Below are 72,089 nucleotides of genomic sequence, written 5' to 3'. Positions count from 1 at the left end.
TGTGGAGGGAGCATAATCTGTTATACATTGTTTGAGAACTGAAATAAACAACAACAGCAAATGCCAATTGTATTCACTGGATTGATTTCTGTTCCAGACATGGGACGACTAAGTGAATAATCCCCTCCCCCTTCTGTTTCCATTTGCATCAGAATTCTCTGACATCCCTAGCCACAATTTGCCTAGGCAGGCACATTATGTGACCCATGAGAGCAGCAAAATAACCAGACTGTACAATGGTGATGGGATAAAATCAGGCCAATTCTTTATTGACAGCAGCAGGCATGGCATGGGGTCCCTGGGTCAGTTCATCAGTCCACAAGCCCCATGTTTGATGGAATGGATCCGCTGGTGTTGGATCACTCCAAACCTGTATGACGGGAGTTGGCCAGTGTTGAACTTTGCTGTGGTGCAAGCTAAGCAAGCAAGGTCTCACTGGGGAACCAAGGTGCAGATTCCAACCAAGCAGATACCGAACCCACGCTTGGGTTTGCTGTGGTCAATCCTCAACAACAATACTATGTTGATCCTCACCAGTGTGGTGTAGTGGTTAAGAGCCAGTGTGGTGTAGTGGTTAAGAGCGGTAGTCTCGTAATCTGGAGAACCGGGTTCGAGTCTCCACTCCTCCACATGCAACTGCTGGGTGACCTTGGGCCAGTCACACTTCTGTGAAGTCTCTCAGCCCCACTCACCTCACAGAGTGTTTGTTGTGGGGGAGGAAGGGAAAGGAGAATGTTAGCCGCTTTGAGACTCCTTAAAGGGAGTGAAAGGCGGGATATCAAATCCAAACTCTTCTTCACCAATGTCATATCCACCCTCATACAAACAATGTCCTTCCGCCTAGCAAAAGAAAACCATAATTTCACTGAGGGAAAGGCCAAAAAACCCCTCCAACCAAGTGCCAGTCAGGTTGAAATGGGGAAAAAATCCTTTCCGGCCCTGTCAACCAGTGACCCCTACTCTCTCAGTGAAGGCTCTAAACCCGAGGGTGGGGGTTGGAAGCTCTCGAAACAAAATGGCTGTGAGCTCCAAGGGAAGCAGCCTCTCCAGCAAGGGCTCATGGGACAGCTTTTTCCCATGAGCCCATCACACAGAGAATACTTTGCCCAATATTTTGCTGCAATCTATGGGCCACAGCGCCTCTGGGCAAAGGCGTCCCGTGCTTATTGGACACAGAATGGGACTTATGCAGGCCTGGAGCAGAGGAATGTACTGTTTCGTCACCTGGAATGAATAAAAGCTTAAGTGAAGCAGCAAAAGGAGACAATTACAACAATAATAGTGATTTGCATCAACTGTCCTAGGGTTGACTGAGGAGGTCCTGCAGGGGGAGGGGATGTCAAGTCATATCACAGGGGGGAAGAGTAAAATTTCTAACTATAAAATATTTGTGTGCCTTGCAGCTATACATTACAGAGCCAACAAGAGGAAATGTGACTTTTGACTTCATCCCAAATGAGCTGGTGCATGGCTTAACACTGTCAGGTTACAGCAATGTTGACCACAACAATGTTCTGTTCAATGTGCATGTGGGTGGGAAATTGCCTCAATGGGTACATTACTGAGAAATGAAAGGCGGAAGTTAAAAAGGTGAAATCACCTCAGGCTGCATGGAAGCAATTTAGAAAAGCTGATGCGATAAGGACACATATAAAATCCACGCTGCACATTTTTCAGAAGGCACGTTGTGGCTGAATGATGCCAGTGTCGTGAAATGGATGGACCAGGGAGGCTGCAAAAGGCCAGTGGTTATTACTGTTTTCTTGTTGCCCAAATTATTATTGGACTCTTGGTGAATTGAAAAAATCAGAAATGAGTAAAAAAAATGACAAATTTTAATGTAAATCTATGGCCGGAGCTAGACATTTTGCAAACTGAGTGAAGGCCATGGAAAGCAGGAGATTTCAGCATTCTCCACTCTCCCCTGATAATATGCCACAAAGCAAAACACATGCCACAATAGCCCTCTTCACACAATACTTGTGCAAATAAGCAATGCAGATAGATAGGTGATGAAGGAACCCACATTTCACATCACATCCAAATTCATTTGGCTCCTCCCAGCACCATCACACATTAAGGCAAGACAACTGGATGGCAATGTTTGTGGTGTACCAATATCTGCCCTCATGTTTCTCAGACTTCTTTTTCCAAGCTGAAAGGCTTCCATTTTTCTGTATTTTCAAGGCACTTGAGAATTGCTTCAGAAATTCTTTAGAATTTTGATGGGTGCAGAATTTTGAGTTTATTGTTGAAGGTGGCCAAAGGTGCTGTAGGGTTTCCCACCCCTTCCAAGGAAGATTTTTCCAGCTCTTTCCAGGATCTCTGCCTATTAGGATTCCTGGCTGGTGGGGAAGGGGGAAGGTCCATTGGATGAGTTATCTCAAGATGTCTCCCACTAGACTTTGAAGTGTGAGCACCTAGGGAGGTTGCACTCTACAGACCTCTGGTGAGAAGATTCATAGACAGGACATTCACAAAAACCTCTCAACCACCTCAAAAATAAAGTAAGGGGGGAGGACCTGTACTAGACCCACAAGCATATCACAAAAAACCCTCCCTTCTTTCGTTTCTCAATAACTGATGGAGGATGGTTGGGAGGAAACATAGGAGACAGTATGAGTTCCAGAAGCATGCATCTTCTTTGGTGATCTGCCCCAATTATTCTCACAATGTAGAAACTGAGCTTAATGCTGGTGCATGATTGCACGTGTTCTGCTAGAAATGGGAAAAGCCAGGAAGGGTAGTAAGACAGGCTGGGAAATAATCTCCCCACCTCTTGCTATGGAAATACTAAAATTAAAATCAAATACAAGTAACGACAGCAGTTATGTGACTTGGGGTCTCCTCAGGAGGTTGATTCTTCAGCTGGAGGGAGCTGAGGGTTCAAGAGAAGCAGCTGGAAATAAATAAATTTGCAAACACACCCAGGAAGACTTCATACAAGAAAGATGGGTAACAGTTTATGTTTGTTAATATATAACAACCACAGAATCTGCAATCAGAATAATTCAACAAAATTAACTGTCAGGAGTCCAGGTTCCCAGCTTGATAACACAGTAAGTGTAGATAATTAAGAAGAAGGATTTATTGCAAAAACAAACAGATAGCTCCAGACGGCTCTTACAAAGCCTTGGGCATCATTACTCAAGATGACCCTTCTGAAGACTGCTTCCGGCATCAACAGAAGATATTGAACTTATGACCCTTATGTCTCTTGTTTTGCTTCCTATCTAGCAGCCCTCCCATTCACCGACTCTTCGGACTTAGTGGATGATCAGCTCCAACCTCTTCCTGGTCTGAGAGGCTGTCTCTGAATATATTCTCTCCTATTTGTGCTTCCTGCGAGCTTTGCCTATGTTCTAGCCTGCTCTCAGCCACTGCCTTATCAGCATGCCTGTCAAAGTCAGGAAAAGCCAAAGTCTGCAGCTGCCAGCTCTCCCCTGCCTGACTAACATCTAAGCCTCTCTGTTCCTGGCTGCTTTCTGAAGTTGGCTGCAAACCTTCACTAGGAGCTGGCTCATTCCTGACATTAACCAAAGCCAATGAGACCCAGGCAGTGAGATAGATTGATGGGAGGATTTCAACTCTTCCATTCCTGAGCCAGCTGCCAGCCTCATTTTGGGATCATACAGTAAGGCCTGAGGAACTCCTCCACTCTCACTGCATACTCCTTGGGTATATGAATCTGAACGTTGGCCAACATTTACCCCGATGAACCTGACAGACCCAAAGACTAGCTGCAGTACCTCGAGTTACAAACGCCTCAGGTTACAAACGCTTCAGGTTACAAACTCCGCTAACCTGGAAGAGTTACCTCAAGTTGAGAACTTTGCCCCAGGATGAGAACGGAAATTGTGTGCCAGCGGTGCAGCGGCAGCAATTGGCCTCATTAGCGAAAGCACGCCTCTAGTTAAGAACAGTTTCAGGGTAAGAACAGACCTCCGGAACGAATTAAGTTCATAACTAGAGGTACAACTGTAATAGTTGAATATTTCCCCAAATCCACTCACCCACCCATACCAAATGCCAATTAGTGAAATTCAAACAAAGCATTACTCCAGTCAGGCAGACAACATCCAACAGTGTGAAATAGAGAAAACAGATGTGTCACAGGCCAGTTAGTGTCACCCCCCCCAAATTCCTACTCAGTCCCCACAAACAAAGCAACTAGCAGAGGTCACACTGGAAAAGGGGTCGGAGGCTTTCAATGAGAAGAGGGGAGAGTGTAGTATGAAGTGGGCTTAAATAGCCTGATCTCTACTTCTCCCCAATAGGGCAAATCACCCCATGTGGGAGAGTCACTGTGGGAGAGTCCATCTCTCCTCTTCTTGCAGGGAAAGAACGTATGGCAAATGTGTCCCCTCACATACAGTGAAGGAATAGGATTTCTCCCAAGCAATTCATATATGTGCCCAATTCTCCATTTATACACATTTGTGTATGTAATTTAAAGCCACTTCCGATGTAGAAAGGAGGTGGGGTTACGGGCTTCACCCTCCCACCATGCGCGCGGGGGCTGGCTCTCAGCCTCCGCGCGACTGAGGAAATCCCCGATCGTGTCATCCCCTGGCCAGCCAATCGGCTGGCCTGGGGGGCGTGGCCTGCTCCATTTAACGCAGGGGCGGCCAGGGATCTCCCTCTTTGCTGCTTCCAGCTGCTCCAGTTTCCCACTCTCCCACCCTTTAAGGTTTTCGTCTTTGACCTTACTATGGACCTCGGTTGGTCGCCATTAAGGGGCCTGGTAGGAATTTTTCCCACTTGGCAAATTGGCACCAGCCACTTGGTTTTTCACCTACCTCGTAGCAAATCATCACAACTTCCTTGGTATTGGCGGTTAGGCATTGGTATTGGTATTGTTATGTAGATGGAGGGGGGAGGAAGCGCCATCACCTCCCCCGCATTTTGAAGGGTAGTCCGATAAAGGATTCCCGGGGCATGGCCCTGGCCGAAGCCTATGGAGGTGAGGGCCTAAGGCACGCCCCCAAGCGGTGACCCCAGGGGAGTTCCTAGTTGATGTGCATCAGCAGGACTCCCCCTACTGGTGGTTAACCCTTCCCAGATTTCAAGCGAACAGGCTGAAGCCGGATAGTCGGTTAGGACCAATGCCTAAGCCAATACCACTCATCACCTGTAACCAATAAAGTTGTGGCCATATTTAGCCCATTAACCTTAAATATCTGTGTCATGTGTCTTTATTTCCACCTGGGGGGAGGCGGGAACTCGCCACGCAACATATACACATTTTTGCAAACAATTTCCCATAATTTCCAGCATGCATTGTTGTACACTATTTTCACAATAGTATGAATTGTTGTGTGCATGTTTTCCTAAGGTACACATGGGGGGGGTTGTGTGTGTGCATGTGTGTGTGCGTGCAGGACAGGATTGCAAAATTGGGTGCAAAATCTGAAGGATAACTGCATTTTACTTCACATATGGGTTTCAAAAGTGCAAATATAGTAGGTTTGAATTAAAATGGGAACCAAATTTCTCCCCCATATCTCTCATCTAACACTATATCTTTTGTTTACAAAATCACCAACATGCTGTGCTCTTTTGATTTGTTTTATAGTGTGTGTTTGCCTTCTATTTTTTGTTCATTTCTTTGATCCCAAAGGAAAAGCATCCAATAAATATTTTAAATAAACAAATAAACTGAAACACTGGATTGTAATGTGTTCCTCCTAGGAATCTTTCCCCAATGTATTAGCTACTGAGTGATTCAATTACCGCTATGAATTTCCATCTGGGCAAATTGTCTGGAAAACACAGGGAAAATACTCGTTTCTGCATGGAGGATAAAGTCCAAGAATCATTGTAAATAATCTCTGTTTCCCAACATTTCCCATGAACAGAAAAGAGGCAATTGTCCACATAAACTGAGCAAGGAGCCGCAGGAAGCTTTTTACCAGTCTTAAACGGCCTAAAAATTGTCAATTACCACATGTAGACTTTAAACGCTTAAATTGTCATCCTGAGGCTTTGCATATTGATTCTTCATTGCTGTTAAATCCTTATTCTCCAAGTGAAAGAAATCATTCAAACCTCTCCAATGAAATTGTTTTGTCTTTACTATGATTCTCTCAGAGACAAGAGCCTAATGTACTTTAATACTTTAGTGCCTCTTCATCTGCGGGTTTGACTCTAGTAAAACCTGACTGAAGGGGAAAAATTGATTTCAAATACAGGTGCAATATTGTCTCAAATAAAAAAGAATATATATATAAAAGAGTCAATTTCCAAGTGCTCTTTCTGAGCTTTTGGTCCCTAAATACGTCACTCCAGAATACACGCTGTGGTCAACTAACTTTTTCATACAGTAGACCTATTGAAATTAATGACCATGACTATCCATTAATTTCAGCAGTTCCTCTCAGAGTAAAAGTTGAATATGACCCTACATGTAGTGCAACTGCAGTCACACCCACATTTAAAGCATATTTAATGCATGTTAAAAACACATAACTTTCATCAAAAGTCCTGAGAACTAAAGATTGTTGAGGGCACTGATAATTGCAGCTTTGTGAGGCAGAACTATGGCTCCCATACTTCTTGCATGTGCTTTATATGTGCCATGTGCTTTAAATCTGTGGTGTGAATCTGACCTGTCTCACATTCTATATTTTCTAGTATGCCTCATGAAACATCTTCATCCTATGTGCACATATACATTTTGCACATTTTGTGAAACCTAAGCTGAGGTGGGTATTGAGAAGATGCAGGTTCTTCTCTATAGACAACCATGCAGACCACCATACATTTTGGTGTCCTCCATTCAACCCTACATGGAAAAATAGCTGATCACAATTGTCATTTCCACTACCATCCCTGCATAGGCTTAGCAGGTGTGCATGTGCCTAATGAGCACAGCAGCTCACACCCTGTAGGTCCAACTCTGCGAAATCAGTTGCTGAGACTAAAAGTCCCCACAGCCTTCTTTGTGTCCTCCTCTTCAGGGCTTCTTGCAAGTAACCAAATACTGAGTGCAGCCTGTCTTTGCTCCTCCCTTTTCATACCTCTCCTGGTCCTGGAAGTCAGGGAGGGGAGGGGAACTTGTCATAGCAGGAGGGGGAGATAATTATGACCCTTCACTAGCATGACTCATCTCTACCTTTTGACCCCCCTCGTCCTGTCCACCTGTTTCAGCTTCTGATTCTGATTCTTGACTTCTCTCTGCCATATGCTCTCCCAGCTCACTAAGCCCTGTTACCTCTCCATCTTCTGACACCTCCTCTTCAAAATCCCCTCCCTCTTCCCCCTCTGCCAACTCATCATTGTCCCACCACCACTCCTTGGTCTCTGAGCCTTCTTTCACTGGTCATTCTTCATCTGGTTCCTTCTATCATTGTTCTGTGTCCAACCAGTCCATGACAACAACATATTTTTGTAGGAATGAAGTAGAGGCAACTCAATCAAACATCTCTGTTTTCCACTGTCAAACAGCTGATCAGTGAAATAGAAGCTTTTTAAAAGGACTGCACTGTTTGGTTGAATTAAGGAATCATGGCTGCAATTTGCACATGTAATAATTAATCTAGCCAGAGATGCAGATGCAGAAGTCTGTGTCTATGCAGGTATAGTTCCTAAGCGAACTGCAAAACAGGCATAATTTATGCCACCTGTGGTAATTATTTATCCAAAGTGATCTCCCTCCGTATCACATGCATCTGATAATAAAAAATACAGCTCTTTTCTTTCAAATGCTCAGAGCACATATATTCTTTGCCCTGGACTATTTCAACCTCTGTCCACAGTGACAGCATTCACCCTTGGGAGCAAGTCTGCAATTATCGGGTGACATTCTAATTTGTAGAAACTCCAGGTGCCTGCCTTATTTATGGTACTTTCAGAAGTAATTGGGCCCAGTGTTGGCAAGTTCCGACTTGCTTTTTATAATCAAAGACTGATGGTGAACCTTGCTTAGGAAGTAATGACCATATTTCAAAGTCTGCTGGGAAAGTTTCCCAGATTTTCACAAACTGTAGAGATCCCCCCGCTGCTGCCACCGCCCTTAAGTCTTGGCTAATTTCCTTTGGTCAGGAGTTTTAAAAGGTGAATGCCTTTTTAGGGGTCATCAGACAAGAGATGAACAATGAAACCACAAGCTTTATAGTTTTATTATATATTTGTTAGTGGCTTTTTTCAGAAGGGAGAACTCAAAGCAGCCTACAAAAAAGAGAAAAGATTAGATGATGATGATGATGACGACAGATAAACAGATAGATGATAGATAGATAGATAGATAGATGATAGATAGATACATAGATAGATAGATAGATAGATAGATGATAGATAGATAGATAGATAGATAGATAGATAGATAGATGATAGACAGAAGATAGATAGATGATACATAGATATACAGTGGTATCTTGGGTTAAGTACTTAATTTGTTCCAGAGGTCTGTTCTTAACCTGAAACTGTTCTTAACCTGAAGCACCACTTTAGCTAATGGGGCCTCCTGTTGCTGCCGCGCCGCCGGAGCATGATTTCTGTTCTCATCCTGAAGCAAAGTTCTTAACCTGAAGCACTATTTCTGGGTTAGCGGAGTCTGTAACCTGAAGCGTATGTAACCCGTGGTACCACTGTAGATAGGAGAACAGATTCAACCCAAACCCATCCCAATAAGATACGCAAGAAATTAAGCTCTAGAACCCTGGAGGAACATGAATGGGATGCGGGTGGCACTGTGGGTTAAACCACAGAGCCTAGGACTTGCCGATCAGAAGGTCGGCGGTTCGAATCCCTGTGACGGGGTGAGCTCCCATTGTTCGGTCCCAGCTCCTGCCAACCTAGCAGTTCGAAAGCACGTCAAAGTGCAAGTAAATAGGTACCGCTCCGGCGGGAAGGTAAACGGCGTTTTTGTGTGCTGCTCTGGTTCTCCAGAAGCGGCTTAGTCATGCTGGCCACATGACCCGGAAGCTGTACGCCAGCTCCCTTGGCCAATAAAGCGAGATGAGCGCTGCAACCCCAGAGTCTGTCACTACTGGACCTAATGGTCAGGGGTCCCTTTACCTTTACCTTTTAAAAACTAATAGTGATGGTAGCAAGCGTGCCCCTTTGGGGAGAGAACATTCCATAAATGGGGAAGCACCACTGAGAATGCCTGTTCATGTCTCGCCACTCTCTGCACTTCCCTCAGAAGGTCCACATGGATAAGGGTATGAGATGGTAGTAGTAATAATAATAATAATAATAATAATAATAATAATAATAATAATAATTTATATCCTGCCCTCTCAGGCAGGCTGGGCTCAGGGTGGTTAACTTCAAAATATATAATACATTAAAACATTGAATCAAACAATCAATTAAAATACCTCTTAAAATTAAATTAAAATCAAAATAGACTCATATGGCAACCTACGAATTATAGCTGTGGGAGTTGGGAACATTAAGTGCTCACCAGGCCTGGTCTGGGTCAGGGTTGGTTCATGCCTGGGGTTCATGGGGTGGTGGCGGTCCTCCAGTGAAATTAAATACTGGGAGATTTGGAACAAACCAATGAGCACATAGATAAGACATCAAATTCACTACCATGATATGTGGTGATGGCTCCTGTAACTTAGCTCACTTCTTTCTTGTAAGAGGGAAAAGGTTGAGAGATGCATCCTTCTTAAATTCAGTATGTGACTGCCATCACATCAATGATCCTTAATCTCATTGAATACTGGGAGTCCAAATCTGTTCAATTTTGCTTTCAGAAAAGGGATGTAGCTTTTATCAGAAATGTAAGTACGCTGAAGCAGCATCACATGTGGAACAGAACACCTGGAGGGAACACAGGTTGGCCTCCCTAGATATTGCGTCCTTGTTGGCTCCTATATTTCCAAGTATCAGACCCCTTTGGATTTTAGCACACCAGCAACTTTTTTTTTAATTTGCCATTTTAGCAGAGCATTGCTCTGCTTCTTTTATGAATAATTTCCTGCTTGAAGCCTCCTTATATTTAATCTATATATTTCCCGGCTTTACATAGCATTACCACACACTAATTCAGTTTATGCATTTTTGCCTGAATGCCAACCATTTTCTGCAATCTAGCTGACGAGCTTCTTAGAAATATTTTAACTCTTAATCATGCTTTTAATCGCTTCTCTGTGATGTATAAAACCCTTCACTTTGTTTCCAGGGCCTTTTGCGCTTTACATTTTAATTTTCATCTGCTACTCGGTGTAAGCATGTTTATTTCTCAACTGCTGGAGCTGATCCCTTTATACGCCATTTATGTATGTTAAAAAAAATCCTTTCACCCCATTGCCCTCTTGAAGAAGAAAAAATCAAAGATAACTTACCACCCTTCTTCCCATTCGAAGCGACAATGTCACTCAGATCTTTTCATAGCTCTTTGCTTTTGAATCATTATTTTCATCTTCTTCATCACACTTTGCTGGAAATAGTGTCGATATCAGAAAAGGAAGCATAAAAGGACCGGTGTAATCTAGTACAGTGGTACCTCGGGTTACATATGCTTCAGGTTACAGACGCTTCAGGTTACAGACTCCACTAACCCATAATAGTACCTTGGGTTAAGAACTTTACTTCAGGATGAGAACAGAAATAATGCTCCAGCGGCGCAGCAGCAGCGGGAGGCCCCATTAGCTAAAGTGGTGCTTCAGGTTAAGAACAGTTTCAGGTTAAGAACGGACCTTGGAACGAATTAAGTTCTTAACCCGAGGTACCACTGTAATGCTTAAGTTTAGAACTTTGTGTGTGAATATTTTGTGTGTGTGAATAAATTGGTGCTCCTTTAGAGTTCAGGTTCATTCCATAGTCTGTTCACTCTCTGCAAGCCACTGCCATTGCTGTGTCAACCAGTGGCGTAATGTTGGGGGCCATAGGGGCAGTTGCCTGGGTGCAAAATTGTTAGGGGCAAAAAAATTCAACACCCAGTGCTGCCTCAATACAGCTGCATGCTTCTATTGTTGGACTCCGTTGAAAACAGCTTCCCCATGAGAACTAGGAAGTGACCTCTTCAAACAGCAAAATGACTCTTCTTATCTCTGTGGCTGCAATCTCCTAGGTGATTAGGCAATTGAATGCACATGCGTACTCCATCTGTTTCCCACCCCCTTCTGCACGGCTCCAGGTGCTGGCAACCTACGCTATGCCACTGATGCCAACCCTTCTATTTCACATTCAAATCTATCAGGTAATGACAGGAAGGGGTCACAGTAAGGCCCAGCAACAAAGACATGTGGGGCTGTGCCATTCAGCTTGCCTTTACCTGCTTGAGTTGCTGCACCATACCAGGACAGAGAGAGGGAGGGGCACAGCAGTGGGGAGGTTGGTGCTGTGCAAACGCAATAGCAGGAGTGCTGGATTGGCCCTGTCAGCCTGCTTGCACCACACCTAACTTGCCACTGCCGCTCCCGTCTCCCTCTCCATCCAGGTATGCTGCAATGAGTTAGCTAGTCTCACTCATTCAGGTGAGCAGCACAGTCTCACTGCAGCAGCTGCTTCAGGTACCAACTCTAACAGTCTTTAGTTTGGAGGAGTTTGGGTTTGATATCCCACTTTATCACTACCCGAAGGAGTCTCAAAGCGGCTAACATTCTCCTTTCCATTCCTCCCCCACAACAAACACCCTGTGAGGTGAGTGAGGCTGAGAGACTTCAAAGAAGTGTGACTAGCCCAAGGTCACCCAGCAGCTGCATGTGGAGGAGCGGAGACGCGAACCCGGTTCCCCAGATTACGAGACTACCGCTCTTAACCACTACACCACACTAAACATGGAAAATGCAGCTCCAAGTATTCTTGCAGGACACTGAGCAGCATCTAGGGCAAAGTGGAGGAACATGTTCCAGCTTCACTTTGAGGTTTCACAGCAGTTGGTGTCATCAGATACCCACACCACTCCCCATCCTCTCTCCAGGCAAGTGAGAGATATTACTGTGGTTCAAGGACACATTCCATCTACATAAAACCACTAGAGGAGAAAAGCACAGATTCCTTGTCAAGTGCTGGACTGCAATGCAACTCTTTTGAGTGTTAGGAAACAACATTTCTGATGCTGAAGCAATAACTGTGCCATGGTCCAGTTCCTTTCTGGAAATAAGATTTGTCCTGTCTATGCTGACATTTCCTATGCTGCTAGTAGGATGATACATTAATACTTCAAAATATCGAAATCAAGCCCATACAGGCATTCTGTTGATAGCTAAAGATGGCTCAGAATGACACTCATGTCTTCCGCGCAATTTTCTTCCCCAGGCCTGAAAAAAAACTAGATTTTGTATTGCACACTAGAAAGGAATAGAAGAGGGAAGCCAGTCAGCCATACCAGCAGGAAGATGTGATTGTAACATATGGATGGAAAGATAGGGAAAATGGTTTCTCAGGCCATAATTCTTCTGAGTTTGGAACACATAGGGGCCCAAACTGCGCAGCAACAAAACCATCATAATCCATCGTTTTGACAATAACCGACTTATGGGTCACTCTGTACAGCAAGCCATGCATGTGACAAAGCTTCACATCTAATTTGTCATGTAACGAGGGCGATTAAGAGGCTATCCCTGTCATCTTTATTCAGGCCTTACAGTCCCTTCATGGGTGCAGACCACTTGCTTTCTCATTCGTGCCTGCAAAATTAGATCCCTCACTGGAAGGCTCCTTATTTTATCTACCAAATGGAATTTACTCTGTCAGGTATTCAGTGTGTTATGTCAAATTTGCATGATATGAACCTCCTGAATATAATGGTTGTTTTATATGATGATTGATGGGGAAGGGAAGAAATGAGCAGTAGAGGCCACCTTGTTCTACAATGCATTGGGTGGGGGGCATGACATGATGTTTTGGTATATTTGGTATTCTAGCATGTATGCTAGAATACCACAGATTCATTATAGATACCTGTTCTGCATTTGGGAAGATTTCCTGCCTTGGTCCATGGTGATTCATAGGTTGCAAGTTTGGATATGGGGATCCATCAATGTCCTCATAATTGCATTCATTTTTTGGGGAAATAAAAAAGTTGCAAATTATTTTCCTTTTGAAAGAATTACATTTACTACCACGATATCTTCTCCAGTGTGGATAAAGCCTGCCAAACTGCAGTCAAATAGTGTGTATATTCAGCGTGCCCATAGTGGAGACAAATAGTGGGCTGGAGTGGGGTGATTCAGGGTGATTTAACTCCCTTTTTTGTGGTTTTTGCACAGACATTTGGGTTTCCATTTTAATAACAGGATGGTGGACTCAATGGACCATTAACCTGATCCAGCAGGCTTTTCTTAATTTTTTTCTGAATTAAATAACAATGTTGTCAAAGCATTCTGAGTCAGATCAGGGCCCCACAAAACTTCCTATCACTCTGTTACATAGTTTTCCTGTACACTTTCTACTTTTTTTCTATCCATGAAATGTCACTGATAGGCACAGAAGCAATGCAAATCTTGGAGCTGATACACACCCCAAGCAAATAGGTATGCTGCTTTTTGTGCTGGGCACATTTAAGGTATTTTTAAAAGTAACTTTCTGTAGCTTTTTTCTTTTCCTTTTCTTTTGGATGGGGAGCAGGATTTGAAGAAATTTTCGAAACACTTATTGCACTCAGACGAACAAGCCACAGGTTCACCCCTTCATTTGCTGTCTAGACTTTCATCTGGAAGCAGTAACCTTTTGACCCTATGGAGATTTGATGAGGCAAAATGGATCCATTTACAATCAGCACAGCTATGTTGCTGCATGCGATGCAATACAGGCACATTTCTTTACCTACATCACAGTGTACTCTGAGAAACACGAACATAACAGAGCTGGCTTTGCCACAAAATCAATTATAACTTTGAAAAGTGCAGCAAGGTATTGGAAGCTCAGCACATTCAGCACTTCCCATGAAACCAGAATTGTATAAGATGGTTCCTGAGGTGTTCTGAAAACAATAAACACAGAGGCATATTGTGTTTTTGACTATGGAAGGACTATGCTAGCTTCCAAAAAGTGAATGAATCATCTACACACACAAGAAAATTCATATCACACTGTTGTTCTCATTTTAGCCAGCCAGCTTTGATAATGATTTACTTGATTCTTGTAGCTAATAATCACTGAGTATATTTTTCCTTCTCTCAACTCACTTATAAGCCCCAATGTAAAGAAAGCTAAACAAGAAATAGCACCCCCCCTTTCCCTACAAATTGCACATTTTATTTGCTGCATTTCCTTCCCTCATATAGCAGCTTCTTCCAAATGAACACTGGCCCCCAGAGTACACAAGTTATATTTGCTGCCTCTCTTTAAATAGATATGCCACAGTAAAATGGTCCAGAACAGCAGTAGTTCCAATGAACTTGCCAGAGGGAGTGAAATTCAGACAGCCAGAATAAAAATTGATGCAATCTCTGACAAACAACAACATGGAAAGCAGATTACAGAATCTACCTATAAAACATTCCACATATCTGCAGGCAAAACACATCTGTCCACCTACTCTTTCTGAATCAGTTTGTCAGCTTTTTTGGAGGGGGGCATAATCATTCGAAACTTCATAAGGAAATTAAAATAATTAGCTGGTCTTGGTTGCTTCAATTCAGGCAAATCACTCACCCCATTTCATAGACACAGGGGTCTATCTTCAATGCCAAGATCTACCAAGATGAGTAGAGTTTGGAATAGGTGGATCTCCAGGCATGCATGTTAGTACCAGCTGAAGCCCCTCATCCTGGCTCAGCCAGAGTTATATTATTGTAAGTCCTCCATCCCAGCTCAGCCCAAACCAGTCTAAGTCCCCCAAAGGGGGTATTTTGTGGGAATGGCTGGGGCAGGATGGTGAAGGGGGAGATTTACCTCTATTCCAAACTTTGTTCAGCTCAATCACATGAAGCAGCACTGGCAAAATGTATGATTTTAGTCCCAGCTCTAATTTAAAGGTTACCAAACTTGGGCTGCAGCCATAATTTCCACTTCCTTCCTATATTTTGGATTGCTCTGATATTGTTCCTCCCATTAAGGATCACAATAATTCAAAATCCTGAAGAAGACAAGTGACCTAAAATAATAAATTCCACTTCAAAGTGAAAGTAGGTTTGGAATGAAACAGTTTTTAAGACCGAATCAAGGAGGTATCCAATCACTTCAGTTTCTGGATTCAGTCAAGAAATACCATCTAAGGCAAGGCCTACTTTGGGCTGCTCCCATAACCAGGCTGCTTTAGGGCTCCATACTCATCCTTTGATGTTATTTCAGGACTCACAATCCATGCACAAGCTTTTGCAGTAGGAATTCACTGATTCTGGTATCTGTCCAGTGGTTCTACCCATGAGGGGTTCCCCCCGCAATGCCTTTAGAACAAAACTGTATCATGGTGCAATGTCATTCCAACTAAGGCATTGCCTTGCCACTGATTGTTGCAACTTCATCACCATTTGTGGCAGACGAACAGCAACACAAAGGGGGGAAACTGATTAAAATTTCTACAATTTATCATGCTCCCCCTAGCCCAAATCACCAGTGTTTCCCATATTTTATGCTGTTAGAGGAGGGCTGTGAGAGTTTGTGGGGGGTATTTTAGGCACTGTGCTAAATATGGATACAGCTGTTTTTTGGAATATCTGCACGTAACATGAAGGAACATAAGAAGGGTCCTGTTTTCCACAGCAGCTAACTCAATGTTTCTAACAGATTTACCAAAAAATAATAATATTGGGGTTTTTCCATTCTTGTCTTGTGTATGTAGCATTTAGTAGGCTTTTTCTTATAGTGTAAGTTGGCAATGCTTACCGCCCCTTCTGCTGCAAAGTTCCCTTAATTTGGATGAGATTTCCACATTTAAAAAAGTTATTTTCTTTTTGTCTTCTAAATGTACAAAGAAATCTTGAAAACCTTGTCAAGATTCCTTTCTCTTCCCTCAAAACTCTTACAGATCAGCTGACATTCCAAAAGATGCTTCCCTTCAGAAGGCTTTTCCAATGTTGCCCTGATTTTCTTTACTTTAAAAATCCTGACATTTCAGTGGCAACTCTGTAAGTTTAATTGGAGATGATGAGGGTTTAATATGGAACACTCTATGGGGCAAAGAAAAATGGGCGAACTTCCCCTCTTTCACCACAAAACTATCTGGTTTTATAATCCTTCCCTGAAAACATTTGAAAACATTGAAGAGATTTGAGAGAACTTTCGAGGAATGTAAGAAAGTGGCTGGCAGAAGAAAGGAGGCTGTCTCACTATCAAGCCGGCTGGCTGGCAGGTTGGGCAACTAAACTAATGTGTCTCCAGTGCTCTCTGGCTTGAGAGATCTTCAAATCTCTGAATCCCACTGGGAAATGATATTTTGAAGTTTACCAACTCATTAGGCTGCTGCCTGGCCAGCCTGATAGTAAACAAGACTCCCATCTGTTGCCTGTTACACCCTCCTTTCACATAGGTAAATATTGAACCACTTGGAAGTAGAGGACTAACAGGGAGGCAAAAATAAAATAAAATTGTTGTCCATTTTGAGGGTAAATCCAAACAATAAGTGACAGCCAACTATGGTCTTTGACATTTATAGACTTGAATAAAAAAATCACTGATATTAGTGGATCTACACTGAGTATGACTTGTTGGAGGAATTTGATTTCAAGTCTCCTTCCTCAGCCCATCTTGGCATGCAAAGCTCTGCCACTGAGTTATTGACAAGCCAGTTATGATCTAAGCTCTTTGTCAAGAGCTTCTTTGGGATATGAACTGGGACCTGTTGCATCTTAGACATTAGTCAATTGCATGTTCAAGGGATCAATGAAACCTGGACTTTAAAAAGGAAGAAACACATGACTTATCCACACAGGCAGCTGTGCCATTTCCACACACACACACACTCCGTGTAGACACAAGGGGAAATCAGAGAGGGAGGTGGGAGTGGGGGACTCAAGATGTGGGACCAGGATAGCCTGCCAGCCCCAGCAGGGAATGGCAGGCAAAAGAAGAGTGCTAGGACAGCCACCTGAAGGACTGTCACATGGAAGATGGAAAAAACCTTGGTTTTTTGCTGTTCCATAAACCAATGAATTCAAACTGCAAGAAAGGAGATTCTGACTAAACATTAGAAAGAATTTTCTGAAAGTAAGAGCTGTTTGACAGTGGAATGGACTACTCCGGAAAGTCATGGACTCTCCTTCACAAGAGGTTTTAAAGCAGAGATTGGATGGTCATCTGTCAGAGATTCTTTAGCTGTGACCCCTAGCATTGCAGGGGGGTTAGACTAGATAGCCCTTGGGAGTATGTTCCAACTCTACAGTTCTATGATTCTATGTTTCTCTACCACAAAGGGCCTGCTCAGGCCTTGTGGAATTGCAAACCATAAAAACAATTCTTTCCAGGTGGCCTTACAGATCTTCCCCCTCATTACTCCTTGCTATGTAATTAATTTTAGCATTGTAGGAACAAAATACAATTGTAATTTTCTTTGGAGGGCAGGAAATGAAGTAGAGGTGAGTAATTTATTGCTAAAGGGATGTTTATAGTCTTGCAACAGTTATGGATGGCAGTGGTTGAGTAATATTAATGAAATGTAAGATGGCAAATCCTGACCCCCTGAAAAGGCTACATCTTTGCTGTTGTTTATGCTGTAGGATGTCCCACATAATTTTATATTTATGAGGTCTAACTGCTTTGTGCAGATAAATGACTGAAGGTCGCCATGAAATGATATCATTAGAAAAGGCAACATGAAGCCAATTCTCCAGTGAATGAGTTATGGAGATATTTGGACATCAGGACGAAATGTTTGAAGCCAGTTAATTATGAATAACCCCTTCTGTGGCAGATGATGAGAAATCACCTTCAAATCAAAATAGTTGGAGGAAGGAAGAAAATGAATTAAAATTATGAGTATCATTAGTTCTATTATAGCCAGGGAAATTATTAGCATGCAGGAATATTTTTATAGTAGGTGTACAAAAAAAACACCATTGGTAACATTGATTTTACATAATAATATGTAATATGCAAATAATATCTTCATAAATTTTGTTTTGTTATATGCCAGAGTCGGAGAACATCTACCCAGATGCTGCTGGACTCTAGTTCTCATTACCATCATGGCCAATAGTCAAGGGATGATGGAGTTCAGCAACAAGGCACAAGTTTTCCCCATAATGACCAAATGATAACTCATCAACTACTGAGACATGAAATGATGCTAGTATTTATCAGGTGCACAATCTTATTCTTAATATGTCATGAATGAACCAGCTCGAGAAAGTAGGCAGGGAGACATAGAGTTAACTGAAAGTCATGAGGTTTATAGCCAGGAGACAACTCCTCGGCCCTTAGGATTGCAGTCTGATAACAGTGGCATTGGCAGACAGCCACTAGCCTGTCAGGATGCGAGTGAAGTACAAAATGCAGGGAAGAGAATCAGACACAGCTCAGAGAGTGAGAGGGACCTTGGAAGCAGATTGTTGGAGAATGAGGAAAGGGGGAGTTGACCCCCTTTCTCCAAAGTCTCGCCGTATAGGAGGTCTTCAAGACAGGCTACGACACAAGAGGAAGTTCATCTACTTCTGGAAGCGGAAGAAACAACCTCCTTAGAAGGGACATCTTTGATTTATAGATGGACGGCTGCAATATTCACTCCGGGAAATACGTTTGTGTTTTTTTCGCTGAGGGGTTTTGTTTTGGGTTTTTTTGCAATAAATCTTCTTTAATTAACTACAGTGGTACCTCAGGTTACATACGCTTCAGGTTACAGACTCTGCTAACCTAGAAATAGTACCTCGGGTTAAGAACTTTGCTTCAGGATGAGAACAGAAATTGTGCTCTGGTGGCGCAGCAGCAGCAGTGGGAGGCTCCATTAGCTAAAGTGGTGCTTCAGGTTAAGAACAATTTCAGGTTAAGAACGGACCTACAGAACCAATTAAGTACTTAACCCGAGGTACCACTGTACTCTCGTTTGTTATCAAGACTCCCTGACATAATAGTGTGATCCAACAGTTCTCTTCCTTATTTATTTGCAAGCTGACTTTCCATAGTTAATCCATGCTCAAGGTGGCTTACAACACAAATTTACACAGTTTCAAAAGACAACAGGATCTAAGCAGAGCCTCCAAGTGTCCCTATTTTCCAGGGACAGTCCCAGGTTTACAGAAGCCATCCCAGTTTCTGATTTCATCCCAGAATGTCCTACTTTTCCTTACGATGTCCCTATTTTCAGCAGAGATATGTTCAAAGGTATGGTAGGACGTCCCTATTTTAATCAGAGAAATGTTGGTGGGTATGGAGTTATGTGACTCCCAAGCCAAGGAGATTAGTAATTATACAACTTTTAGAAGACACCCGAAGGCAGTCCTGTATAGAGAAGTTTTTTATGTTTTTTATTATATTTTTATATATGTTGGAAGCCACCCAGAGTGGCTGGGGCAACCCAGTCAGATGGGCAGGGTATAAATAAAATCATCACTATCATCATTGTACAGGATGTCTATATTTTCATCAGAGAAATAATGGAGGGCATGTCTAAGTAGTCACAGACAATAAATGAAAACATCTGAATAAGTGTGCCAGAAAATCAAATAGGTAAAAGGTAAAGGTACCCCTGCCCGTAGGGGCCAGTCTTGCCAGACTCTAGGGTTGTGCGCCCATCTCACTCTATAGGCTGGGGGGCCAGCGCTGTCCACAGACACTTCCGGGTCACGTGGCCAGCGTGACAAGCTGCATCTGGCGAGCCAGTGCAGCACACGGAATGCCGTTTACCTTCCCGCTAGTAAGCGGTCCCTATTTATCTACTTGCACCCGGGGGTGCTTTCGAACTGCTAGGTTGGCAGGCACTGGGACCGAGCAACGGGAGCGCACCCCGCCGCGGGGATTTGAACCGCCGACCTTTCGATCGGCAAGTCCTAGGCGCTGAGGCTTTAACCCACAGCGCCACCCGCGTCCCTAGAAAATCAAATAGTCCCCACATAATTCATCACCATGTCTAACAACAATACAGAAACACTATACCAATAATAGCATTGATTAAGCATCTCCAAAATCAAATCTCAACCCAAACACAAACTCATAAGCAATACCTCCACCTCAGTGGTCTTGGTCTCTAGCCCCTTCAGCCAGGAGCAGCAGCTTTTGTAGCCAGTCAGACAGGGACCTGACCTGCCAGGTCACATAAAAATAGGCTAGCCAAGCAGGGAGCAGGTCTTGCAGGAATCAGAGCAAGGATGGCCTCTGTCCTGTTTGGATAGCAATGGTATATCTACAAGGCTGTTTGTGTCAGGCCTGCAATTATGACACTTTTTTCTGGCAGCTTCTAATGGTATTGGGAAAGTGTTGGCCGTTTTCCTGCCGGTTTGCCATCTCAAGGGAGGATTAAACTGCTATAAGGTCAAGGGCTTTACAATGGAATCCTACAGCTGCTTACTTGGAAGTAAGTCCTCCTTTGCCCCAATGAGCCTTACTCCCTAGTAAGCATGTTTAGGATTGCAGTATTCAGTGGAGCTTATTCCCAGGAAGGAGTGCATAAGATTGCAGTTTCATTGCTAATTATGATATATGCAGTCTAATAGGAATTCAGTTCTGTGTTTTACATTTACTCCTCCCCCTACTTGTTCCTTGCTCCGTGATTTCAGGATTTGAGAATAATATTAATAATAATTTTTTATTTGTTCCCCGCCCTCCCCGGCCAGAGCCAGGCTCAGGGTGGCTAACATCATAAAACTAACACAGTATACAAAGAACATAAGAACATGAAAACAGGAAATCAATTTGTGTGTTCAGACATTTAAACCTCCCCCTTAAATAAATTAAGACAAGACTCAAATTTTGGGGTTTTTTGGCAGAATTTAGGTCACAACTTTATTGATTACAGCAAGTGAGTGGTTGCATAGACTCTGGTTTGACTAGCTCCCTGCACTGTTGCAGGTATCGCTGACCCAGGGCACCAGCATAGGTCAGCCTAGGGTGAACACCTGGATAAGCAGAAAGCTGGGAACAGGCTATCTCCACCACCCAAATGCCCCCCTGGACTCAGGCACGGGCACAACCCCCTCACAGGGGTTGACCAAACCATCGAGTTCCTGGATTCCTTTAATGGAATACCCTTCACATAGGGATGGCGAGAGCGTTCTCCCATCCCTATCACCTGGCCCAGAGCCTATCCGCAACCTTACAAGTTGTGACAATTTGCTACATGGCAAGCAAAACCCAAACGGCACCAGCCAATCAGCCAAGTGGGGAAAATTCCTGACGTGCCCCTGTCCCAATGGCAGGCGACACACAATGGCATAGCAAGGTCAAGCGCACAGCCCTAAATATAGGGAGAGGTGGGCAGGTGTTTCAATGCACACACTGAAAGAGGAAGCTTTGGGTCATGTGCATAGGTATATATAGGTCCCTTGATTCATTTAGCATGTGTCCCATTGGCCTGATTAAACCCAGCAACAAGGGACCTACCAATTGGGTGTTGTAGCTATTCAATCAAACCCACCCACAACACAGGGTTTGGTTGCCAGGTCTCACCGCAACATGTGCCCTCTTTAAGGGAGGTCCCAATTAATTAAAATACATCTTAAAATTAGTTCAGAACAAATTAAAATATGGACAGATGGCAGTCCATGGGTAAAATTGAGAGTGCTTAATATTCTCTAGGGCCAGATGTTACCATTGTACCTGTAAAGGACCTGTGAGCTGGCTAGGAGGCCTCTTTAATGCTTGTTCTTATACAGAAAGAAAAGAAACAGACTGAACCCTGACCAAAGGCCTGGCGGAACAGCTCCGTCTTGCTGTATTTGCAAACAGATAAATGGATGGGTGTGATAGGGAATCCTCCATCATTTTCTAAAACAGGGAGAAATGATGTAAGAGCTTTCTCTGATAATTACACTACAGCAGCACACCCCATTTGCATAGGTCTCTACGCTGCGGTATAATTAGAATAATGGTTAATCTGGCCATGAAATTTGTTCCCTCTTGGCGTCGCATCCTTTCACCTTGCAGTTCTTGGTAGTTTGCCCATTTTTTAATGTCCATATTAATAGTAGTCCTCTTCACGTTCTCCCTCCCTCCTTTCTTTTTATAGATGCTCTTATTATTTCACTCAACATAGTATGTGGACAAAAGCTTTTTTCCAAAGTTGCCTGAAAGAACAGGAGCACGCTAAACTATTTCGGAGACATTCACACAAGAAGGAAACTAAAAATCATGTTGCATTTTTTTTGTCTGGAGTGCCCCTGGTCACAGAGAACGAATGAGACAAAGTCGGAAAGGTGATTCCATTTGGGGAAGAAGCTTCTGATGGGGAGAGTGTTTGAGCTTCACAAAATACTGGAATGGGGCCTTATATCCAAACAGATTACAGAGAGAGTCCTCAAATGGCAGCATAAATGAAAAATATTTTCAGCCTCGGCTTTATACCACATAAGCTCTTTACAATCCTTATCCAAAGGCCAATATCTGATGGCCACTTTTCAGCCTTTCGTTCAGTCTTTTTATCGTGTATCTTGTAACTCAAAAGTTATTAGAAGGTCTGTGCTCCTTTTCAGGTCTAAAAAAATGCTGAGGTCAGCCCAGATCTATTAATATTTTTCTTTGGTGGCTAGAGGACGGCCGTGGGGGGGGGAGGGGGACAACTTTGGGCAATAAATGGAAATATCAAAGACCAGATATTGAGCACAACCAATTTCTTCTGATCAATTTGATTTATCACCGTTTTCCATTTAATGCTACATTCCAACCTAGAAGATGGGATCATTACAATTTCTAATAATTGTTTTTCGCTTAGAACATTCTCATATAAAACTTTTTTAAACAAACAAACAAACAAACAAACAAAAAACCACTATACACTGTGAGCAGCTGGTTTTCGCAAGTCCACTCACCTTTTGCCAGTGGGCAGCGTTGCGGACAGACATCTGGGTCCCCGCAGTGTTCCATTTTAAAATCACTGCCTTACTTTCAATGAAGCTGGTGTGTGACAAAAGTGACTTATGGACATTCTTCATTTTTCTGCTGAAGGTTTTGTAAATGAAGCAATTTAGAGGTGCGTATATGTGGCATACTGTTGGATAAACACTGGAACCAGACTGTTTCCTTCTTCCACTTGATTTTTAACCTCTGATTCCATTGTACTACCTTTCAAACTGTTGAAGAAACTTTAAAGTATCTTACTGATTGTTGAGCAATTTGAGAACTAGTAAATGTGCAATTCTGCTGGGAGTAGGTGTAATAATAAGCACTCTTATTGTATGAAGTAGCACCAACATTGTCTTGTGTTCTATCACTATGGTGGCAGCAGGGCACCCTGACACATCTCTGTGGGTTGCATCTCTGCCTGATTGGAATTAGAAATAAGCCAAGTATTATCAGAAGTCACACTTTGAGCACCCCAGCTGATGTCTCTAGAAGAAAACCCATACAAAGAGCACCGCCTTCTCCAAGCACTTATGCCCACATGTGTTCAAATAAATAAAAAAGCAAAGCACAAAAGGCAGTGATAAGTAATTTGACTGAGTGTGATAAGAAGAATGGAGATGAGTCAGAGACAACAGAAGCCTTCAAGCCGACCCTAGCATGGAAATAGCAGTGGAGCGTGTGGAATGGAGAGTTGAGAAAAATAAGGAGGAGGAGGATGGGAGTGAAAGTGAAAATGTTGAAAATATGGGTGCAAATGAGACTGCAAAAAGTATTTGGAAGCATGAGAATTGTGGGAATATTCAGGGAGGCAGGAGAGGATATATTGCTTATTAATATACACACAGTGGGTAGCTGCTTGCAGGCTTGTTTAAGCCTCTCACTATTAGGTTCCTGGTAAGTTCCTGGTAAGTCCCCTTTATATCCCTCTCAAAAGAATAAACATGCCACAATCTTGTTTAAAGTGCATAAAAGTAGTTTACTCACATCATCAGTTCACAGTTGGATCCCTGAAGGCAGACTTAGTTGCAAATATGTACATTTGGATCTACCCCATATGGGGGGATAATCCCAGTGACTGCAGACAGGCAGTCATTCACTGCAGCTCACACGACAAAAGGAAGATGGAAAAGAAGGGAGGAGGGCTGTGTGCCTTGTGCTTTTGTTACCTGTACAGGTAAGGTCACGCCCACCTCTAGTCACATGCAAGAGGAAGTATGTCCCAGTCCCGGAGGAAACAGGAAGTTCCAGCTGGCTGGACCAAACATCCTCTGTGGGACATACCAGGAGAGGCGGTCCCATAGGTACGAGAGTCGTAGGCCGTATAGGGCTTTAAAGGTTAAAACCAGCACCTTAAACCTGATCCTGTACTCCACCGGGAGCCAGATCCAGCCATAGTTCAAAATGCAGAACTTCAGGTGAACCACAGTGTTTGTAAATGGTGTTTCATGTGTATAAACTGCAACCGTTTTCAACACTGATGGGACTTGCAGGACAGAAAACTTCAGCAAGCGCCATTTTCCTTGAATGTCATAATGTGACCAGGTGCACCTGCTCAATTTTCTTCTTCAACACAACTCTTAAAGGTCAAGGAATACCATCCCCTGTTATATTGTCCTCTGCTTTTTGCTTTAACGTATACAATTTTGCATTCCACAGCCAGCATTTTTCTACAGGTTCCAGAGTGATTCATAAATGTCCTTGTGGCCTATCAGCCAGGTGCTAGCAATTAGTCACTGATCACAAACATTGGATAATGTATAAGAGACGATTAACATAATTGTTTGAAACAAATGTAAAATTGCTGCATTATCACTAATCAGGCAATGTCCTTCTAGGGAATGTAATCACAACCAGATGTGAAATGCACTTAGGCTAAAAAGAAATCCGCTTTTTGCACATTTCATTGTTCTGCCGTATGTCAGAAGAGCTGGTGATATTCTGATACTGTAAATGGAGGCACAGAGGAGGAGGAGGAGGAGACGCTGTCCACATTAGTTCTTATTGAACACAGAGCAGCAGGTTGGCAAACAGATGATCGCTAATGAACTTGCAGACATAATAGAGAAACACACCAATAATTAGGTGCACGGTAGGTGAGCATTCAGTTCAAGACAAGCAGCTGGATGGTTAGGCTAAAGTCAATAATTATGATACGTTGAACATTGTGCTGTGCCATAGGCAGCACGATTCGCTAACCATATAATAGTTAGTCAGCAACTAGCAGCTTCAGGGTTAAGTCTCCATCCATCTCTAGTAACAACAATGTGACCCCATAGTTTACAACTGGGGTCAAGAGAATCTATGCATGCAGGGTAATAATAATAATAATTTATTATTTGTACCCCGCCCACCTGGCTGGGTTTCCCCAGCCACTCTGGGCAACTTCCACAGAGACCAAAAATACACTAAAATGTCACACATTAAAAACTTCCCTGAACAGGGCTGCCTTAAGATGTCTTCCAAATGTCAGGTAGCTGTTTAACGCTTTGACATCTGATGGGAGGACGTTCCACAGGGTGGGCGCCACTACCGAGAAGGCCCTCTGCCTGGTTCCCTGTAGCTTTGCTTCTCGCAATGAGGGAACCGCCAGAAGGCTCTCGGCACTGGACCTCAGCGTCCAGGCAAAAGCTATGGCCTTGAGGCTTGGGACAGGGGATGAGATGAATGGGACTCTGACCTGCTACTGTCAATCTTCACAGGTGACCCTCCAGGTGAGCCTCTGGAGAAGAAATAAAGAGTTGGTGTTCAGAGCTTTGGAAACACTAGTGATACCACAGGGATGAAAGCCCATCAATCAATCAATCAATCAATCAAATAATCCCAGTCCTTTTTGTTGGGGATAATTCAGATGGAAATTCCCAGGTGTCAAAAAAGGTTATTTATGTATGCCACTACTGCAGCTCATGTTTTGTTAGCCCAAAAATGGAAAACAGGCAAAATCCAAACTAATGAAGAATGGCAACTTAAGCTGATGGAATATGCACAGCTTGCGGACCTAACATAGAATAAGAGGACAAGAAGAACATATGTTTAAAGAAGTTTGGAAAATGTTTATTGAATATACAGAGGGAAAATGTGTATATTTGAAAACGTGGGCAGCATTAAGATAAATTCAACAGTGTAAATAAGTTTTGATGGATGTAATAATGGAATACTGAATGGTTTAGTTTATATAAAATATGCGGGGATTTATGTTATGCAAAATGAACCATGGAAAGAGAAGAAGGGAAGTCATTGATATTTTAAGGTTGTTTAAATAAATATTCTAAAATGTAAAACATAAAATTTAATTAAAAATATAGAAAAGAAAGAAAGAAAGCCCATCTGCAGGGTCCTCCCCGCCCACCCGCAAATCTATTTTTACCAAGTTGCTCTTGACTTGGTGATCTTGGAAGTTCTTAAGAAATGCAAATAGAATATTCTTGCCTTGATAAACACATTTGATTAGCCACAAGCCTTTACCTTACTGAAAAGGGATGAGCTAGGCTTTCTCAGGAAAGCCAGAAGGATTATTTGATCTAATAAGGGTGTGATATGCTTTCTCATTTATAATCATTTATTCCCAAAGGGGTATTATTTGCTGAAGTAAGGCTTGCATTAGATTGTGATTCTGGATTCTGGTTGCAGTATGACACCTTCTTTTTCTGTCCATCACAAGGATACTCTCATGAATTGGACCAGAGCAAAATTTGATACATAACTATAGGTCAGGTACATCTGTTGATGGCTGATATACACATGTCTATTGTATGATACAATACTATATATGTTTGTGTGTATCTATCTATCATCTATCTATCATCTATCTATCATCTATCTATCTATCATCTATATCTATCTATCATCTATCTATCTATCTATCTATCTATCTATCTATCTCTATCTATCTCTATCTATCTATCATCTATCTATCTATCTATCATCTATCTATCTATCATCTATCTATCTATCATCTATCTATCTATCTATCATCTCCAAATCTCATCTCATATATATATATATGTGTATATATATATATATATATGTATATATATATATATATATATATATATATATATATATATATCCAAATCTGCAGATGAAACAGACTTGCCAATTGCATCAGAATGGAAAATACCAGAAAAAAGTTCAAATGAATGCTGGAATATTTCTACATCCCTAGTACAGATTTCCAACTGATTTCCTTACATTCTGTCCCTGGTGCGGCTGATTACCTCATTTTATTTATTCATATAAGACACACACAGAGAGAAGTTTCCTCTCAATCAATGTGGCACATATGAAACCAAACTTTTCTCCTACAGATTTCAGTTCTGAGACTTGAAAGAACTGATAAGAACTGATAATATTTATTTGAGCTGATGAGCAAGATAAAAATTGGATAAAAAAATAAATGGGGGGAAATTAAAAATGTTGGGCATGATCTAGCCAGTGTCAGATTTCAGCACATGCTTTAACTATATGATCGAAATCAATCAGAGTTAAACATGTTCAAATTTGGCTAAATCATACCCACAGATTTTCAAGATTTTTTATTATTAAAAAAAATACAATGCCATTTGTTTTTTTCAAGACAGCTGCATGCTGCCACAAGGTATTTTCTTAGAACTTCATAAACATTACCACATCTTAACTGTACTGAATTACTCATTCGTATATTAGCATGCTATTGAGTGGGGTTTTATAATGACATTTAATACAGTTGGTGGTCTAATACAATTTAATTCTCTAATAAATGGGATAAAAGTAAGTGCAATGTGATTAGCAAACACCGAAGACAAACATTTCTTTATAATGGCAATATTAACTAGGGATGTTCAATTTAACAACCAAAAACACTCCCCACCCCCACAATTTAAGTACATCCTAAATTATACACAGCTAGACACATTTGGGGTTCATTAAAAATGCAGCAAGAAATATCAGTGGGGCTGTTGCAGAATTACAAGATAAAATCCTAACCTGACAAGGCAAACAAGTGGCAGATTTAATATATAAACTTGTGTGATCAAACTACAATTGCAATAATCAACTGGTATAACCACCAGTCTGTCCTTTGGTGGACAAACCTGTCCACTTGATACTGCAGTCAAAGAATTAACATGCATGCAGCATCCGTGAACTAAGCTAAATGATAAAATGACAGGTTCTTTTCTCTTTCCCAGAAAGAAATCAAGTAGTCCTTTGAAAGTCCAGAAGGGTGAAATGTGTGTAATGAAACACAGAAGTTGTATTGGGCGGTGGGGCTGTGCAGCTCACCTGATCTCCCTCTGGCCAAGTCCCATACCTTCCAACATTTCTCCAACAAAAATAGAGGCACGCCTATTTATTATTATTTCAATATTTATACCCCATCCTTCTGACAGTTTGCTTTGGCCACTCTGGGCAGCTTCCAACATATATAAAAACAGAATAAAACTTCCCTAGACAAGTCTGCCTTCAAATGTCTTCTAAAGGTTGTTATATTTACTTATCTCTTTGGCTCAGGGGTTGCATAACTCCATACCCTCCAACATTTCTCCGATGAAAATAGGGATGTCCTAAGGAAAAGGAGGACATTCTGGGATTAAAGCAGAAACTGGGACGGCTTCTGTAAATCTGTAAATCTGGGACTGTCCCTGGAAAACAGGGGCACTCAGAGGGCCAGAATGGGAGAGAGGCAGCAATGAGTTTCGATTGGTTCCACGGACATGCTGACACCATGCCCACTTTGATGCCATTGCCTTCCCCAGTTTCCATCCCAGTATGCACCAGAGGCTCAGACACACTTTTGTACACAATGCAAAATTCAGACAAGTATACAATCCAGCATGCTTTTCAATACCAGTTGCTGGAAACTGCAGGAGGAAAGAGTGTTCTTGTTCTCAAGTCTTGCTTGTGGGTTAGCCACTATGAGAATAAGATGCTGGACTACATATATACATGGGATAGCTCGGTTGGTAGAACATGAGACTCTTAATCTCAGAGTTGTGTGTTTGAGCCCCATGTTGAATGAAAATTTCCTTCCTTACAGGGGACTAGATTACCCTTGTGGTCCCTTTCAATTCTATGATTCTCTGAGCCTTTGGCCTGATCCAGCAGGCTCTTCTTATGTTAACTGCATTCCAATTCCCATATAAGTCCAGAAACTGAACAAAATTCTCCTCCATCCCTAAATTTAGCACTCCTGTCAGAATATTTTATGGAGAGTAGCAATAGCTGTATCACACTATCTGAATAGTTATGCCTTTTTTGTTCTTTTCGTACCGCAAGCAACAAGGGACCTTGCTATCGTTTCCAGATATTTCTCAGAATTGCTGGAGAATCTTGAAATGGTACTCAAAAGCCAAGAAGAGGTCGTATAAGAGACATAAACATTCCGGAGCTGCAGAAAAACATCAGAGCTGCATGGCACGCGAAAACAAATCGGACTTAGGACAATATGATATATAAGCATATATTTTCAAGTGTCTTTGAGTGCTTTGTATATATTGGGCGCAGGAACAACATGTACCAAAATGCATCTAAGAAGGAAAATGATAGAAAATGCAAAAATAAAACTGAGAGCCTTTTCTGAGAAATGGAAAGGAATGAGCCGGTGGATGTTTTAAAGCAGGAGAGGCATGTCTGCATACCAGACATGGGCTTTCTGATAACAGAGAACATAATGAAAAAAAAATAACTTTGAAGGTTTCTCACCACTTTTGGGGAGGGAGGGATTGCCCACAAACCTTGGAACGAAGACCACGGACAATAGTTGGGGTTAAAGGAAGGCGCAAGGAAAGAAAGGAAAACAAATAAACAGGTGCTGGTATGAACATATGCTTTTAGTCCAATGCTATATATTAGGGAGGGACACGGGTGGCGCTGTGGGTTAAACCACAGAGCCTAGGGCTTGCTGATCAGAAGGTCAGTGGTTCGAATTCCTGTGACGGGGTAAGCTCCTGTTGCTCGGTCCCTGCTCCTGCCAACCTAGCAGTTCGGAAGCACGTCAAAGTGCAAGTAGATAAATAGGTACCGCTCCAGCGGGAAGGTAAACAGCGTTTCTGTGCGCTGCTCTGGTTCACCAGAAGCGGCTTAGTCATGCTGGCCACATGACCCGGAAGCTGTACGCCGGCTCCCTCGGCCAATAAAGCGAGATGAGCGCTGCAACCCCAGAGTCGGTCACGACTGGACCTAATGGTCAGGGGTCCCTTTACCTTTTATATATTAGGGATGCTTTATTTACAACATAAACAAGGATATACAGACCCTGCCTAGGGGATCACTGATATGAGTAGCCCATTTTTACTCCATTGGGCAATGCAACCATCACCCCAGGCACTGCATTAGTTGGCTGGCTAATGCATGGTTTTATTTTATTTTTTTATAAAATATTTATTAGAGTTTTACAAAAAGCAGGAATTTACAAAGTAAAAAGAAAACAAGAGACAAAAAAGAAAGAAGAAGAAAAATACAAAAAAATACAAAAATGCATAGAAAAAAAAGAAAATACAAAATACAAAAACAAGAGAAAAAATTAAGTAAAAAAATAAATATTAAAAACGAATCCTTTTTTCTCCATATCTTTAAGCTCATTTGCTTGTTTCCATGACCTCCTCACACCTCCCTTTTTTGTATTCCCGTTCACATAGTCAGTTCAGCAAATCCTTACCCTCTTTCATTTATCTTAACTCTATATCTTAACATATTATAACTATATATTTTCATCCATTATCAATCCAATTTTACATATTCTTATTAGCCTTTTTGCTAATGCCACTTAATTTCAATCCAACATCATTTTAACATTCATTAATTTTACAATATTTCTGCAAATAGTCTTTAAATTTCTTCCAATCTTCTTTCACCAACTCTTCTCCCTGGTCTCGGATTCTGCCAGTCATTTCCGCCAGTTCCATATAGTCCATCATCTTCATCTGCCACTCTTCCAGGGTGGGTAGATCTTGTGTCTTCCAATACTTTGCAATGAGTATTCTTGCTGCTGTTGTAGCATACATAAAGAAAGTTCTATCCTTCTTTGGCACCAATTGGCTGACTATGCCTAATGCATGGTTTTAAATACCTCTTCAAATGTAAGCTGAAGATCCCTCAGCTGCCCCATTCTACCCCCCCTTCCCCTCCCCACTGCCCAGCATTCAGAGGGAAATAGCCCTCCACATCCCACTGATCCTTCTTTATCCCCCTAAGCTGGCCAGCCATGAGAGGTAGCTTGTGATGGTGGGACTTCTCATGGAAGATCCCTACAGGTGTTCCTCAAAGTCAGTCCTGAACTCCAACTACCTGCCACCTGAGGGATCCTATTCAAGCTTGGCTTCCCTCATAATACCTGCCAATGAATCAGATCAGAAAGAGCCTGCTGCAGGTCCTTGAGAAATTCATTACATCTTTCAGTAGAGAGATGCAGGACTGTTGGGATACTGCCAGGGAGGCAAAGTCCATCTGAGCCCCAAGCCGGCTGCCTGACGATCCATCGATCTCCCGTAGACACGCAGTATCAGCAATCAGCAACACGAAGCCTCAAGAATAGATTGCCACATTCTTAGGCTGGTGCACACTCTATCAGCAGAATTCACACAGCAAAAGATGCACAGCAGGAGAGCATATTTACAGTTTATTCAGCGTTGGTCAGAACAAAGAAACCATGACCGCCTGCATCGGTATGTTCAGGCAACAAGCAAAACGAAAGTAACTGAAAACATAAACATCCTGTGAACAGGAAATACGCAGACTCTGTGACTCACAAAGCCTGCTCCCTTTTAAGGTGGAACGGAAATATCCTAACAAGGACATCCCTATAGAAAAGATGAGGAAGGTAATAGTAAGAAATAAGCTTCACTGAACTCAGTGGGGACTTACTCCCAGGTAATGGTATATAGTTAGAAATGGATGAGAAATTCAATTAATTCAGATTTAAAAGTGAATCTACCACATTTGCACTTTCTGAAACAATGTGAGAACCAGATAGAGATTCCTCAGCCCCCAGGACTGAGGTTCTCCACCCCAAGGATAGGGGAGCAAAATGATATATTCCAAATCCATCCATTTTCTTTCCTTCTGCCGCTTCCTGTTTTCCTTGAAAGGCACACCTTCCCTAGCTGTCCTCACTCTTCCTCCAGCCCTTGAGTTTCCCTGAATGCCTTCTGGGAGCCATGTTCCCATTGAAGGTTAATGGAAAACAATATATCTTACCAAATAAATAGGCTCTCTCTTGCACACACAAGGTTGCGCAGAATGGCTAACATCATATCTGCACAGGAAAGGAGAGGGTATGGAACTCAGAATATCAATGAAATGGGATGAAACCCAGAATATCAAGTTCATATTAAAATGCACAGTGGCATTGCTATTGTTTTTTAATCATTTCTATTTATTTTACTTTGTGAGCAACATTGGATGAGATAATTACTGATGAGGAAAAAGTGTATCTGCTCATAAAGATGGGGATTATGTAGTAAATAGAACAAAAATTGTGTGTGTGGAGGGGGGTGCAAGCACTTCATTTTGTTCATTTTGCACAGATTATGTAGAAAGTGGGAAAGGAGAGAGAGAATTTTAAATCAGAAAAACTCTATACTCAGTGAGTTTGTATATGTCAATAGTAAGGATGTTCAGTAATTACAATAACTGACCTTTCTCTACACATGGCTTCTTCATTTGCATTAATGAAGATCTAAAAAGGCTTGCGGGTCAAAAGCAAACAAATAGATCTGAAGGAGGGAAAACAGATGGCTTTTTCAACCTTCTGTAGGTCTCCCTCCCCAATTTACTCCAGGGGAAAAACATAAGTCACCCAAAAACAAATTAGGTGCAGACGTAAACGCAGAGAAGATGGTCAATCAAATCTGAAAGGAGATGTTGCAAAATTTATGAAGAAAACCATCAGGTTTTGAAGTATGAAAAGAACATACTCAGGGGTTTTTTCTATTCATCAGTGTGGGTCAATAGTGGATGGTGAGGTGGGGCTGGAGCAATTTGCACAATACTCACCTCCCCATCGCCTTGCCCCTCCCACTGTACTTTCTGGTAAGCAGCCGTGACTCCACTGCCGAGGGGTGCGGCAAGTACTGCCACCCCTCTCCACTGTCTGTTACTGGTGTGGATTCATAAAAAAATTACTCATCAGCTCCAACACCATACATGTCATGCAAGAAGTAAGTCCCATTATGCTCAGTGAAAGTTACTTATATTTAAGCGTGTTTAAGATTTAATGCCTTAAAGAGCATTTTTTAAAAAGCATGGTACTTTGTACAACAACAACAACAACAACAACAACAACAACAACAACAACAATAATAATAATAATAGTATTTATACCCCGCCCATCTGGTTAAGTTTCCCCAGCCGGTTAGCGCCAGCGCTTAATGGCGGATTTCCCTCCGAGCTCCGGAGGGAGTCTGCTCTACAGGTTCAGGTCCTGTTGTTACGGCGAAACAGGGACCCCCAAAAATCACAGGTGGCGAAGCCTGTGAACAAGGAGACTCGGCGGGCACCTTTTGCGCCCCCCCAAACCTGCAAAGAGCCTTTTTAAAGGCTTCCGAGCAGCAGCGGGTGAGCGGTGCGGTGCTGAGAGTTACCCAGCCTGTGGAGCGAAGCCGCATCGCCATTAGCGGAGAGCGCTGATTTCTTCCGAAGAATTGGACCTAAAGAAAGTAACTACCCGTGAGTAGGACTAAGGATTAAAGGATTAAATTGAAGCTAAATTTAAGGGAATTTGGAACCAAGACGGGAAAGGAATAAAAAGGAAGTCTACCTTCCCGATCTGCAGACAGATTAAAGCAAAGAGACTGTCAAGCTGTAACGGTAAGAGAGTCTTGCCTTTGACAAGAACAAATCCATCGTCAGAAAACAGACCTCCTCCCGTAGGCAGGAGCGGAGGGGAGGAAATTGCATTTTACTTGCCTGCATGAAAGAAGGGAATTGGAACTTTACTGCTGTTTTAACACCCTGGGGACGGGCTGCCTGGACAGGGAAGCCGGCAGTAGGTTGTCTGCACGTTAAAGCAAAGAAGTAACTTTTGAGCAACTTTGGAACTAACTTTGGAACTAACTTTCTGATACAGTGTCCCTGGTATAGACTGTGTTGCATTCAAATAAATTTGAGGATAATTGATACTGTGACTTTTTGAGGAGGTATGGGGGACTTTTAAAGAACACTTTGTCTCAAAAATTTTAAAGTGAAGCTAGAGATTTCCCCCTCTAGAGGAGACTTGATTGTAACAACAACAATTGAATTTCTAGCTGCTGAGCCACTGGAAAATTCCTATTCCAAACAATCTTTTAAGTACGTGACTGACCTTGACTTGGCATGAGAGTGTTATGGCAGATGGTAAAGGGAAAGTAGAGCTACAGGAAAAAAGCCTAAGATCTGGTAGACAATACAAAATTGATATTCCACAACAAAGAAGGGCCTCTACATCTGGAGGCATAGGAGCAGCTGCTGCCCCACAAACAAAAGTTAGAACTATGTCATCTGAAGACGCTCTGGCCAAGGCACTTGGAAAAATTAATGAATCTTTGGAACATTTAACGAAACAAGGGGCAGAGACAAGTAAACAAGTGGCTGAAACTAACAAGCAAATTGCAGAAACTAACAAGAAAGTAGCTGAGATTTCAACAAAAATTGATTTAAACACTACAAGCATAAATGAACTGGGAAAGAAGGTGAATTCTAATACAGAGACCATTGAAAAACTACTAGAGGAATCGTCTACAACTCGAAAAATTGCAGAGGAGGCCAAGGAAATTGCGACTGCTGTACAGGAAAAAATTCCACCGGTCGTTAAAAAACTGGAGGACCATGAATTGGCACTGTCCATGATTGATTTGCAAAGGAAAGAGAGAAATTTGAGAATCAGAGCAATACCTGAAATTGAAAAGGACAATTTGGCGGACTTTCTTACAAAAGAATTTTCTGACTTTTGGCAACAGGACCTTGAGAAGGAAGAATTTAAGATAGTGAGTGCATTTAGACTTGGTACAAGACAAAGAAGAAATAAGGCAAGAGATTGCTTGATAACTTTAAGATCAAAAGAAGAAAGAGACAAAATTTTGAACTTGCACTACCAAAAAGCATTGCAAATTGAAGATTCTTACGTGGAGATCTTTAAAGATATTCCGAAAAGATATTTTGGACGCAAGAACCTACTATAGAGATCTGGTTGTTTTATTGAAAAGAAACAGTATACTCTTCAGGTGGGAATTCCCTCAAGGCCTATCTTTTAAATATAAAGGAAGGAAAATAAGAATAAGGACAGTGAGCGACAAGGACAAATTTTTGAGTGATCACGAAGAGGACCTCCAGAAAGAGGCGGAATCTGGACAAGAACCAATCTCATCAGGAGAAGGAATACTGGATATAGCAAACTTATCATTTGGACTGAAACCACCGACTGAAGAAGAACTACTTGGAGCAGTCGGAGGAAAAAGCAAATAATCCCATCATGGCTCTGCGACTTCTAAGCTGGAATTGTAATGGTTTGAACATACCCCAAAAAAGAAAAAGCGTTTTTCATATATTAAAGAAAGAACAATTGGACTTGATTTGTCTACAAGAGACACATGTCATGAGGTCACACAGGAAAATACTTATTAATAAAAGATTGGGCCAAGAATTTATTTCATCTGACAGAGTTAAAAAAAGAAGGGTGGTGATATATGCAAAGGAAAGATTGTCGCCGAAATTTATTTTTAAAGATGATCAAGGAAGATTTCTGGCAATTGAAATTCAAGTCCAAGGAGAGAAATTTTTGATCATAGGGATTTATGCACCAAATGAAGGGAAATCAGAATTCTTTAAGAAGTTGCATGAGACTTTGTTGGACTATTTGGACTACAACTTAATCTTGATGGGTGACATGAATGGAGTAGTTTCTACAAATATGGATAAAGCACAAAGACAGGTAGTCACTAAAGATGGAAGACTACCAAAAACTTTTTTCGAAATGACTGACAATATGGACTTGGTTGATATCTGGAGAACAAAAAACCCTCTAGAGAGAGAGGGAACCTTCTTTTCTGAAGCCAAAATGACATGGACAAGAATTGACCAAATATGGGTTACTAGAAGAATGGCTCCAAAGATTAAAAAAGTGGAAATCTGCCCAAAAACTTGCTCCGACCACAATGCTGTAAAGATGGAGATGAAGCAAGTAACAGCTGGCTCCTTCAGATGGAGGATGAATGACACCTTATTTAGAGATGAAGAAGTTTACAAAAAGGCCCAAAAAACTTTGAGAGACTATTTTGAAATAAATATGAAGACTGATGTTGAAAAAAGAGTAATCTGGGATGCAAGCAAAGCCGTTATGCGAGGATTCTTGATACAACAAAATGCTATAAAGAAGAGAAGCCAAAATGAGAAGAAAGACAGGATCCTAGAGAAGATAAAAGAAGGGGAAAGGAAATTAAGATTAAAACCAAAATCGCAAGAGATTCTGAGAGAAATAAAGTTATATCAAATACAATATATGGAATTGATGAATCAAGAAATAGAATGGAAAATTAAACAAATGAGACAAAAGACCTTTGAATCAGCAGATAAATGTGGTAAATTGCTGGCCTGGCAAATGAAGAAAAGACAAAAATTGAACACTGTGACAAATTTAGAAGTGGAAGGAAAGAACATTTGCAACCCAATTGAGATTAGAAATTGCTTCCAGAGATATTTTAAAAAACTATATTCACAAGGGCCGCAGAAAGAACTGGACATAGAACAATTCCTTGAGAAAAATGGACTAAAAAAAATTTCTCATGAAAGTAAAATAGTTTTGAATCAGAAAATAACTGAACAGGAAATAGATGGTGCCATTCAAAATATGCAATTGGGCAAATCTCCAGGACCAGATGGGCTGACTTCTAGATATTATAGATCTTTGAAAGAGTGGTTATTACAACCTTTGAAGGAAGTCTGCAATGAAATTTTGGAGGGGAAAAAGGCACCAGAATCGTGGAAAGAGGCTTTTATTACACTTATACCGAAGACAGAGAATGGAAAGACTCAACTTAAGAACTACCGCCCTATTTCCTTATTAAATGTGGATTACAAAATCTTTGCTGATATTCTGGCTAAGAGACTGAAAAAAGTTTTGATGGAGGAGATTCATGGAGACCAAACAGGCTTTCTTCCAAGAAGACATTTATCAGACAATGTAAGGAATATAATTGATATTTTGGAAAAACTAGAAGTGAATATAAACACTAAAGCAGTTCTGATTTTCGTGGATGCGGAGAAAGCCTTTGACAATATCTTTTGGAGCTTTATGAGAAAGAATCTCCGGGGGATGGGGGTAGGCCAAGGGTTTGAAAATGGTATAGGTGCAATTTATTCCGAACAAAAAGCAAAGTTAATTGTTAACAATGTGGTTACGGAAGAATTTAAGATAGAAAAAGGGACACGTCAGGGGTGCCCAATCTCTCCATTACTTTTTATATCAGTCCTGGAGGTTTTGCTGAATATGATTAGAAGGGATCAGCTGGTTAAAGGGATACAGGTCGGAGCTAAACAATATAAATTGAGAGCTTTTGCAGATGATCTGGTACTTACTTTACAAGAGCCAGAATCTAGTACTAAAAGGGTCTTAGAATTAATTCAAGAGTTTGGTCAAGTAGCAGGATTTAAATTGAATAAGTTAAAAACTAAGGTATTAGAGAAAAATTTAACAGCTATTGAAAAAGAGAGGTTTCAGAATGAGACAGGTTTAACTGTGGTTAAGAAAGTGAAATATTTGGGGATTAATATGACAGCTAAAAATGTGAACTTATTTAAAGATAATTATGAGAAATGTTGGGCTGAAGTGAAAAAAGATTTAGAAATTTGGTCAAACTTGAAGCTTTCCTTGATGGGTCGAATTGCAGCTATAAAGATGAATGTATTGCCTAGAATGTTGTTTTTGTTCCAAACATTACAAATTGTGGACAAGATGGACTGTTTCAAGAAGTGGCAGAAAGACATTTCTAAATTTGTCTGGCAGGGCAAGAAGCCCAGAATAAAATTTAAGATTTTAACTGATGCAAAGGAAAGGGGGGGATTTGCCCTGCCAGACTTTAAATTATACTATGAATCGGCAGCTTTCTGCTGGTTGAAGGACTGGCTGCTTCTTGAGAACACTGACATTTTGGACTTAGAAGGTTTTAATAATATTTTTGGATGGCATGCATATTTGTGGCATGACAAGGTTAAAGCTCATAAAGCCTTTAAAAACCATATTGTCAGGAAAGCATTATATAATGTCTGGGTTAGATACAAAGATCTGTTGGAAAATAAAACCCCTAGGTGGCTTTCGCCAATGGAGGCAAAGGCTGTGAAAAGGCTCAACATGGAGTCTAGATGGCCGAAATATTGGGAAATTATGGAACAAGGGGACAAACTGAAACTGCAGAGCTTTGAAAAATTAAAAGATAAAGTGCGAGACTGGCTTCATTATTATCAAATAATGGAGGTTTACAAGTTGGACAGGAAAATTGGCTTTCAGGTGGAAAAATCAAAATTGGAAACAGAATTGTTAGAACCCAATACTAAAAATTTGTCAAAAATGTATAACTTGCTGTTGAAATGGAATACGCAGGATGAAACAGTGAAGTCAGCTATGATTAAGTGGGCACAAGACATCGGCCATAACATTATGTTTGCTGACTGGGAAAAGTTGTGGACCACCGGTATGAAATTTACGGCATGTAATGCCTTAAGAGAGAATATTATGAAAATGATTTATAGGTGGTACATGACCCCAGTCAAGCTTGCAAAAATTTACCACTTGCCTGATAATAAATGTTGGAAATGTAAGGAAAATGAAGGTACATTTTTTCACCTTTGGTGGACGTGCCCGAAGATTAAGGCGTTCTGGGAAATGATATATAATGAACTGAAAAAGTTATTTAAATATACCTTCCTGAAGAAACCAGAGGCCTTTCTCTTGGGTATTGTCGGCCAATTGGTGTCAAAGAAGGATAGAACTTTCTTTATGTACGCCACAACAGCAGCAAGAATACTCATCGCGAAGTATTGGAAGACACAAGACCTACCCACCTTGGAAGAATGGCAGATGAAGGTGATTGACTACATGGGACTGGCAGAAATGACTGGCAGAATCTGAGACCAGGGGAGAGAGACAGTGGAGGAAGACTGGAAGAAATTTAAGGACTATCTTAAGAAACATTGCAAAATTAATGAATGTTAGTATGACGCTGGTTTAGTACTTATGTGGTTTTCAGCTGTAACGGATAAGTAAAAAGAAAAGAAAGTTAAAAAATTAATTGAAACTTAGGGAAAGGATTTGCTGATTTAACAAATTGGAAATTGGAATACAGAAAGGGGAGGTATGAGGAAGTCGGGGAAGTAAGTTATAAGAAAATAAGAGATAGAAAGTATACTTGTTTTATTTTTGTGTTTTTGACTTTATTTTTGTTTGTTTCTATTTTTGTATTTTTGTATTTTGTTTTGTTATGTTTTTATATAATTTTTGAAATTTCAATAAAAAGCTTTTTTTTTTTAAAAAAAAGTTTCCCCAGCCTCTCTGGGTGGCTCCCAATCGAGTGTTAAAAACAATACAGCATTAAATATTAAAAACTTCCCTAAACAGGGCTGCCTTTGGATGTCTTTTAAAGATAAGATAGCTGCTTATTTCCTTCACATCTGAAGGGAGGGTGTTCCACAGGGCAGGCGCCACTACCGAGAAGGCCCTCTGTTTGGTTCCCTGTAACCTCACTTCTCGCAATGAGGGAACCACCAGAAGGCCCTCGGTGCTGGATCTCAGTGTCCAGGCTGAATGATGGGGGTGGAGACGCTCCTTCAGGTATACTGGATCGAGGCCATTTAGGGCTTTAAAAGTCAGCACCAACACTTTGAATTGTGCTCGGAAATGTACTGGGAGCCAATGCACCAGTGTTATGTGATCCCAACAGCCACTCCCAGTCACCAGTCTAGCTGCTGCATTCTGGATTAATTGCAGTTTAAACTTTGCAGTTTAAACCACAGGATAGCATTGAGCATCATACTGTGATATGGCTAAACTGGTTACTTTATCACAGATTGTTCACCAAGATTCTGGTTACTATTTCTATTTCTTATGTAGAATTTTATAGCTTCTTCCTGCACTGTTCTAGCAACACAGGAAACTCTAGTCCACAAGAGAGGAGTCTGCAGCGCCCCTTCCAGGAAATAGATCAGGCATAGGCAAATTCGGCCCTCCAGATGTTTTGTGACTACAACTCCCATCATCCCTGACTACTGGTCCTGTTAGCTAGGGATGATGGGAGTTGTAGTCCCAAAATATCTGGAGGGCTGAGTTTGCCTATGCCTGAAATAGATGCTGGTGGTAGAAGGAGTTACATCTAATCGGATACTATGGTTGTTACTTATTTAGGTCTGGGCTGTATGATAGCTATACTAAACAAATAAAGAAGTGATTCACATTGCCCTTTTGATAAAGGTAAGCATGGGACCATAGGCACCAACTCCTAGCGACCAAGGTCCCTTCACCCACAATAAAATATTTAAGGGGGCCACCCCCCCCCAAGTTGATGGGCATTGCCTTTCAAATGGTGTGCATGCACCATGCCATGTGCTCAATTATATGGAGTGGGGCTTACCTGTCCCCATCTTTTATTTAAGTTGGCACCTCTGCATGGGACATCTCCCATTCCCCAATGATAGTGTTTTGGAGTTTGCTTGCTTGTTGAGTTACTGGCAATGTGCTGGAACTGAGTTGCCCTTAGCTAGCTGCTTTTGCAGCCACCAGAGGACAATCTGCTACTTGTCATCCAGAGCCAGTGACACTGATTGTGGCTGTGGATAAAAATCTGGGACAGATCGCCAGCTGTCCTGTTCTATGGCAGTTCATAGCTCACAGGGGAAGCCTGGCAGTGTGCTATCAAGAGACGGAGCCAAGGTGTCTGAGCTAGGGAGCCAAGGCAAGAATCCACAACAGGTATCCACAACAGGAATCCAAGGGTACACAGCACCTACAGCTATTGCAGGACCTTGGAGAGCTCTGTCTGCAAGCACCTATAACCAACACACGCTGATTGGGCCTGTGGTGTAGTGAACCCTGCTTTCCCAGAGACCTGTGACTCCTGTAGGGCTGCAGGACAGGGATACTGTGACTCTCCACTTAATCTGAAGTTGGTAGCATGAGTCTGTTTTCCAACTGGGAGGATCCTGAAGAAGGTTCAGGCAGTTCTCCCCCTACTTCCTAACCTTGTCTTCCACTGACTCCTCTGTCGCACAATGTACAGTTCCTGGGTCATGACAACAGCTGACCATGGGGGGAGCGAATTCAGAAGCAGTGGAAGATAGTAGGAGCAGCAGCAGACAGCATTCCACACATTATTTCGATAAGAGCAGGGTCTGATTCATCTCCTATCTGGGTGTACCTTACACCAGAATCGGTCAAACTTGCTTCCAGTTCCAGGTAAATGTATATAGGATCAGGATGTCAGCCATTATTAGTAGACTAATTCCTTGTAAGCATTGAGGAAGAAACAGGTTTTGAGAAGAGATATTGAGGAGGATTAATGGTCTAATTATATTTATACTTTATATAGCCCTACTGGTGGGAGGATTATTACCCTAATTTGACCTATCTTAATGTTGCTATATCACTGAGAGTTAATGCATTTGCTGAAGTGTTTGAATATTATTCACAATATCCTCCACTCCATGTTGAGAGCCTAATAATAGAATAAACTAATTAATTCTAAGAAAACCAAGATGACATTTCCTAACTTATGTTTTCCTAGACGTGGTCCACTTTCTCCTGACCTCATGAGCAGAGAGAAATGAATGCATGTGTAATTTTATGCCGTATGCATATCAATGCATCCCTCAGAATGGAATGAGAACTTTAAGATTTTTTTTTTTTTCATTTATCCTGCATCAGACAGAATATCAGGGTGTGGTACACAAGCACTCAGAACAAACAAGAAAAATGGAACCACACCAACACAGTTAAAAAGAGCAACTCAAACAATAGCACACTAATAGTAATATAGCAATCAAGACCTGGCCAAGGTACTGAAGTCATTGTCAAAGCCATTATAAAAGTTTTCGACTGGAACCTGGGAGACCCAAGTTTGAATCTGCACTCAGCCATGAAGCTTGCTGGTTGACCTTTGGCCCGTCACAATCTCTCAGACCCAATGTACTTCAGAGGGTTGGTATAAGGATAAAACAGAGACAGGTGAAAAGAACATATGTCACCTTGAGCTCATGAGAAGAAAGGTGAGAAGACTAGGTAAAGGTACCCCCTGCCCGTACGGGCCAGTCTTGCCAGACTCTAGGGTTGTGCGCCCATCTCACTCTATAGGCCAGGGGCCAGCGCTGTCCGGAAACACTTCCGGGTCACGTGGCCAGTGTGACATCGCTGCTCTGGCGAGCCAGAGCCGCACACGGAAACGCCGTTTACCTTCCCGCTAGTAAGCGGTCCCTATTTATCTACTTGCACCCGGGGGTGCTTTCGAACTGCTAGGTTGGCAGGCGCTGGGACCGAACGACGGGAGCGCACCCCGCTGCGGGGATTCGAACCGCCGACCTTTCGATCGGCAAGCCCTAGGCGCTGAGGCTTTTACCCACAGCGCCACCCGCGTCCCTGAGAAGACTAGAGGACATAGTATTTGTAAAACTAAAAGGGGAATATGGCCTATGCCCCTTTCACTGGAAATCCCACTTCCTATAGGTTTTTCATTTTTAATATATTAAATGTTCATTGAAGACAATGGAGGTTCTGTCAATGAGTTCAGTAACAGGAAACACAAAAACTTCCTCAGAACTTACATAGTAAAAACATATGGAATCTGTTTATTTCATTTTCATTAATTAGCCTTTTAATTAAGATTGCCAACAGTAGCCTGGAGGAGGAAATTGGTATCAATTAATCCTTAAATACAGAGTTTTAATAACTATGTTAATTTCTAATTTACTTGTTCTAATTATCCCGTTAAACCCCAATAAAATGCAGAGATTTTACATTTGAATATAACAATTCCAATTACACTTGTGATGCTCATGTAATTTGGGCATACTAAACAGTAACATGATGTACATCAGCTTTCTAGAGTCTATTCAGTGTGCATTCATTGCCTGGTAATTAATGTTCTATAGATATGATACAGGAGCCTTTGCTGAAGGTGGATAAATTTAGTATCTTTAAGCATTAGGGTGGAAGGATGGTTGATGCTTAAAGCTAGGGTCTCTTCTCCTTGCACATAGCATCTAGTGAGGTGAATGGCAAACACACATGTGCTATAATGTCTAGCTCCAGTGCACATATTTGAAGACTGAAACAGAAATCTGCATCAGATATTAATATGCATTATTATCTTATAACTAGTTCTCCCCTCCCCCAGCAAAATGTATGAATAGGGAACTTGTGACCCTTCAGTTGTTACTGGAAAGCTCCTCAAAGACACGATTAGAAGTGTTGTCCACCACAGGTTTCCCATCCCTGATGTAAACAAGAGATGTGATGTAATACACAGAGTGGGCATTCTACAAAGGGATCTGCTCAGAGCACATTCATGTGCCTGGAGGTTTCAATGTAGTTGTGGCTCCATGTGCAAAAGTGTACTTCTGAACATATCACCTGTTCTAATTCAGAGCACAGATCTCTGAATGTTTCATAACTATATTTGTCAACCATCTGTCCCAGTCACATAATTTTAACATTATTTATATGTGGTTTGTGTCCAATTGCCATGTCCTCAAATGAGATTTTTTAATTGGTCTAATGATTTTCTAGCTGCCAAACAGATTAGACTTTTTGGCAGATGGAAGGCATGTGTATGGGATGAGGGGGAGGATGTCAAATGTTGCCCTGAAATGAGTATGACAGAAGGGATTGTTTCTTCTCAGACTAATGGCTATTGAAAATATTATGGTGACAACTCGGATGAGAAAGCCAGGCTGTGATGGGTCATTATCTTCAAATGAAATCACATTTGGCTTTTTCACACGTGTGTGATACATGTTTCAGAATCTTAAAACTTGGAATTTTGTGGAGACCTGCAAAGAAATCACCCTAAAAAGCTCTGGCTCAGGCTCTGCCAGCATTGCATACCTGTCAAAGTCCTGCGAAATAAATGAAAGAGATAGACACATTAACCTAGGAAGTGTGAAGATTACACATCAAGTTTCCAAGCCAGAGCCACCAAGTGCCTTGCATCCTACCCTATTCCCTAATCTCTTTTATGTGATTCACTCCCATCCCCCATTTCATAGCCTGATAGTGTCTCCAAATCATCCTTATTTTGTGGGAAGCGCTCAAGCACAAATTAGAAATTTAGATGTGTGTGATTTAAGTGGATTGAAACACTCTTGTTGTGAGGCAGCCAAGTATGTGTTCTTCTTTCCAGTAAACACTTTTTTTTTCTAATTCTGGATCTTCGCTGACTGCCCAGGCTTCCTGATGGGAGGAATTACCTCATTATTCCTTCCTCTGGGCTTTAATTGATCACTCAGCTCTGTCACCCAGGGAGGCTGCAGACCACAGATGACATGGATTGTAAAATGAAAGAAAGGGCAATCACAAACGTCCCTCCACTATCCCAAAAACCCTGCACTTCGCTCATGCAAATTACACCATTTTTTTCTCTCATCTTTCATAATTTTTGAATGCAATCTGGCTTTTATCCAACAGTGCTCTAAGTCTTTAACTCTGTTTCCCAGCCTTACTTATATACATTAGCTCATAAAACTATAATATATATATATATATATATATATATATATATATATATATATATATATTCAAGGGGAGGATGAACACTAGACTAGATCTAACATTCTATGATCAGATTTGGAAGAATGTGTCTAATGTTTGGATTGCATTAAAGGTAAAGGGACCCCTGATCATTAGGTCCAGTCGTGACTGACTCTGGGGTTGCGGAGCTCATGTCGCTTTATTGGCCGAGGGAGCCGGCGTACAGCTTCCGGGTCATGTGGCCAGCATGACTAAGCCACTTCTGGTGAACCAGAGCAGCACACGGAAACACCGTTTACCTTCCCGCCGGAGCGGTACCTATTTATCTACTTGCACTTTGATGTGCTTTTGAACTACTAGGTTGGCAGGAGCTGGGACCGAGCAATGGGAGCTCACCCTGTCGCAGGGATTTGAACCACCAACGTTCTGATTGGTAAATTCTAGGCTCTGTGGTTTAACCCACAGCACCCCCCGCAATAATGGATTGCATTATTGAGTCCATATTGCACAATACATTGAATTCTACATTTTTGGTCTTTAAGAAAACTTTCTCCCTTTGAAATCCTTTGCTGCTATTTTGTCTTCCTTTCTACTTTGGTGCACTGAGCATACGAATAAAACTGTTTGATTTCAATTTTATTTTATTTTTCTCTGTGACTTGTGCCCATGGGGCTCAAAAAAATCAAGCACACAGAAGAAAACAAGCATTTCAATCAATATATGATAATTTAAGCACAACATGAGTTGCGAGTTGTCAGTGGGGTTTTGACTCATTTGTGCGGGAAAGGTCTGACTTCCCAGATCCGGAGCGCTGTAAAAACATATGGTGTTGTCTAATCACTCACATAAAATTAATGAAGGTTAAAACTTAGCCATTTGTTCTTTACCATTTTTTTTGTTATATCTAGTGTAGAGACTCATAATTATTGACCTTTTTTTTAGAAGCTGTTAAGTTTGGTGTTATAATACAACATACTGCATTTCACTTAGTCTTAGGTCGTTCATTGTAGAAATCGGAATCAATTCTTCTCATGCACTAGTATATTGTAGTCAGTAGGTGGCATATGTTGTTGTTGTCGTTTAGTCGTTTAGTCGTGTCCGACTCTTCGTGACCCCATGGACCAGAGCACGCCAGGCACTTCTGTCCTCCACTGCCTCCCGCAGTTTGATCAAACTCATGCTGGTGGCTTCAAGAACACCATCCAACCATCTCATCCTCTGTCGTCCCCTTCTCCTTGTGCCCTCCATCTTTCCCAACATCAGGGTCTTTTCCAGGGAGTCTTCTCTTCTCATGAGGTGGCCAAAGTACTGGAGCCTCAGCTTCAGGATCTGTCCTTCCAGTGAGCACTCAGGGCTGATTTCCTTCAGAATGGATGCGTTTGATCTTCTTGCAGTCCATGGGACTCTCAAGAGTCTCCTCCAGCACCATAATCCAAAAGCATCAATTCTTCGGCAATCAGCCTTCTTTATGGTCCAGCTCTCACTTCCATACATCACTACTGGGAAAACCATAGATTTAACTATACGGACCTTTGTTGGCAAGGTGATGTCTCTCCATGGACAAAGACAACAGGTGGCATATAGGACATAAGAATACTTTCATTAGGGCCACAGTCTTTATTTGGTTTAATCCGTAGATTCAGCATCTAAAGGTGGAAAGAAATTTTAATCAATAAGGGCACAATTTAATTGGTTGAGTTAACATCGCAGTTGTTGATCTTTTGAACCAATTAAGTTTTTCTGATAGGGCATTGGAAAAGGAAATATTAAAGGTGAACTTTCCTTCTTTTAAATTGATTTTTTAAAAAAGTTTTCAAAGATTTTATCAAATTTACTTCACAGACAATATACCATTAGCTTTTTGTTTTGTTTTTACTCCCCACCCTTCTCTTCCTGATGCTTTTGTTCTTGTCCTTGGTTAAAGGTAAAGGTAAAGGTACCCCTGCCCGTACGGGCCAGTCGTGTCTGACTCTGGGGTTGCAGCGCTCATCTCGCTTTATTGGCCGAGGGAGCCAGCGTACAGCTTTCGGGTCATGTGGCCAGCATGACTAAGCCACTTCTGGCAAACCAGAGCAGTGCAAGAAAACACCGTTTACCTTCCCACCAGAGTGGTACCTATTTATCTACTTGCACTTGATGTGCTTTCGAACTGCTAGGTGGGCAGGAGCTGGGACCGAACAACGGGAGCTCACCCTGTCATGGGGATTCGAACCACCGACCTTCTGATCAGCAAGTCCCAGGCTCTGTGGTTTAGACCACAGTGCCACCCGCATATAGAGACAAGTAACTCATAACTGCTGCCTCTTACGCTGTTTTTGCTATGTTAGCAGCACCAAAGTGACCTCTCCAAGGTGCAAGCCTAGGCAGTGTGTATGGAAAGGGAGGACACAAAAAATGGGACGTCAAGGAGGATTAATTGAGAGGGGTGAGAAATGTTCCCATTTTCATCTGAGGAATGTTGGAGAGTATGGGATTGAATCCCAGTGAAACAAAAGCCTTGTGTTTGTGGAGTTGATAACTACAGGACTTTGTATTCTGCGTTGTGATATTCATGACATAGAAGTTTCAGGTACAAACACTCCATTTATTGTAGCTTGTGAATTTAATTTGTAAATAATAATAATAATAATAGTAATAATAATAAATTTTTATTTATACCCCGCCCTCCCCGGCCAGGGCGGGGCTCAGGGCGGCGAACACCAAATATAAAGGTAAAGGTAAAGGTACCCCTGCCCGTACGGGCCAGTCGTGTCTGATTCTGGGGTTGCGTGTTCATCTCGCTTAAGAGGCCGGGAGCCAGCACTATTCGAAGACACTTCCGGGTCACGTGGCCAGCATGACGAAGCTGCTCTGGCGAGCCAGCACCAGCGCAGCACACGGAAACGCCGTAACCTTCCCGCTATAAAGCGGTACCTATTTATCTACTTGCACTTGGGGGTACTTTCGAACTGCTAGGTGGGCAGGAGCTGGGACCGAACAGCGGGAGTTCACCCCGCCGCGGGGATTCGAACCACCAACCATGCGATCGGCAAGTCCTAGGCGCTGAGGTTTTACCCACAGCGCCACCCGCGTCCCTTGATTGCTGCATTATAATTATCACCAAACCCCCAACACAATCTTATCATTTTTTAAGGTGAACTTTCCTTCCCAGAATTAGTGCTTCCAAGTTATTTATTCCACATTTTGATATATTGAAAAATCCATCAATATAGAGCAATATGCTGAGACATTTTTATGGATCACTGAATAATTAGTTACAGATAAATGAACCAACACACACACACACACACAGAGAGAGAGAGAGAGAGACTTTTGTAAGTGTATTTAAGACAAACACATGAAAACATGTTGAAATCTCACATATGCGGTTTAATGTAAGGAAGTGCAAAGTGATCACCCAGGGGCAAAAAATTATCTATATTCATATATATACTAGTGGGTCTGATTTGGTGGCTAATAACCAGAAAATAGATATTGCAGTTGTGGTGGATAACTCAATGAAAATCAGAATCATAAAACTGTAGAGTTGGAAGAGACCCTGAGGATCACCTAGTCCAACCCCCTGCAATGCAGGAATATGCAGCTTTCCCATGCAGGGATCGAACCTGCAAGCTTGGCATTATTAACACCACACTCTAACCATCTGAGCTATCTAGGCTGTCCCAATGTCAACCTGTTGTGTGGTGCACATTTAAAAAAAGGCAAGTTCCATGTTAGGAAAGGGACTGAAAATAAAACTGCCAGTGTCATAATATTGTACTGTACAAAGATAAGATGCGATGGCACTTGGGATACTGCGAAAAGTTCTAGTTGCTACACCTCAAAATGATATTGTAGAGCTGGGAAAGTTTCAGAAAAGGCCAACCCAAATCGTCAAAGGGCAGGGACAACTCTCCTATGAGAAAACTTTACATTTGGTGCTTATAAAGTTAGAACAATGAAACAGAGTAGCAGGGAGCTAACAGAGGTGTATGTGATTATTTATAGTGTGGAGAAATTGGGCAGAGAGAAGTTTCTCAGACGGTTATAACTTGGGGCCATGCAATGAAGGTGAGTACTGCATTGGAAGATTCAGTTTGCACAAAACTTGCACAAGAACTTCTTCATATACTACACAGTTAAACTATGGAATTTGCTACCTTAAGGCAGCGAAGGTCCTGTGTGAGTGCCTGGAAGCAGCTGGATGATGGATGGCGGCTAATGGATTGAGGTTGAATCCTGACAAGACAGAAGTACTGTTTTGGGGGGAGAGGGGGCGGGCTGGTGTGGAGGACTCCCTGGTCCTGAATGGGGTAACTGTGCCCCTGAAGGACCAGGTGCACAGCCTGGGAGGCATTTTAGATTCACAGCTGTCCATGGAGGTGCAGGTTAATTCTGTGCCCAGGGCGGCTGTCTACCAGCTCCATCTGATACGCAGGCTGAGACTCTACCTGCCTGCAGACTGTCTCGCCAGAGTGGTGCATGCTCTGTTTATCTCCTGCTTGGACTACTGCAATGCGCTCTACGTGGAGCTACCTTTGAAGGTGACCCGGAAACTACAACTAATCCAGAATGCAGCAGCTAGACTGGTGACTTGGGGCAGCCGCCGAGACGATATAACAGATCTGAAAGACCTACATTGGCTCTCAGTATGTTTCTGAGCACAATTCAAAGTGTTGATGTTGACCTTTAAAGCCCTAAAAGGCCTTGGCCCAGTATTCCTGAAGGAGCATCTCCACCCCCATCATTCCGCCCGGATACTGAGGTCCAGCACTGAGTGCCTTCTGGTGGTTCCCTCACTGCAAGAAGCCAAGTTACAGGGAATCAGGCAGAGGGCCTTCTCGGCAGTGGCACCCACCCTGTGGAACGCCCTCCCACCAGATGTCAAAGAGAAAAACAACTACCTGACATTTAGAAGACATCTGAAGGCAGCCCTGTTCAGGGAAGTTTTTAATGTGTGACATTTTAATGTATTTTTAATCTTTGTTGGAAGCCGCCCAGAGTGGCTGGGGAAGCCCAGCCAGATGGACGCGGTACAAATAAATTATTATTATTATGATGATTATGATTATGATTATGATTATTATTATTAATGTGTTGTGATCGTTACTAACTTGGGCAGTTTTAAAGTGGGGTAAACCTATTCTTGAGCCTTGGATAATTTGTGAACAAACTCTTGGTTATGCCTCCATTCTTTACTAAAACCATACCTTTCCTTTAATTCACATTTTGGTAATTACAAATGACTCAGTTATGGGAGTGTTTCTCAGATTGTACTTTCATTAAGGTCATAGGAATTCATATAAAATAAACTCTGAAAGGGGGGGTGTTAAATAATGAACAGCACTTGTGGGTTTTTTAAAAATCCATTGTGCTACTAATTAACTAAAGTTCATGTCTCCTGACTACAAATCAGGAAGACTTTACTGAAATAAAGTGAGCCAAGTCACTCTCTGCTTCCTGGCTCGATCAGTTGAATAAAGAAACAAGAGAGCTGTCGTGTTTTGTTTTGAAACACAAATGCTGTGCTTCCAATGATACTTACTGGAATAATTTGCATTAAAGGAGTGACTGACCACGTTTCTTAAACTAGAAAAAATGCACTCTCTGATCCAGCTAAGGGTCATTTCAGCACAAGTCCCTTGCTGGATGTTGAATGATATGCGCAGAGGTGGGGCCAATAATATAGAACACTTTTTGAAGGATTATATACATTTGTGTAGACTTGTTTTATCAATAACTCTCAGTCATTATAACCAAGTGGACTCTTATATGTCTTCAGAAACTTCAGAGACATCCAGTTGCTGAAAAGAAATTATTGGACTAGACAGTGCTCTTGTTTTCTAAAAAAAAAAGTTTAGTACTCTCAGTTTTCCTACTCATATCAAAGTACTGCCCCTCAATGAGGCCAAACTTAGATTCATAAATTGTTTAGGGGTATGCATACCCCTGAGTTCCCCCCCCCAAAAAAAGCACTGGGACTAGATGAACTTAGCCATGATTATTGTTCCAGCTAGCAAAACAATATTCAGCAAGGTGACCAATATTGGGATCTGAAAAGCCAGTACTAACTCCAGATCTCACCAAGATCTGCATTAAATCACCAGCTTCTGCCAGCCTTCAACCAAATTCCAGTAGTATCCATTTTCCAGTACAGTGGTACAGGAATGGTAGGAGTGGTAAGTCACTGTCAAAGATCACTGAAATGGAGGCAGAATACCTTTCCACAGTCAATATCCTACAAACATGAGATGATGGGTGCTCCGAACGTTGCAATAGGGTGCTCTGAGCACAGCAGCAGACAGACAGTTCTTCCAGGATAATGAACTATTTCAGTGATAATTCTTCATCAGCAAATTAATTGTTCCCAAAAGTATATCAAATGGCCATAGATCGGCGATCACTTAAAAGTGTAGTTAGCTGTTTATATACAGTTCATTATCCTGGAAGAACTGTTCTGTCTGCTGCTGTGCTCAGAGCACCCTATAGCAACGTTTGGAGCACCCATCATCTCACGTACGTAGAATATTGTATGGGGGAGAAACAGACTTCAGTTTTTTATGCTACAACCAGTATCTGAGTTCCAAGTTCTTCCTTCAACCTCCCAAGACGCTCGTGTCTAAAACCTGCCCCTTACTCTTATATAATAGTGACAACAGAAAGAGTTTTGGTACTTAATGAGTCAGGTACTCTCCCACAGCAGTGTTGTAAAACGGAAGATAATTAAAACTGAGAAAAATAGGATGATAAAACATTTACAATTGTAGATGTGAGGATATGAAGAACAAAAGCTACATGGATGAATAAAATAGCAGGCTGTAAAGCACCCCACATTAACTTAAGTGTATGTGTATGCAGATTACAGAAAGTCAGCAAACGCAATCCATTTGGCATGTTAAGAAAATGGCTGAGGTGCAGTCGTGCAAAATTTTGGAAATGATGAAACGCTTCTGTGATTGCACATGATCCTTTGCAGCACTTCACCCAAGGCATTTTCGTTCCATCTACGTGTCATGCTAGGAACCATTTCATTCACCACACTGAAGCAAACTTTGGGTTGCAACTCCTGCAGCTAATTGTAACTCCCTGATGAGTGAGCCTGCATGATACACAGTTGCAAACATTTTTTTTTTTTTTTGCCATATTCACACAAATGTTAAAATGGACATTAAGCCTTCAATCCTATGTGGATTTACCTGGGATTGCCACAGTTTGGGTTGCTCTATTAAATAATCTTGGATAAAGGAATAAAAATTGAATGCCTTAATAGACACTAAAGGGACGAGACACACACATAGATTTACCTCAGATGTGTTCTTGGTTACCTTTGGGTAAGGCTTGTTAATTTGCGGTCTGAATTTGTACTTCTCCAGCCCTGGGGCCTAGGTGGTAGAACTTAACCAGTGATAAGGACCACAGACTCTAGATTGTAACTGAAATGAATCAAACAGCTTATTGATAGAAAATGGAGAATAAAAAAATCACGAATGATTCAGATGAATGCCAAGTAAACAAATCAAGGCAACGAAAGCAATGGGCAAAAATTTCTAGTAATAACACCCATTTAGGAACAAGGTACCAGTGGACCCCCAGATGTTGATGGACTACAACTCTAACAATTTTGTCATACCGGTCAGGGAATTATGGGAACTGATATCCAACAAAAACAACAAGGCCTCAGGTTCCCTAACCCTTGATTCAATAAAAACGAATGATGTAGACAGGGGTTGATTAAACAGGAATAATTTGCAATGATTGGCAAAGCAAGTACTAAGGAAGGAATTTACTGATGCAACTTATTTTCCCCTCCCCAATGGTTTCTTCTGCCCCTTCTATTTTCAAAACATTTTAGCTATTTCCTAGCTGTTTATATACCTAGCAGCTTTATGTAAGAAAAAAATCATAACTACTGTTATGAGTTGGGATTTGGGAAGTTGGATCCTCCTCATAGAGGGTCCATGTTGTGTGTGGCCCTGGGACTCCCTCCCCCAACCGGCTTTGCCCCACAACTAGCCGGCGGTGACACAATCACTCTAAGGGCTTGTTAGCCAATTAGGGGGTGCTGGCGTGATCGTGGATGGGGTATAAAATGGCAGCCCGGGGTGGGCACATCCTCTTGCTTTGAGCTGCCAAACACCCACCCACCCTCCCAGTTAAGTTGTGATTGGCCTTGCTTTGGACTTCAGTTGGTTGCCTGTTTTGGAACTGGGGTCAGGTAGGAATTTTTTCAACATGGCAAATTGGCAGTGGCCGCTTGGTTTTCGCCCACCTCTTAGCAATCGTCACAGCTTTGTAAGGTTTGGCAGTTAGGCATTGGTTCGGGGGAGTGTGGGGAGGGGAGGTGCAGCCATCACCTGTCCCTCCAAGTTATAGGGTATTCTGTTAAAGGAATCTGGGGGTCTGGATATCATCCAAAGCCTGGGAGGGGCTAGGGCCATGCCAGGACTTCTGGGAGCTCCAGGGGTGAGCACCAGTCAATAGCCATCGATGGTGCTCCCCCTGTCATAGTTTACCCTTTGCAGTCTTCCTGCTGGGTTGGCAGGAGCCAGTTATATTCTGGATACCAGTGCTTAAGCCAATACCATTCCTACTTGTGTATTTAATAAAGCTGTGGCCTTAATTTTGCCCATTAACCTTTAAACTAAATTCTGTGTCCATCATGTCTTTATAGGGGGATGGGTTTTGGGCCTTGATGCACAAAGAGCCCAGTGATGGAACTGCACTGAACTCTGTAAATACTCCGGGTTTTCTAGGAAAATCTAAAAAAATAACCAAGAACAACAAACAAACAAACAAACAAAAACACCTTGCTGTAAGGCTAGAGCGTTCCTGGATCATGCCAACCAACTTTATACCAATATCACTTTCAAATCAATTTTTGTCATTGCTCTAAAGTTGGTGCAGGAACACCTGCATGGCATGCAGAAACTCCAAGGGAGGGCTGGGAAAGACTCCTGTCTGAAACTTGGATAGCTACTGCCAACTAGTGTGGACAATACTAAGCCAGGTGAACCGTGGTCTCAGAAGGCAGCTCCATGCGTTCCTAAAGCTTCTGTCTTGTGTGATTATTTCAGGGATTCTTTCTGCTTTGCTTAAGCAGATCAACAGGACTTGTAGCCCTCTAGAGATAAACACAGGCATTGCCAGTTGGAATGTACACCAAAACATACAAATATGTGCCGTATATTTTGCTCTATAAGACGCACCAGACCACAAGATGCACCTAGTTTTTGGAGGAGGAAAACAAGAAAAAAAACATTCTGAATCTCAGAAGGCAGAACACAAGAGGGTTCATTGCACAGTGAAAGCAGGAAACCCTCTTGCTGTTCTGGCTTCTGGGATAGCTGCGCAGCCTGCATTCGCTCCATAAGACGCACACACATTTCCCCATACTTTTTAGGAGGGAAAAAGTGAGTCTTATAGAGCAAAAAATACAGTAATTCATAAAAAGTATCTAATTTGTAAGAGGTGATGGATCCCCACTCATAAAAATTAATAAAGCTGCACACAAGGTTGCTGGCTTTCTCTCTCTCACACAATTCATGTGTCTTTATTAGCTGTGTGAACACTACAAGTTGAATAGTTTATCTGTGCAGGACAAGGACAACATAAAAAAAAAATCTTTGGGAGAAGGCTGGAAGTCAAATCACATGATGTATCTATTGGTCAACTGCCTAGCTTTAGCTAGAAATGAAGGGAACTGACACCCAGTTCAGACCCCGTCCTTTAGTCTTCACAATTGTGTTTTGCTAATATTTCCTTAAAATTCCTTCCAGTAGCACCTTCGAGACCAACTAAGTTTATTACTGGTATGAACTTTCGTGTGCATGCAGATTTCCTGGTGTTTGGCCACTGGAGTCAGTAGGTGGCCGGTGTACCTGTTGATGTTTCCTTTTAGAGCTGAGTCTTTTGGGAAAATGCCCAATGAATGAAATTATGTTTTAAAGACGGAAAATACAATTTTATACCGTGCTAGCTCTAGCTTTAAAAAAAGAGAAGAAGAAAAAAAGAAATCAGCTAAAACAGTTAGGAGAAGGTTACACATCAAAGAATTGCCCTTTTGGTATAGTACAGAAAACTTGGCAGAATTCTAGAAGTTTTATCTATCTGCTTTGGATAAATCCATTTGAACCAAGAGATCTGAAAAGTTGCAAGCCAAGACTTTCTTTTCAGAAGTCAAAAGGTAATGGGAATTTACTTCATATAAGATTATAATAATGTGCTAGCTTAACACAATATTTAAGTCCAAAGAAGGGTGGTATTGATCTTGTACCCCCCCCCCCCCACTTTTTATTGCAGGCAGTTCTGCCCAGGAAAGAATGTATTTTTAAACTTTTGCTGTTACTCTGCAGCAATCTCCATTCAGTGCCATCGGAAGAGGAAACAAGGCCAGTGCACTGATGAGGAATAAGGATGGAAATGTGTCATGTTAAGGCAGATTTATGTGTTACTGTGATTCCGTCTGCAAAGTTTATTCCTGTTGCTCCTTCTGGTGCCTTACTGATAAAGTAGAATTCTTGTCAGCACATTAGTAATCCAGGTTATGTGTTTACTTCCCAAACTAGAATTAGTGGTGCAATGAAGGTAAAATTTAACAGAAAGCAGGAGCGTTTTCCAGTGCACCGACATCATTGTTTCCTTTTAAATCCTGAATTACTGGTGCATTTGTGAAACACAGTTTTAGGGGCCAGCCCTATGTGGCAGAAAGGTGATGGAAATAGCTGGCCACTGGCTTAAACACCTACTGTAACATGATGAGTGGAAATTAAGCTACTGTGTACTTTGGAGGATACTTCAAAGAGTGAAAGTGGTGAATGCACCATGTACTAATAATGCCGCTGTATTCCATATCAGCTGGAATCTGGATTGGAATTCTGGATGTGGCTTTTGGAATGAAATCTGGTTCCACCACATTGTGATTGGTATGGTGTTTTCAATGGTTTTGTTTTTTCTGCCTGGGAAAGAATAGCAAGTTATTTTGGCATCTGAGGACAGAAGCACCTCTCTCCATTACCCAGGAAAGAGGTCTTCTGTCCTCAGATACCATAATAATAATAATAATAATAATAATAATAATAATAATAGGAATGGAGTACTGAGGGAGGGTTAGTACCTCTGGAGGGGAACATGCCATGCTCCTTCTGGGGTAGTCTGTCCACCTTTGATCCCCAATGTGTGCTCAGCTCTCACCTGTGGATCCTAGAGGTTGTCAGCATGCAACAGTGACAACAGCCTAGGAATGGATCTAACTGTCTGGCTAAACCAGGTTAGGGTTGCCAATGGGTTTCAAATCCTTGGTGACTTAGGGCATGTGAAGATAGGCTCCAGTGGATTGAGCAGACAAGACCAAGAGTGGGTCCAACAGTCAGGAAGGTGATTTCTGGATGTGTTGTAGAGGGAAGTGAGGAGAAGGTGGGGCTATTCAACCTGGGATGGTACCCCTGATCATAAACCTCCACTGCCTTGCAATATATCTTTGGCAGAAGAAATGTCAAAGGAGTAAACCCTACACAAATCCAGAATGGAGACCCTAAGATGGTTAGATGATTCCTTGTATGCCTTCTTCTGGCGACCCCTGCCACCAAGCTGGTGCCATATGCATTGCTCTGCTTTCCTTTGGACCATATCAGCAAGGCTGAGAGGGGGGGTCTCGGCATCTGGGTAGCCCAGGACCTCCATACACACTGCCCAAGCTTGCACACTGGGGAGGTCGCTTCATTGCTGCTAACACAGTGGTTTGGCTTCACCCCAGAGTCACACTCTATTGACTCTCAAGACAGACAGATGCTTACAACAACAATTTTATTACTATTTTGTGTTGTCATTTCACAACACTCAAAACCATCATTTCCCCCTGATGGTAGGGTTGACCTTGTTTGTCAGTGTAGATTGCATGAAACCCTCAGATTAACATCTGTAATATGAACTGGAAATATAGTCAATGGTGTCTTATGCATTTCTGAAAACCTGCAGTTTGACACCATCATTTGCTCATAAAAGAAGACATATATGTACACTCACAGTATTCACTGAACACATTTTGACTCTCAGACGTTGGCAGCATGAAGACATTGGAACAATTTCAACAACCAGAAGCTTACTTGGCCTCCTTCCTCAACAAATATAGGCAGTCAATTTTACTCAAAGTCTCTGCAAACAATTTGGTGCCATAAATGACATACTCATTCTCTTCAGTATTGCATCCAAAGGATTAATTGAAAACCCTGCATAGCTTCTATAAAACTTTCTGGGGACAAACTCACCATTCAAAATAAGCATAATATACTATGGCACACAGTCAACTTGGGGGCTGAATTTAAGTGGAACATGTATGACTACTGAGTTGGTCTTCAATATTCTACAAAATTATTTCTACTCCTCAGGATAGATGTGAACTTATTCCCAAAAGACAGCGCACTTCCATGCTGCAAGTTTCTGCCCTAGCCATGCAATGCACTCAGGGCCTGAAGTCCATAGTTAAAATCAGGATCCTGGATTTGTTTTCCTTATGAAGCAATCCTATACATATGTGGAGCAAGCTGGTGTAAGCTAAGTTGACATAAAGTTACACCCAATCCAGACCCTGCTCAGCAGTGGATCTACTGCTGACTGAAACAATCTAAGCCTGGCAAACAAGTCTTTAGTGTTTGAGTTACAATTTTTGCCAGCTTAACTTACACTGTGTTGCTGGTTATGTGGCCAGGCTGAATGAGTTTAGGATCCCGGCTAGGTTCCCCATCTCTGGGACCTAGCTAAGCCAGGATGGGGTAGACCTGTTGGCAAATCTCCTGCTGAGCCGGGGATGAGGGTTGTAAACTGTGTTAAGTATAACTGATTTAATTCACACAGAAATGAAAAATGTATGTGTATTAATGAAGATTTAAAATGGAAAATGGCTAAATGTGGATTGCTAACATTGGTTTTTTTCCACAGTAGTTCCCACCCCCCCAAGGACTTTGAGCTCTTGCAGGGTTAATGATTAACTAAATTAATTTTTGTTCTTTGTTAGCTAACATGTAAGTGTTGTAACCTTTGGTCATGTGATGAAGGTATTGAGTTGCAAATCTCCATTTTGAAGGGAGTTGCCTTTGTGTCTTTGTCTCCCAAACTCAATGGAGTGAAGATGTAAATGAAGCTCTCCTGAAGTGAGTGTAAACATTCTAAGGCTGGAATGCATGCTGTTAAAGAGAGAGAGACCTTTGCCTATAGGTCTTTTGGGATTATTTCTTATTTTGTAACATGCTGAGCTTGTGCTAGATAGCACAAGACATTATGTGGATATTTTTGGATGTATAATTTGATGTTTCTGTTTCATTTTGAAGAGTTCTGCTTGTAAAATTTGATTAATAGTTCCATGGGGCTGGATAATGCTTCACTTTCAAAATGAGTCGTTTTTCATGCATCCAGTAACTTCAAACTGTGCAATATTAATATCTGCAACAAGCTGGTATGGCCCAGCTACACAAGCAACCTCTCAGCTCAGCTGGAGATATGCTGGAGCTTAACTAGCTTCTCCCAGCAGTTCTTGCCGTAAGACTACTCTCTACATTATCTTCCACATTGTTAGAGAAAAAGTGTTCTGCAAATACTCCCTTTGTTTTCTACTCCTAGGCTCTAATTCTGTCTGTGTTTGTTTGCTTATTGATTTGGAACATTTGAAAGACTGCACAATCAAGAAAGTGACCTGGGTGTTTCACACTGACTTCAACCAAAATGCAATTAGAATATTAATATAAACATTTCATTTAAAAAATAATATTAAACAGCTCAATTTGCTGCTTAAAAAATAGCACAAGAAGCAGGGATAATTTTGGGTGGGTATGTGACTGGTGCAGTCGCACTGCACACCATGCCACCAGGTGACCAAAACAATGTTGTGGAACAGAATGCATGAGGCATGAGGCACTGGATTTTAGCATCACAAAGGGCATGGCTGAAATTTGAAAGCCCAAAGCCCACCTCTGCAAGCAGCAGTATTTAAAAACCAGACCCGTCTTTCCCATTGGTGTTAGTGGTTCATTGTGTCAGCCTCTCAGGGACACCCCAGCGAGTGGGAGAGCTGCGCGGCTTTGCCGGCAGCCTCCCCTTTCCCTGCACGCCTGCCAGCTTCACCCCGCCAACTATATGGCTGGCGGACGTGCTGGTTCCTTCCGCAGGAGGAGAGCGATCTCTGCAGAGGCTTAGGACGGAAGCTTCCCTCCCAAGCCTCTGCATCTGCTAAAGATGGCCCTGCTCCCGGTCATTGTCCTCCTCCTGCTTCCTGGCGAAAGGCAGCATGCAGCTTTCCTATGCTGCCTTCTCGGGCACCCTGACGCCAGAGAGCATGTCCGCCAGCACATTTCCTGCTTGATTGCTGCCACCACGCCAGGGATCGGGGTGGTGGGGGAGGCAGAGGATATTTTCCACTGCCCCCTTCGTTGTTTTGGAGTTGCCAGGGGGGCATGGGAGGGATCTTTGCACCACAGCACCGGATATGCTTAAGACGGCCCTGTTAAAAACACAGCAGAAATTACCTGTTCCAAGGGCAAAACACATAATTTTAAAAGACCCACTTATACGTAACCACCTCTTCACCACTGTAGACTGGGGAACCTGAAAAAGGGCCTCTGATAAACTTGAAATTCTAGGAATGTGTTTGTGTGTATGGGAAGTGCTGATCTTTCTGATAACTTTGGCCCAAGCCATTTAGGATTTTATAGATGGGTACCAGCACTTTGACTTGGACCCAGAAATGGTCTGGAAGTATAAGTTTTGAAGTCCAGTTGATATATTTTATAATGTTATGGTTTCTAATCAGATATGAAGTAATTAAAAAATCACAACACGTTTTATTTTGTATTTTCTGTTGTCGCAGCTTATATGTAGTTCAAAAAGCAGTATAGAAATGGTGACTCAGATGCATGTATAAAATTTGCAGGTGCTATAAAACAGGGAAGGATGGCAAAGCATGTAGAAGACAAGCCAAAAGTTTAATTTGTTTAGTCATTTAGTTGTGTCTCACTCTTTGTGACACCATGGACCAGAGCATTCCAGGCACTCCCGTCTTCCACTGCCTCCCACAGTTTGGTCAAACTCATGTTAGTAGCTTCGAGAGCACTGTCCAACCATCTCGTTCTCTGTCATCCCCTTCTCCTTGTGCCCTCAATCTTTCCCAACATCAGGGTCTTTCCAGGGAGTCTTCTTTTCTCATAAGATGGCCAAAGTATTGGAGCCTCAGCTTCAGGATCTGTCCTTTCAGTGAGCACTCAGGGCTGATTTCCTTAATAATGGATAGGTTTGGTCTTCTTGCAGTCCATGGGACTCTCAAGAGTCTCCTCCAGCACCATAATTCCAAAGCATCCATTCTTTGGCAATCAGCCTTTTTAATGGTCCAGCTCTCACTTCCATACATCACTGATGGGAAAACCATAGCTTTAACTATACGGGTCTTTGTTGGCAAGGCGATGTCTCTGCTTTTTAAGATGCTGCCTAGGTTTGTCACTGCTTTTCTCCCAAGAAGCAGGCGTCTTTTAATTTTGTGGCTGCTGTCACCATCTGCAGTGATCATGCAGGCCAAGAAAGTAAAATCTCTCACTGCCTCCATTTCTTCCCCTTCTATTTGCCAGGAAGTGATGGGACCAGTGGCCATGATCTTAGTTTTTTTGATGTTGAGCTTCAGACCATATTTTGCACTCTCCTCTTTCACCCTCATTAAGAGGTTCTTTAATTCCTCCTCACTTTCTGCCATCAAAGTTGTGTCATCTGCATAACTGAGGTTGTTGATATTTCTACGAGCAATCTTAATTCTGGCTTGGGATTTATCCAGTTCAGCCTTTCGCATGGTGAATTCTGCATTTAAGTTAAATAAGCAGTTAAATAGCTTTGCCAAAAAGGAGAGAGAGAGAGAGAGAAATGCAGAAAGCACAATGATGAGACCCAACAAGAACAAATGTGAAACGTTATGGAAGAAAGATGAGCCAAAGACACAATAATAAGCAGGAGGAGGGAAGTTGAAAAAGCATGATTTCTGACTCAGAGGACTATTGCCATTTTATTATGCATTAAGAGAAGCAGAGTTGCCAAGATTTGTGAAGCAAACATAAGCCATACTCAGTGCTGGTAAAGCCTCATCTGCAGAATGGCACTGAATTCTGGAAAACACTCAAAAGAAGGATGTGCACAAGCTGTAAAGAAGAAAAACCGGAGGCAAATAAGCCCTCCAAGCTTGGTAGACTTTCATCTTCCTTTCTGAAAGTGAGTGCTGTTGTCCTGTACCTCTTCTCCTGCTGTGGCTATTGCCTATTTGTTTTTAAGTTTGCGTGAAAAGCAGCTGCTCTTTCATTACAGGCTGCATTTCATGAAATAAATAAGAATCTGATTGCATTGTCACTCTCTCCAGCGAGCATCACTGGCTGCTTGTCTCATGACATATTGATTTTGAAATTTTACTACTTACTCTGGACAGTTTTTTTGCTAAAGTCACACCGTAGGCCTCGATAATAGATATAATTTCAAGTTATCAGCCAGCTTTCTCCCTCCAGTCAGTTTCTGAAAGCCAATTCACAGTTCCTAAGATTAAACCATCTGATGCTGGTGGCAACAGTTTTTCATTTTATAAATTATGGATCCATTTCCTTAGAACCTTGGTGCTACATTCCTTGCTGAAGACTTCATTTTGTCTCCAATACTTTGTGTGTGTGTGTGTGCATTTCATACTTCCAGTCCTGTAGAACTGCACTTGTGTCACATGTCCTAGCTTGTACAGTGTATTCTGCAGTATTTCATGAGGAATCAGGAAGGTGGAAAAAGTCCAAAATATATGTGAGTGGCAGCAAGAAACAGACTACTGCCCACTAAACCACTGAGCCTCTCGGGCTTGCTGATCGGAAGGCTGGCAGTTCGAATCCCCATGATGGAGTGAGCTCCCGTCACTCTGTCCCAGCTCCTGGCAATCTAGCAGTTTGAAAACATACCAGTGCAAATAGATAAATAGGTACCCATGCATCGGGAAGGAAAACAGCGTTTTCATGCACTCTGGCATTTGTCACGGTCCTCCGTGCGCCGGTAGCGGTTTAGTATTGCTGGCCACATGACCCGGAAAGCTGTCTGTGGACAAACACTGGCTCCCTCAGCCTGAAAGCGAGATGAGCGCCGCAACCCCATAGTTGCCTTTGACTGTCCAGGGGTCCTTTACCTTTTTTATACAACACACAGCTGACCAACCTTCGCTCCCCTGCAATTCAAAAATATCAGATAACAGAAGATGGCAAAAACATCTGCCTGAGAGAAAACTGATTCTAGGCAGGATTTTTGCCGAGAGGGGGAGCCCCTGATTGGCATTGGGAATATTCTTCTTTTGCCTAGTTCACACTGTTGGGAGTCTGTAGAGATGGGTGGAGAGTCCTTGCCCTTGAATTTGACTCATTAACATTTAGTTGGGGCAAGTGATAGAATGTAAGGAAGGGTTGATTTAACTCCTGAGAGATTATTGGGGTAAGGCAATTTTAAGCCACCTTCCGTAGCCATTGGCTAGCGGTTCCTTGGGGGTGCCCCTGCCCATAGGCTTGGCATGTTGAGTGAATCCTGGCCAGGCATTCAATAGTCATGCCTATATTTTCTTCAGGCACAGAGGTGTCACTCAAGGGCTACAGTTGCAGTTCAAGTTAGTTTCCCCTCTTATAGCTACCCCCTCTGTTGATCTCATTATGTTCACTGAATAAAAATTGTTCAGATCAACACCAGCCTGTTTGTCTGTCAGGACATGATGGATATTTGGTTTGCATTCTCTTGTCCTTGTACAGTTCCTTTGTTATTCCATTGAAGCGCCTCTGGGTCCCAACATCTGGGCAAGCTGTCTGATTGTCACATTCCTCACAGTACATCTTCTTTGAACTTTTGAATATCTGTCATCTGCCGCCTTCTTCTTCTTCTTCTTCTTCTTCTTCTTCTTCTTCTTCTTCTTCTTTGGGTAGATTCTCAACAGAGAGCCAGTGTGGTGTAGTGGTTAAGAGCGGTAGTCTCGTAATCTGGGGAACCGGGTTTGCGTCTCCGCTCCTCCACATGCAGCTGCTGGGTGACTTTGGGCTAGTCACACTTCTTTGAAGTCTCTCAGCCCCACTCACCTCACAGAGTGTTTGTTGTGGGGGAGGAAGGGAAAGGAGAATGTTAGCCGCTTTGAGACTCCTTAAAGGGAGTGAAAGGCGGGATATCAAATCCAAACTACTACTCTTCTTCTTCTTCTTCTTCTTCTTCTTCTTCTTCTTCTTCTTCTTCCTCTTCTTCTTCTTCCTCTTCCTCTTCTTCTTCTTCTTCTTCTTCTTCTTCTTCTTCTTCTTCTTCAACAAGCAAGGCTGATGCATACCCTGTGATTTTCCATCATAGCTTTCTCAGCTTTTAGTTCAAAGGTGTTATAAGGCTCAACATTTGAGTTTTCTTGTGTGTGAATCTGAGATCTTTGAGGATATCCAGTTAAACAACTCGATCATTTCAGGAACAAACTGACACTATAAAATAGGCCACCATTTTGTATCCCCATATTGTATGTGGGAACTTACCTGAGAGTGGGTTGGCCGAAGTCACCATTTGTGATAATGATAGAGGAAAGATTTAAACCAGCGATTTCCTTAGCAGAGCTCAGTGTCCAAGTTTAGAGTTGCTTTTGAAGTGGTTTCTCAAGCAAACAAAGCAGCTGCACATACAACATTAGAATGCATCCAAGATGTTATTTTTCTGATGTTTGGTAGTATATTCCAGGAAAAGCTTTTCCACTTGCTTCTGTTGAATGCTAAGCCAGTTTATATAATCAAGTGATTCAAGTGGCAACAGTTTTTGCGGGCTGTACCATTGTGTTTCGGGTGTCAGCATAGAAGTTCCCTCTCTGCAGCCTGGAGTGATGCAGTCTATTTTAACAATTTATTCTGCCGATTTATGGCAGAGGGTGCTATGCAGAAACAAAGATAAGCCTACAACTCATTTTCAAGGCTGCCCTAACTTTCCTTCAAAGTGGAAATGAGCTGAAATGATATTAACATTCAGTCCTTTTTTAATGTTTTATGCAACTTTGTCTCCTTGGTATCTATAACCTCCAAGTACTTGTAGATTATTATCTTCTCCATCTTTCATTATGCTTTAGCCATGTTACATATAATTAAGTATTTTAATGACTCCTCACAAACTAATCTATCTGGACTCATCATATTTTGTTTCATTTCTTTGAGCGTCTGCCAACTTGTCAAGGTCTTTCTGATAATTAGTTGTCCAGTATTTATTTTGAACTGGCAACTTTCTGGAGGAGGAGATCAGGGTTTGTATTCCTCCCTTCTAAAATGTGATGCTCTGTTTGTAAAGGCCAAAGGTTCATTAGGCATGCATTTTGAAAATAGATTCTCCTTTGTAATTTCAAACAACCTTCTCTAGATGGTTGATAATCACAGAGCAGCGGACAGTGTTGGAAGGTCATTTATTAATCAATGAATTTCTACAGCACCCGACTACCAACAACATCTAAGTAGGAAATAAAAACTTGGGAACTTAGAGCAGTCATTCATTAAACATATAACCAAAGAAACAAGCAAGTATGAAGTCCAAGACCTATCCCAACAGAGAGAGATATCAAAAGAAAATAAGAGAGTTTGGGCATTGTCCCTTGACAAGTTCAGTGAGCATGTGAACATACTTAGTGGTCCCAGTATAAAGAGGAGCTATACTTGTGTTGATACAGTGGTACCTCAGGTTACATACGCTTCAAGTTACAGATGCTTCAGGTTACAGACTCCGCTAACCCAGAAATAGTACCTTGAGTTAAGAACTTTGCTTCAGGATGAGAACAGAAATCGTGCTCTGGCGGCGCAGTGCGGCAGCAGCGGGAGGCCCCATTAGCTAAAGTGGTGCTTCAGGTTAAGAACAGTTTCAGGTTAAGAATGCACTTCCGGAACGAATTAAGTACTTAACCTGAGGTACCGCTGTATATGCATATATGTGTAGCTGGCCACACTAAATGCAACCCATTGTCCATATATGATGGCCTGTCAAGTGCTTGGTAGTCCTTCTGTTTATGAATTTAAGAAATCCTTGTTTTACTGTTCTCTGTTGTATGTAAGCATTTGTCATTCGGTATGTGACTCCCTGCTATTTTCTTTTGTATTCACTTTTTATAGTTGTTATCTGGTCGTATTCCTTCTGGTTCTCCTTCAGTCATATCTTGAATGCTATCAGTCATACGTAGCATTCCATAGACTAAGTCTTCCTACATTTCACCTGCAATAGCAAGAAACTACAGAGACCATATAACACCGGTCTTGAAAGACCTACATTGGCTCCCAGTACGTTTCCGAGCACAATTCAAAGTGTTGGTGCTGACCTTTAAAGCCCTAAATGGCCTCGGTCCAGTATACCTGAAGGAGCGTCTCCACCCCCATCATTCTGCCCGGACGCTGAGGTCCAGCGTTGAGGGCCTTCTGGCGGTTCCCTCATTGCGAGAAGCAAAGCTACAGGGAACCAGGCAGAGGGCCTTCTCGGTAGTGGCGCCCGCCCTGTGGAACGCCCTTCCAGCAGATGTCAAAGCGATAAACAACTACCTGACATTCAGAAGACATCTTAAGGCAGCCCTGTTCAGGGAAGTTTTTAACGTGTGATATTTTACTGTATTTTTGGTTTTTATGGAAGCCGCCTAGAGTGGCTGGGGAGTCCCAGCCAGATGGGCGGGGTATAAATAAATTAATTATTATTATTATTATTATTAATGCATTGCTCAATAGTAGACCTTCCAGAAATTGGATATGATCACTCTCACTACCATTAACATGTGACTGATAATCTAGTGCACCTGGCCTACCAACAGCAGAATGTCTGCCTCTTACTTGGGGGCTCGGGGTGTGTGGCAGAGAGGCTGGCACACTGCTGGTACATTGATTGAGCCAATACAGCACTCCCAACAATGTGCTCATTTAGTGTCATACCTTGACCACTCAGTAAATGGCAGGTGCATAGTGGTGCCCACCCACCATGCATTCCTGATTGACCCCTTTCCGATCTCAGATAGATTGCAAAATTTGAGGTTTATCATGCTTTTTGTGGACCATCACACATGGATAGTAGTAGTAGTAATAATAATAATAATAATAATAATAATAATAATAATAATAATAATTTATTATTTATACCCCACCCATCTGGCTGGGTTTCCCCAGCCACTCTGGGCAGCTCCCAATTCAATATAGTCTTACCTCTACTAACATATCCCTCTGGATATGGAATCTTTGGGGTTACGGTACAGAAACACTCTGCGCACTTTGCACATGCGCAGAAGCACTCAATCGTGCCACGTGCGTGTGCAGAAGTGCACCTCTATTTATGTAATTTTCGGGGTGCGAACAGACCCAAAGAACGAATTAATCCAGAGGGTCCACTGTATTAAAAACACTATACAGCATTAAACATTAAAAAACTTCCCTAAACAGGGCTGCCTTCAGATGCCTTTTAAAAGTAGGGTAGTTGTTTATTTCCTTGACATCTGATGGGAGGGTTTCCACAGAATGGGAGCCACTACCAAAAAGGTCCTCTGCCTGGTTCCCTGTAACCTCACTTCTCGCAGGGAAGGAACCACCAGAACGCCCTCGGCGCTGGATCTCAGTGTAAGCTCTGTTCAGCTTGGAAGATGACAAGCTGTGAAGTCCTTCTGTAGAAGAAGACACCATCCCATAGGATAACCTCTTTGCATTTGATTTAGCCTATGTTAGAATGTGGTAAACCCTAATTATTAATGCATCTTCTTATTTGAAGACAACAGCACCATTTGCAGAATCATTCAGCCATTGGAACATGTTTCAGAAGCCCATAGCATATCTCATTTAATGCATTACTGGAGTTGGCTTCTGGGGTTTGAGATGCCCCCAGTCATTCCTCTTTAGTGTATCTCATTTTCGGAGACATCAGTCATTTAACTCCCGAGGCTACTTATGTTCCATGCAAACTTACTGCCTCCTCTAGTTTGTTTCTGAAAATTATTCACATCTGAAATAATCATTGCCCTCAGGTTATCAGGAATTATTTTCAATAAAAGAATGAATGCCACTGCATGTTAAGTTCTGCACATGAAAGAAGCTTTTGTCTCTCATTTGAGGCCCTTGTCCTTTATTGTGTTCAGCAGCTAAGCTGTGGCAGGATGAAGGAGGTGCCTGTAGCTATTTATTTGTCTGACTTCCTTCAATCAGGCTCATCTGGTTTTCAAGGAGATCTCTCTGCCTGACACTAGCCCAACACATACCTGTTTAGCAGCAGCAAAGTTGCCAAATGATCATCACATGCCTTGAGACAATAGCCCTCCCTAAGCCTCTCCTTTCCTTCTCACATCTGATTGCTTGTCTTACCAAAGACAGCTAATGTTGCAGTAGCAGTTACACTCCAGATAATGATTTGAGATGACCAAATTCTTCCCAACAATTACATTTTTAGGGAAAGAACTATTTCTCAGTTGCGGTTCAACATTTCCTGTTACTGTGGGAAACAGGTCCTCGTCCCCCCCAGAAATGCTTCTATAAGGCTGTTTGCTTCTTTGGGCTGCATACAATTACAATATTTTTCGCTCTATAAGATGCACCAAACCACAAGACTCACCTAGTTTTTGGAGGAGGAAAACAAGTAAAAAAATATTCTGAATCTCAGAAGCCAGAACAGCAAGAGGTATCGCTGCACAGTGAAAGCAGCAATCCCTCTTGCTGTTCTGGCTTCTGGGATAGCTGTGCAGCCTGCATTCACTCCATAAGATGCACACACATTTCCACTTACTTTTTAGGATGGAAAAAGTGAGTCTTATAGAGCAAAAAATACGGTATGTGTCGATAAATCTAGAGCTCTATTCAGGTGTTCAAAGAACACAAAGGGGAATAAAGTGTAGAAGGAACACTGAGCCAGACATGTCATCCTGATGTACCCATCTCTACCAGTTCCACCACAACATATTGTGGTTTTAAATCTGAGGCAGGGTTCTTTCCACATTAAAACAAAAAACTTAGAAGACTACTTTTCCCTTCACAGAGCTACAGTCCTCAGAATGGTTTAACAATCAATCCCTCTTGGCAGTGAACCAGTTCTCCCATTGAAGTATGTAAGAAATGGGTATGTCATGAGACCCAGACTGTACTGTGGAGGGTCTATAGTTCTATCAAATGCTAGCAGTTGGAGGAACCTGCCACTGGGCTTACAATCTGGTAACATTCAGGCAGAGGAAATATTGTGGTGATTACAGCCACCTGCAGACCCTTTCAAGTATCCCTACTTTCCAGGGACAGTCCCGGATTTACAGAAGCCATCCTGGTTTCTGATTTGATCATGGAATGTCCTGCTTTTCCTTAAGACATTCCTATTTTCATCAGAGAAATGTTGGAGGGCATAGAGTTATGTGACCCCCGAACAAAGGAGATAAGTAACTATGCAACTTTTAGAAGACATCTGAAGGCAGCCCTGTACAGGGAAGTTTTTTAATGTTTTATTATGTTTTTATATATGTTGGAAGCTGCCCAGAGTGACTGGGGCAACCCAGATGAGCAGGGTAAATAATAATAATAATAATAATAATAATAATAATAATAATAATAAATATAATTATAATAATAATGATGATGATAATAATAATAATAATAATAATAATAATAATAATAATAATAGAATTGGACGTGGACGTCCCTATTTTCATTGGAAAGGGAGGCGGGTGGCACTGTGGTCTAAACCACAGAGCCCAGGGCTTGCCGATCAGAAGGTTGGCAATTTGAATCCTGCGACGGGGTGAGCTCCCATTGCTCAGTCCCTGCTCCTGCCAACCTAGCAGTTCGAAAGTACATCAAAGTGCAAGTAGATAAACAGGTATTACTCAGGCAGGAAGGTAAATGGTGTTTCTGTGCGCTGCTCTGGTTCACCAGAAGTGGCTTAGTCATGCTGGCCACATGACCCGGAAGCTGTACGCCGGCTCCCTCAGCCAGTAAAGCGAGATGAGTGCCGCAACCCCAGAGTCGTTCACGACTGGACCTAACTGCCAGGGGTCCCTTTACCTTTACCTTTTTATTTTCATTGGAGAAATGTTGGAGGGCATGCAGTGGCAGTGGTAGGGAGTAACACAGAAGTGGGAATTTGTTGGTTTCTCAGTATGCTCCTGAGGTTGTCATATAGTAGACACCATGGGGCCTGAACTTTGCCTAAACCTCCTTTATAATAGAGCAATTCTCCCCCACAACTGTTTACACAGGATTTCAGACGAACAAACACCCTCCAGTGAGATAATAAACCTGCTGAATTATTTAAGGAAAATTGTGCTTCTGTTGAGCCTACAGCACACACACACTTTCCACATTTTTCAGCCTGCTTTTCGCAGAAGGCCTTTCTAACAAGCACCTAGTTGATGGTGATACTGAGTGACGAACGTAAATCACAAGATGCTTGCTATCTTTCTTGTGCTAAATAAAATGGATGTGCTGCACATTTTAATTGGAAAGCAAACTAAATGACCTGCCTGTATGATTTCACTCCTTCTGCATTGTCACATTCATCTGTTTCTGGATTCTACCAGCTCACAGAAGAAATGACATCTTGAGCCGTATTGAGTCCCAGCATCATTCCACTATTGACAATGATGTTAAACAGGCAATCATTTTTGTCCCTATTGAATGCAGTGCTCTGTGCTTAGAACACATAATGAAGAAACACGAGCTCTCTGTGCACAGCTAGACCTATTTTTTTGTTCTGAATGTGCATATATTCCTGAAATATTAGAAGAAGAAGAAGAAGAGTTTGGATTTGATATCCCGCCTTTCACTCCCCTTCAGGAGTCTCAAAGCGGCCAACAATCTCCTTTCCCTTCCTCCCCCACAACAAACACTCTGTGAGGTGAGTGGGGCTGATAGACTTCAAAGAAGCGTGACTGGCCCAAGGTCACCCAGCAGCTGCATGTGGAGGAGCGGGGACGCGAACCCGGTTCCCCAGATTACGAGACTACCGCTCTTAACCACTACACCACACTGGCTCTATACCCCAGAGGTATGGATCCTGTGGGGTGCATAAAAGGAGGTTTGGAAGGAGCACAGAGCAGTGGTGCAACATACATTCACATAAAAAGGATCACATCAATAGGATCTCCAGGTGGTTCTGGGATCATCCCTTGCTCAAAACCCTGGAGAGCTACTTTCAGTGTAGACAATACTCAGCTTGATGGACAAATGGTCTAACTGAACAGAAGGCAGGTTCCTGTCTGCCTTAGGCCCAGGTTGCCTTGTCTGTACGGCTCAAAAAAATCACGCACACCATTTCTTTTCCTGCTTATTCCCTATCCTCCTTGCCTGCCAGTCCAGGCTTCCTGCAAACATTTTCTTGAAGGCTGCGGTCCTATTCTTCTGGGACTTCCTCCGCCAGCACCATGCACTCATGGCTGCTTCTCATACTCCAAGGGAAAGTTAGCAGAATCTCCAGCGTAGGCATGCGGAGGATGCCTGCTCCATGCAAAGAATATGTTCATAATTCAAAACAACTGAAGGGAACATTCCCAAAGGCAGGCATGCAAATGATGTTCATAATTAACTCAGCACATCCGAAAAGCAGAGGGAAAACCTGACATGCTTAATTTCAAGATGGATTTTATAGGAGAGCCCAACCAGATCCAGAAACAGCTGGATCTAGAATGGTTTCATTTTAATAGAAGAGAAGATGTTTGCAGTCAGTGGGGTAGGTGGGACTTATGCTGAATTCTAAATTCTAAACTCGGTCATGGGGCCTAACATAAATTATGCCAATACAAATGGTGTTGTAACTCAAGCACTATTTAGAGGCCTGTTTTTCCTCTGCCAGGCTTAGGTCAGCTCATCCAATAGTAGCTACACTGCTGAACACAGTTTGGGTCTGATGTAACTTTATGCTGGATTAATTTATATCAGCTTCCTTTATGCCAGTTTCTTGTGCATAGGATGGCTCCCAAAAGCTCCTGTTGCAGAATTAAACCATAGTAGTCTTTCAGACACTGCAAACAGGAGACCACCAACAAGCACCCCAAATGTATTCCTGATCTTGATTTCTAGATTTATCAGTGTGCTCACTGTTAGCCAAGGATGCAATTCCATAACCATATCCTGACCACCATCAGACAATTGCTACCCCTAGTCCCTTGCAGTAATATCCAGTATGAACAGGGGAATTCTTGACTCCTTTATTTTTAGAATGAGATCCTTCTGTTACCAAAGAGAACTCACATCATTGCTTATAAACAAGCCCATGTCCACAGAGCTCAAAGGGCTTTGGGATTGTGGTCTTCACCCATAAAATTCTACAATAGTTGAGCAAAGGTACTTAGCTAGAGGGATCATTGAACTAGTTGTGCACAGCTAGCTGACAAATCTGGACTGAAATCTGGTGCTCTATGTACATAAAGAAATATTTTTTTTCCTGTTGTTTCTTGGTCTCATCATTGAGCACTAGCATTTAAAGTGATTCCCTGTGAAATAGAAGTACAGAAATAAGAAACACTTCCAACATTTGGCAATGTGTTAATAGGATCCCAGTGGAGTTAACATTCAAATTTCTGCCATTTAATCAGTCAACAAAATAATTCTGTAGAAGTTGCCATTTAGACATGCAAGAGCATCTAAGTATCATGCTGCTCGCTTGCATAATGACTCCATGCAATTAAATCACCCAACAGAAATTTTTAACCATTCTCTGCCTATGTCTACTTGACTGAACTTGCAATGAAAAATAAATATGGACGATGAATTTTTTATATCCTGCAACTTCATGGGGTTTCAGTCCTCCAGCATCTTAGCTAAAATGATACCCCCAGGAGAACTAATGATTTTGCCAAAGAATCTTGGATGGGACCCTCAGGACTTCTCTGTAGCTCTTCTCTGTAGGTTGTCATACCAAGAGAGATATCTGCTGTCTGAGCAGAAGCAATCTATAATGCAGTACGGTGTTTCCAATAAGGAACGTTGCAGTTCTCACATACATTTACTTGTAGCCTCGCTGGACACACAATGTGCACACAATGACATTAGCACTTCAATGTGAGGTTGAAGATCTTCTCAGAGTTAATAAAAGATGGTTGTTGAAACCCCATGTTCCAACTGGATAGGGTGGGAGGAAAAGGAGGAAGGGAATGGGAAGTCTCTGCAACACCTCCTTTCTCTTCTTGGAACTTCATTCCACATAGCCCTAGTTTCTCTCCATTTCCTTATTGGAGTCTGAGTTTCCAAAACTAACCTGGTAGGGGGAAGAAGGTTCCATCTGGAATAGGACCTCCACCTTCTGCTCTTGTCAAGGGGATTTGTCTCACAGTTAGAAAGCCTATACAGCAGAGCCACCATAGAGTTCAATGGGGCCATGTAAGACATTTAGTTCTGCCTCATTGCAAGAAACACATAGCTGGCCCATCTGATGACTGCCCATCCTCTGGTTGAAAACCACAAGAGAATGAGAGTCTGAAGTGAATGAGTTCCTGTGTTGAATGGCTCTTTCCATTGAATTCCCCACTCTTAATGTTCAACTGAAATCTACCATCTTAAAACTTAAACCCTTTTGATCAGCCAAGCACTCTTCTATATGTGTGCTGGTCCCAGGGGGAGATTACCATGGGGCGAGGTCCAGGACCTGAGTC

Source organism: Podarcis raffonei, chromosome 4, assembly GCF_027172205.1.
Source record: "Podarcis raffonei isolate rPodRaf1 chromosome 4, rPodRaf1.pri, whole genome shotgun sequence".
Taxonomy (NCBI): Eukaryota; Metazoa; Chordata; class Lepidosauria; order Squamata; family Lacertidae; genus Podarcis; species Podarcis raffonei.
Note: the sequence above shows the minus strand (reverse complement) of the source record.